The 72,089-nt window shown below is 39.1% G+C and overlaps 7 protein-coding genes across 7 annotated transcripts; 5 read left to right on the plus strand and 2 right to left on the minus strand.

Annotated features, from left to right (window-relative positions):
- Window positions 1-8,561: 8,561 nt before the first annotated feature.
- Window positions 8,562-13,269, plus strand: LOC307155405 (SLAM family member 8-like). The gene is made up of 3 exons (XM_079866007.1): window positions 8,562-9,035; window positions 9,694-10,008; window positions 10,322-13,269. Exons 1-3 carry the CDS (start codon window positions 8,972-8,974, stop codon window positions 10,606-10,608), a joined length of 666 nt encoding a protein of 221 aa, XP_079722133.1. The 5' UTR covers window positions 8,562-8,971; the 3' UTR covers window positions 10,609-13,269.
- Window positions 13,270-25,313: 12,044 nt separating this feature from the next.
- LOC307155787 (SLAM family member 8-like) lies at window positions 25,314-27,780 on the plus strand. The gene is made up of 3 exons (XM_079866727.1): window positions 25,314-25,485; window positions 26,517-26,825; window positions 27,196-27,780. Exons 1-3 carry the CDS (start codon window positions 25,422-25,424, stop codon window positions 27,474-27,476), a joined length of 654 nt encoding a protein of 217 aa, XP_079722853.1. The 5' UTR covers window positions 25,314-25,421; the 3' UTR covers window positions 27,477-27,780.
- A 3,816-nt stretch (window positions 27,781-31,596) lies between these two features.
- On the plus strand, window positions 31,597-32,313 carry LOC307156320 (uncharacterized protein; the record flags this gene model as incomplete). Its single annotated transcript, XM_079867611.1, has 1 exon — window positions 31,597-32,313. The coding sequence occupies one exon, from the start codon at window positions 31,597-31,599 to the stop codon at window positions 32,311-32,313; it is 717 nt and encodes a 238-aa protein (XP_079723737.1).
- Window positions 32,314-36,110: 3,797 nt separating this feature from the next.
- On the plus strand, window positions 36,111-36,640 carry LOC307154917 (histone H2A-like). Its single transcript, XM_079865150.1, has one exon. It carries the CDS (start codon window positions 36,125-36,127, stop codon window positions 36,509-36,511), a length of 387 nt encoding a protein of 128 aa, XP_079721276.1. The 5' UTR covers window positions 36,111-36,124; the 3' UTR covers window positions 36,512-36,640.
- Window positions 36,641-37,606: 966 nt separating this feature from the next.
- On the plus strand, window positions 37,607-38,000 carry LOC307154920 (histone H4). The gene has a single exon (XM_079865153.1). The coding sequence runs from the start codon at window positions 37,626-37,628 to the stop codon at window positions 37,935-37,937; it is 312 nt and encodes a 103-aa protein (XP_079721279.1). The 5' UTR covers window positions 37,607-37,625; the 3' UTR covers window positions 37,938-38,000.
- Window positions 38,001-39,779: 1,779 nt separating this feature from the next.
- LOC307154919 (histone H2B-like) lies at window positions 39,780-40,243 on the minus strand. The gene has a single exon (XM_079865152.1). The coding sequence runs from the start codon at window positions 40,233-40,235 to the stop codon at window positions 39,861-39,863; it is 375 nt and encodes a 124-aa protein (XP_079721278.1). The 5' UTR covers window positions 40,236-40,243; the 3' UTR covers window positions 39,780-39,860.
- Window positions 40,244-42,208: 1,965 nt separating this feature from the next.
- LOC307156105 (histone H4) lies at window positions 42,209-42,520 on the minus strand (the record flags this gene model as incomplete). Its single annotated transcript, XM_079867319.1, has 1 exon — window positions 42,209-42,520. The coding sequence occupies one exon, from the start codon at window positions 42,518-42,520 to the stop codon at window positions 42,209-42,211; it is 312 nt and encodes a 103-aa protein (XP_079723445.1).
- Window positions 42,521-72,089: the final 29,569 nt, after the last annotated feature.

Below are 72,089 nucleotides of genomic sequence, written 5' to 3' on the forward strand. Positions count from 1 at the left end.
ATTTTATTTTTTTTAACAATGAATAGACATTATGGTCCACTCTCCATGCCAGTTGGTGGCGGTAATACACCAATACAGTGTTTACCAACCGCCAATAAATCCTAGAAGAAGAACTTACTGGTGAAAAAAAAACACACACACCAACATACAATTAAGTAACTGTTTATAAGCGTGAACAGCTATTTTTTTCCCATTAAAGGGACACTCCACCATTTAGGGATTATTCACCGTCTTTCCTACATTTAGATAGGTTTTTTGAGACAAACGCATTTTTGTCTCAGTGCATGCGTTGTTTTAGTTTGGCAGCACCACTGATAGCGTAGCTTAGCATAATGAATGGAATCCTTTGTTGCCAGCTAGCATGTCATTTTTCCTACAGTAGACATAGTGAATGGCGATGAACATGCCGGATTTTGTGAGAGACGAGGAGGGTGACTTCTCAGACAGTCAAGAGCCAGAACCATACCTCTATGAACCAGAGTTTTCAGAAGAGGAGCTGCGTGCGACAGGAGGAGGAGGTTGCGATCGCTCAACAGCCTGAGGACGTGAGGATGAGAGTCAACATGAACTGGTGGTGAGTGTGATATCTCTGTGCCCAAGTTGCAGTGCTTCGCCTGTGCTTCACCCCAATATAGTCCCAAGTCAATATCTGCCTAGGAAATCGCCTAGTCTTAATCTGCATCGCTATTTGTACTCGTTGTGAATACGCAGGCCACAAGAAGTAATTGTTTTTTTGTATTTTTTTTATTTTTTATCACTTTTACTCATGACATGCTAGCTGGCAACAAAGGATTCCATTCATTGTGCTAAGCTAAGCTAGCGCTGACCCTGTCAAACTAAAACAATGCATGAGACAAAAATGCGTTTGCCCACCTATATAAATGTAGGAAAGACGGTGAATAAGCCCTATTTCAAAAAACGGTGGAGTGTCCCTTTAAGTCGTGATTCCTTTTTTTATGATATACGTTTCAAAATGATACCTACAACCAGGGGCGCAACTGCACATTTGCTGAGGGGTGTGCAAGATCAGTGTTGGTGCCGTTAAAAAATGAATGTATTTTTTAATAAATTGAGTATTTGTCTTGCCCATTTTTAATGAGCCACCAAAATTTTAGATATGCCTTCCAGTGCCATTTCAACATTGTCGATTCCAGTTTCGATACCATATCCAAACTCCTCGCCTATAAAGTTCAGTCAGTAATAAAAAAAAATAAAAATACAAATAAACAAATTACAATCAATAGCACAAATAAATACAAAATACAGAATGAAACAAATGAAATAAACAGTGCTTCGATGTTCAGGTAGGCTATAACAGTATCCATTTGAACGATCAAATGTAAAATAACACTGTATAATCTTCACTGTATAAATCAACTATAAATTAATCCTTATTAAAGTTACAAAAGTTATTCAGCCAAGAGCTGTGAGTGATTTATGTTTGTCTTTTGTGGTTCGTTTAACGATCGAAAGAGAACTCAATTCAGTTTTGAGACGCAGATTTCTTCTGTGAGTGCAAATCCCCAATTGAATTCTCTTGTGTGTCTTCAAGCACTTGCATCTTTACATTTACAAGACTTAAAACACCTCCAATAATAAAATGTAGTGAGGAATTCTTTAAATATATATTATATTATTTTTCAGCCCATGGAAGCCTGTGCATTAATGTGTAGCTAACATCTGGAACGATTTCCACAGTTTCCCTCTAATGTAAATCAAGAACCCATTGACTAATATGCATCGTTGTCATTTGCAATTTGTATATAATATACAGGCAACAATGTTAAATAACTTCAAGACTTACAGTGATACATTTAGTAGAACGATTCCCACCTCTATGCATTTTGGTCATAGACTTCAATCAAGTAATAGCACACATAGCAACTTAAATGTTTGTTTACATTTACATTTACATTTATTCGTTTAGCAGACACTTTTATCCAAAGCGACTTACAAATGAGAACAATAGAGGCAGTGAAACTAACGCTGTGACCCTTCCCTGTTTAATCTAACGCAGTACATGTACTTTTATAAAATAAATATAGAATAGAAGATAAAGATAAAGTGTTAGTATTAATGGATCAAGTGTTTATTAAATATGCCTTACTAAATATGTTAAACGCAATGCTTTTTGCTTTTGCATCTAAACTTTATTTAGAGGCAAATGATCATGCATGTTGTGTTTAAGTCTTATCTGGTTTTCATCTGTGAGACGAGAAAAGTTCAGCTCAGGAAACCTCAAGCCTTATCTTTACAGAAAGTGGCCAAATATAATCGACCGTTATTCTGTTGCAAGCATTGCATGTTACAAAATCATATATTATTTCAGGGTTTTAAGTTCATTTGTCATTCATTGCTATGGAAGAATATATATTTTCACATGTGCAACATTTATAAAATAATAGGCCGCTGTTGAGGTGATGGTGGAGAGTAAATAAATCAAATTAAAATAAAGAGAGCAAGAGTGCAGTGGAGGAGGGAGTGTGAAACACTTTGTAAAGCGCGGATGGACACAGGGGCGATGAAAATACAGCCAGAGATCACGAGTCATTGTGCAAATATACAGTAAACCATTACAGGCCATAGAGTCTGACATTCAGAAATCTGGTGGGAATAAAGTTATTATTTTTCTGTTTTCTTATTCTGTTCTTAAGAAGATAAGAGTGAATTCGTGAGAAGTGTGAGATGGTCCGTGATGATAAACACCTCAAATGCCGTGAGCTTCTTGTGATGGTTTATTTAACATTTGCCATCTCTGATCCCTTTTTCTCATTGGCTCTGATGATGTTGTTGCCAAACTAATTATCTTATGTTGAATGTGAAAAATATGAAAAATGTTTGTTGTGTGTTGTAGGGTCACGAGCTGATCCAGATGTTCAGGTTCAGCACAAAGCTTGATTGACCGGTGGCCCACCCAATCAGATTAATAAAAACAATTCATTTCTTTTGTTTGTTAAATAAGAGACGATCTAGCACTGAAATGTGTTTTTTAAATCAAGTGATCAAAGTGCTCGTTGCTGCTGCGATCAGTGGCGCGGATACAGTGTTTTCTCGTGTGGCTCACGCACACACCACACTGTCTTCACTCGGACACGCACTTCAATCCGTTGCGGATACTCTCTATTCGTTCTGGTGAAATCACAAAACATAATGCACACAAACGTGTCCCTGCTTGATATGATGAACATAATCGGGTTTGATGAGAAAAAAAAACTATACGAGTGCGGATTAGCACCCAGAACCTCTAACACGGGTGGCGAAAGTTCTACCACTGGACCATTAAAGTCTTGGACAAAAATTCACGGCACTGACAACATATATTATTTAGGCTACATGTAGCCTACTATTTAAATCGATTGCTGGACATCGTAATGTTATTGTATATATGATTTAGCAAAGTTACGCTACTGGGCGTGTATATAAGCTTAAAAAACCGAGGCCCCCCCATATATTCACCAGGCCCACATATTAAAGGGGGGGTACAATGGTGTTTCATGTATTCAGAGTTGTTTACAGTGTTAAAGAGATAGATTCTCATGCTAAACATGGGCAAAGTTTTAAAAAAATATTTTGGACGAATAACGGATAATTTCTATGCTGAAAATCTTACTTCCGGGTTGGTACAAGTTTCGGCTGGTTTTTTTTAGATCGTGGATCTAATGACGTAGATCAGAGTGCAACTCCTTATATGAGCATTTCTCTCGGAAAAGCGCGCCCACGCACACGTCGACTATACGAGAGCGAGACCGCGCACATCAACGCGCTTCAACAGGAAATCATCGGCAGCCAGCACTGCATAGGATTTGTTCAAGAATGTCTCCAAAAAAGTGTGTATTTGGATGTGAGGGAAAGCTTACCGTGTTCAGTTTTCCAAAGAACCCAGTGTTACAGGAACAGTGGATGCAGTTTGTTTTTCTGGGGCAGCAACGGAGTGTAGGAAGTGCGGTTGTGTGTTCTGGTCGTTTCAGTGACGAATGTTTTATTAACAAGGCTCAGGTCGACGCTGGATTTGCAAATCGTTTGCTATTAAAACGTGGAGCGGTCCCAGTGATAAAAGACCCCATTCATGTAAGTACAACTGGATCAGATTTCTGTCTTTTGCTGGAAATCAAGCACTACCGCTTGACTCTATAGCTCCGCCTCCAGGACCTCGGCTTTTTCCGGAGAGAATCGGAAAGCTGTATTTTTCTTTTCTAAATATAATAAAACTAAACACTTTTTGGAGATATTAAGGATGCACTACTACTCTATAGGTACTCAAGATTAACATGAGATTAGGTGAAACTGTGCATGTTATGTACCCTTTAAAGACGTTCTGTATCCGCCACTGACATAAACATTCAAGAACTGGAGTTAAAAAAGTCTATAGTAATTTAGCTAACGTTAAATATAGTTCCTTTATGAAGGAAACCGAACACCTTTAACATTAATGATTCAAAAAGGGAATTTTCGCAGTGATGTCAGAGAAGAATTTCCAGTGAACAGTTCTAGTTTAAAGAACTATGTCCCACTATATATATAAAAAAAACCAATGGAAAGATTTTACGTGGAACGATAGATACCAAAAAAGAACCTTTATTTTCAACATGACTAAATTTACTTTTAAAAAAACATCTGTGTGTTTCATCTTCGGTGTCTGGTACCCATCATGCACTGCAGTATGAAGCATGTCACCATTGTTTCATAAGCTGATTGTGAATGTGAGAGTCTGAATAACACTGTGGTTAATATCTTACGCTCACAATGTGTTTTCATCATTCTTCAATATATCTGATTGTCACAACAGTGCTGGATGTCACTAATGTCACAAAAGTAAACTTTAATTTTTCCTTTTACAAGTTGCATGCAGATTTTTTTTCAATCATCACTGAATACTTTAACTCCAGCAGTGCTTCAGTGTTATTTTAACACTCTGTTGTGTGAACACAAACACTGAATGATGCTCAAAACAACGGATCCGCTTCGTGTCAGGGCCGCATTACCATCGGGTGTGGCCTGTCAATTATTCCTGTAAGATGTGCTTTTGTGCACAACATAGTGGAGATGAGCAACTAAATGCCAATGAACAACATGTAAAAGACACCCATGCTGATCTATGCCTGGAAAGCCAGACGTTTATGGGATGCCTGAGGAGACCCACAGCCCAACCAGCAGCGATCGACCTGAAGGTTTCACTCACACACACACACACACACTGAAGCGAATCAGGGTTGAGCCTGGCCTGAAAGTGGGTGTGCCGAACGAGGCTTTTGTGAGGCTTTTACAACAAACTGTGTTGAAGCTTTGAAGCTTTTGACACAGTGCTCTACTTCGCCATCTGGTGGTCAATAAAAAGTCCTACACCAACTGTGTCATTCAATGCTATGTTCATTGGGATGTCATTGTAACGTTTATTTGTATATTTAATAAGCATATATGCCATTAGCAAGATGGCGGTGTGTGTGTGTAGTGATAGAGTTTTTCTAATTTCATTGTATTTTGCACAATACAATGACAATAAAGACTTTCTGTTCTTCATTTTTACTCGCATCAAACTTCTGTCTTTTCACCCTCTTCGCCAATAAATTAGTCCTATGTGATTTTTCATTGCACCATTTTTTGTGTGTTCCTTCAAACAACACAAACATGCACATTGTTAAGAAACACAAATGCACAAATACAAAAGCAATTACATATTTAATTCAAGAATAACAACAATACACCACGTAAAAAATAAATAAATAATAATAATAATAATAAAAAAAGCTACAGACAAGACCGATATAATTATAATATTGCACTAAATGGATAGCGGGTATGGGACAGCGTGTTTGTATTTGATCCCAGCGTGACGTGTCAGTGAGGTAACGAAGCTCCACCGGTCACGTGATAGCCTCATTTCAAGCGATGTTTCGCAGCATGTATTAAAGGCTCATTCAGTAGGGACTTTTATTATGAAACCGTAGTCATGGTAATGCCGTCAGTGAGCAGTGCACAGTAGCTAGCTGAGCTGCCGCTCTCTGCTATGTCTGTGTGATCTGTGTGTTCTGTCAGCTGTAAAGTTGTTGATTTCTGTTTGTTCGTGGTGATTACTGCAGATGTTATATCACGATGTTAGTCACTGACCCCAGAGTAAGTCAATTTTAATTACATTTGTGTTAAACGTGATCTGAACATACGTGCATGCCCGGACATGTCCTGTAGAGGTCGTTGTGTTATTCAGATCGGCAATGTTATTAAAGTGTGATTATTCGTTCTTTATTAAGCTGCAGATCAGTGTTATGGGTTATTAATGATGTGATGTTGGTCTGTTAAGATGTTATCATACCAGACGAGTGATTAGCGTCATGTTTGTTGTTTGAATGCTCTTCATATGAGTCACGAGATTATATGGGCACTGCATGTTATTGATGACAAATGATCGCTTATAGCGTATTTTCCTGTGGAATAACTTACCTCGTTTCTGTCTATTTAACTGGATGTTGAGTAGAGAAATGTCACTGATGTGAATTAAGAATAATCATTTTACATTATGTTTATTGTATGTCTATCATTATCTTTATTGTACTTATTTTCCAGACTATGTACATCACTGAATATACCTCTGTGGTCCAATAATCCATTTTCACAAGTGCAAAATTATATTCAGAGAAAGAAAGGTTTAATGTCAAACAAAAGCAATTTATTCTGAATATATTGTAAGTTTTTAACCATCCTTTTATGTGATTATTTGGTTCAGTCATATAGCATCAGTCAAACTCCTCCTAGCAAAATACACACTCTTAATAAAGAACCAACCAATTTGAGTATACCATTTGTGAACTAGTTCAGCACAAATATCTGATAACAGACATAGAGAAGCAGCTTGAAAATTCTTTGATTCTTTATAAAGAAAATTAATACATGAAAATAGCATGAACACTTCCATGAACGATAATCAGCAATCACATGTAAATATACGGACACAATCAACATTACAAGTATGTAAAGTGTCTTTTAAACAACAGATATCAACATGCCGACCCAGACAGCAACATAGTGTCGGCCCAGATTCGGCCCACATCTGTTACACGTGAATCCACACGTTCCAGATGTTTGGGCTGCAAATAAAGTTCAATGTCTCTACTCGATGTGTATGTTGTTTTTACTCCCCAAAACTATTTTAACACTTTAGTTTTGCTCCACACATGAGCGGAGAAAACACACCGTCCGCTTAGAGAGAGAGAGAGAGAGAGAGAGAGAGAGAGAGAGAGAGAGAGAGAGAGACGGTTCTCATGCTGCGGTTAAATGATTAATATGTAATTTTTTTTTATTTACAAATATCAACATTGTTGTTATCATTATGATTAATACATATGAATACAGATTATTTATAATTATTTAAGATCATTTTACAAAAACTCCATTTGATTGTCTCAGCAGCAGGTGATAACTGGAGACGCATACGCAGGTGTGATGCATTTCCTGTTAAAACTTGCTGCTGAGCCAAGGAAAGCTACAGGAAAATTAATACAGCTTAATACAGCTTTCCTGTAGCTCAAACAGTGGAGCGTTGGCGCTTGCAACGCTAAGATCATGGGTTTGATTCCCAGGGAAAGCAAGAATTCCCCCTACAGCTTCAGAATAGATATTTGACAACAATGTTGTCAAAACTCGTTGGCTACTCTTCTCCCACTCGTCATGTGCATTTGTTTTCAAAGAACCCGGCGAACGCACGGAGCCATGTCCACTGAGGTATGTATGATACACAGAAGGTTAGCATATGTTTAGATAGTGTATGTGTGCAGTGCCGTAAACCAATTCGTTACATCGCGAGACCTGATATCACGCGATACTTCCTGACGCTGAGGCCGGTCCAAAGTTGCAAGTGTGGTTTTTTTCGCTCTCAGGCGCTCGGGGGGTGCGAGACGACCACCATTCAACCCGAAAAAAGTCATATAACTATTCCAATGACTCCGAAGCTGTTCGGTTAAGGTAAAAAAGTTAGTTCACCTTTAATCACAGGGTTTCAAACCTAGTCATCTGTCTATTTTCATTTCCCGTTTGTTAATCTCACACACACACACACACACACACACACACACACACACACACACACACACACACACACACACACACACACACACACACACACACACTCATGAGTTTTCTGAAAGGGCACACATACATCATTCAAAAACATATGATTGGTTCAACAAGTAATCATAATAATATGATTCACAACGAGTACAAATAGCGATGCAGATTAACACTATAGGCGATTTCCTAGGCAGATATTGACTTGGGACTATATTAGGGGGAAGCACAGGCGAAGCACTTACTTGGGCACAGAGATATCACGCAACACATGAAATCCCACGACTTCCGTCAACATACCAGCGTGAATAGTAGCCGGCTATTTTTCCTACAGTAGACATAGTGAATGGCGATGAACATGGCTGATATTGTGAGAGACGAGGAGGGTGACTTCTCAGACAGTCAAGATCCAGAACCATACCTCTATGAACCAGAGTTTTCAGAAGATGAGCTGCGGAGGTTGCGATCGCTCAACAGCCTGAGGACGTGAGGATGACAGTCAACATGAACTGGTGGTGAGTGTGATATCTCTGCGCCCAAGTAAGTGCTTTGCCTGTGCTTCACCCCAATATAGTCCCAAGTCAATATCTGCCTTGGAAATCGCCTAGTCTTAATCTGCATTGCTATTTGTACTCGTTGTGAATACGCAGGCCACAAGAAGTAATTAGTTTTTTTTTTTTTTGTTTGTTTTTTATCACTTTTACTCACGACCTGCTAGCTGGCAACAAATGCTATATGAATAAATACAAACTTGAAACTGAAATGTCTCTTGTGTTGTCAGAACAGTCACAGAGCTGTGGACAAGTGTGCACAAACTGAGAGACACAAATAGCCCAACTCAGTGTGAACAACAGAGGAAGTTGTTTTCTCTCTTCTGTTTCTCTGATGCCTCAGTGTGTCGTCTAAACGTCCGGACATGAACATCTTTCAAGTGTCCCGCTGCTCCACTTTAGCAGTTGTCCTGCTTTTCCTTCTCCAGGGTGAGTATCTTCAGAAACATCTCAATTAATGTCTCAACCGGCTGTAAGACACTTCCTTATGTGTGTTTGGTGTACATGCGGATATGAATCTGAAAAACTGCTCAGTTCAGCTCAGGAAACCTCAAGCCTTATCTTTACAGAATGTGGCCAAATGTAACCAAAGTTATTCTGTTGCAACCAGCATTGTATGTTACAAAATGTATGTTATTTCAGGGTTTTAAGTTCACTTGTATTCAGTGCTATGGAAGAATATACAGCAAGAGTGCAGTGGAGGAGGGGGTGTGAAACACTTCATTTGTAAAGCGCGGATGGACACAGGGATGATGAGCTGAAAATACAGCCAGAGATCACGAGTCATTGTGCAAATATGATAAATTCAGAAATCTGGTGGGAATAAAGTTATTATTTTTATGTTTTCTTATTCTGTTCTTAAGAAGATAAGAGTGCATTCGTGAGAAGTGTGAGATGGTCTGTGATGATAGCACCTCAAATGCCGTGAGCTTCTTTTGATGGTTTATTTAACATTTGCCATCTCTGATCCCTTTTTCTCATTGGCTCTGATGATGTTGTTGCCAAACTAATTAATCTTGTGTTGAATGTGAAAAATATGGCATGATTTTGCGATGATTTGTAACCAGAGTTGTTTGTTGTGTTGTAGGGTCACAAGCTGATCCAGATGTTCAGGTTCAGCACAAAGCTGTCGGAGACTCGCTGGATTTAACTGCTGATTATCCAAAAGAAGTTCTTGCAGTGCAGTGGAAATATAATGAGAATACATTCGCTGAGTATGAGGACGATCAGATCACACGGTTGGATCCTCAATTATTTCATGAAAGGTTAAAGATGTATAAGGACAATATTAGTATAACAATAGAAGACCTGAAACTCCAGGATTCTGGAATCTTCTCTATTGTTGCATTAGGAAAATCTGGTCAACTTCCGACAAAAGTCATTGAGCTGCGTGTTCATGTTGGTGAGTTTAACTGGATATTCATCCTGTCAATGCTGTGAATGTAAACACACATAAACATTCAAGAACTGGAGTTAAATAAGTCTATAGTCATTTAGCTGAAGTTAAAAGAGGGAATTTTCATAGTGAACAGTTCTAGTGTAAAGAACTATTTTCCACTATAAAAAAACAACAACAATAATAATTATAAAAAAAAAAAAATTTGTACAATTAAGGTTCAATGGATGTGAAATATTCTTCTTGGAAACATAGACACCAAAAATACCCTTTATTTTCAAAATGTAAATATAATTGACTGTATAATATTCTCCTCCAGATTTCATCAGAGATGTACAGATTGAGTTCAGTGATTCCTGGCTGGAGTCAAAAAACATGTGTGTGTTTCATCTTCGGTGTCTGGCGTCCGGCGATCCAAATCCCTCCTACAGCTGGAGTGGAGATCTGGTGGAGACTGGACAGAACGTGAGCCACAAACTCCGTCCAGCAGAGAGAGCTACACTCACCTGCACCGCCAACAACACCGTCAGCATCAAGCACAAGATCCAGACTGTAGTGTGCACAGGGGAGGTTTCAAGATTCTGTGTAAAAATGTCAAATACTTAAATTCTCAAGTATTAATAAGAATTATACAATTAAAAATGTTAGGGTTAGTATAGATATAAGCTGTGTCCCAATGTGAAGGCTGCATACTTCGAAGGACACACTAGGTTTCCACTGAATGAAGCCCTAGCTTGACACTTTATCCACTCCCTTCGTCAGAATCCACATCAATAAATCCACAGGACCACTCGTGAAAAAATGTATCCGTTTACCCAGTTAGCAAAAAACATCAGCACAGGAACATGACAGAAAATGAAATGATTAATTAACGACAAAAGGAGATAGAGAAAAAAGGTAAAAAAAAAAAACTGTGAGGCTCCACTCTAGCTTGCCTGACTGTTCACTGTTTCAATTCTCGCGAGAGTATTCCAAACAATTAAAGGTAGGCTACATGCAGTTAAAGGTAAAATGCGATAACAGTCCTCTATTCCCAAAATATCACCAAAGTAATTTAAATGCACTCTAAATTATCCATACACATTTTAGATAATTACAAAATTAACTCCTTGCATTACTGTAAATATTAACTGCATCAACTTGTAAATACTGTAAATATTACCTTCAATTTCCTCCACAAAAACGAATAATGTAAATTACTATTTAACGCATAAATTAAAATTATTTATCAGTTAACTGCATTTAGGCTCCTACACACCATGTAGCCTTCTAGGATTTCCTAATTGCGGCAACCAGGTGTTTCTGATCACCGCTCCTGGCGCCAAGCAACGTTGCGAGAGGACAGCTGCCATCCTGATAATTCATTTGATATAGCCTAATTGAGTAAACAGCTATGGAGCCAGAATTGGCTATTGTCATTTTTATGTTTTATATTTTACTGGAGGACATGTTGAGGATGTTTCAGCCCCGGCGCTGTCGGAATCCGGATCATGTATTTTCGGTTTAGCCCGGTTTGAATATAAAACCCAACTGAATATAAAAAAGTCCAGTATTTCTCGCGCTCGTCATCAGCAGCTGTCACAGATGCCAGGCGACAAGAACAATCCTCCGTAGGCTAGACTGGTCCGAGCGCTTCAGATGAGCCCTTTGATATGGGACGCAGCTGTAGTTGTTACAGGATGTATAGGCTACTCCATAGTGTTCATGGTCAGTACTACATGTTGGCCCGTTTTGCCGGGCGCTTGTTCACAACATGAATAGTCAAGTACACCAGCACTCCTGTGTCCTCGTTCTCTTACTACAGTAGTTAGCAACAATTTGTTAATATTGTGACAATAGACCTACATTTTGTTACTTTAATTTTCGGAACTGCATATTTCGTTAAGTATTCACGTACAAATGTGAAGTAGCCTAACCCAGTGGTTCCCAAACCTGTCCTGCCGGCACCCCAACACTGCACATTTTCTTTGTCTCCCTAATCAAACACACCTGATTCAACTCATCAGCTCATTAACCCATGTGATAATGAGCTGATGAGTTGAATCAGGTGTGTTTGATTAGGGAGACAAAGAAAACGTGCAGTGTTGGGGTGCCGGCAGGACAGGTTTGGGAACCACTGGCCTAACCTACTGAAGTAGGCTACTTTTTTCCCCCTCACATGTGATTTTACATTAAACTACACAAAAGTAGGCTATATAATGTAACAACCTTGAAAATATAGAAGTAAAATGCAGTAGTAGCATAATATAAATACAAAACTATCATAAAAACCCTGACAAGGAGTTTTCCCCCCCCTGCAGAATACATAGCCTACCTCTAGTTTTACTCTTGATACTTTAAGTAGGCTACATTAGAGTATGCAAGACAATTTTGCTTAACTAAGGTTTTAGTAGTTTCCCCCCAATGCAGCATTAGTAGTTATTAAAAGTACTTTTTTCAGAAATATACTTTTTGAAAATAAATAAATAAATAACCTCAGTGACATGGGAGCCGTCGATTGAGTCAGCCCTGCAAACCTGTTGGTGGACCGTGTAAATATGCACTCAAACACTCTGGAGACCATCTCAGATGATGTCCCACCAGCAGGAGGCCTTACCAGGGTCTCTTATGGCCCTGTCCCAAATGGCACACTTCATGTGCACTTTCGGTCTTGTGGACTTACAATGGCTGCCGCGTGCGCGTGTCCGTTAAGTCCGTGAGATCGCAGTGTGTCCCATTTCTCATTTTTAGATCTCAGAAGGGTGCTCGCGAGCGCCCCCATGTGGTCGATTTGCGCCCTTGATGCGCACTTTTGCCGAGCCCGCGCTGATGCGGACTCCGCAGCAGACTTCTTCCCGACAGTCAAAGCGGCATTACGTCACGAAAGTGCGGACTCAGAGGAAGACCGCGAGTGCTTAGGGTTCCATTTGGGACAGGGCAATTGTGGAGCCATCCCGGTCCAGTAGCACACCAGGGTCTCCCTGCTCAGCTCAATACAAGTCTACATCATTTTTATTGTATGTCATGTAAATGTAAATATGTTGATTTTAATATGTTTAACGTATGTTGTTAATAGTTGGAAAAAGTACTTTAATGTAGCCCGTGGAACAAATGATTTTCATTTACCAATTTTATTTGAAAAAAAAAAAAGGTATACAAGAATTTGTTTCATGCAGAAATTATTACTGTCACTACAAACATAAACAATGTCCAGAACAATTCATTCTCTTTTATTTACACATTTAAAGTTGCATAAAAATAATGTACAGATTTTTTCTTTCCTTTTACAAAATAAAAGTGAAAAAAAGTTAAACAAGAATATGTAGAAAAAATATATTTTTCAATCATTCTCTCAAGAAGAGAAAACATCCTCTCCCTACTCTCCTGTGCTCTCCTCGCCTCTGCCTTCGTGCTGGTGCTGCTGGCTCCTCCTCACCGTGGGCACCCACTGCTGAACTCGGCCCTGGTCTGTCCTCAGGGATTGAGGCAATGAGGACGGGGGTTGGTGCAATGCCTCTGTCCCAACACCTCATCCATGACGACAAACCAGGGCCACGTTTCAGCAGTGGGTTTCCCACTCACACCCTCACCTGTCCCAGGACACTTGCAATCCTAAGGGCAGAGCAAATTAACCATGGCTTGTTAACAACAACAACACAATACATTTCAGCAAAGACGTGTGTATTAACTTTCTTACTTTGTATTTTTTTTTCTCCTGAATTGTTCTAAAAAAAAACAGAAAAGGGTAGGCTACTTAACATAGGCGTGCAATCTTAAGTGCATTGTTAACACTGCAAAATATGACACATCAAGACATGCATACAAAATACTTCAGAAATCATAATTTCTGGCAACTCAAATTTGGTTAAAACCTTTGTAGACATAGCTTGCATGACAGCACTACAAAAGCACATAAAAGTGAAATCCCATTGCCTTATCTGATGCTTTTATTGTTGTTGTGGACTTTATAGAGTGAGTGATATTTCTTATAATACACAAGTGAGATAGACTAGTGCAAATATTACAAATAGGTCGTTAAACTAATATTAGCCCAAGTTTTTCCTAAAACTACCTGACAAATGAAGCCACGCAATGGTGATGAAGGAGTTAAGATGAAGTTTATAATAAACTTTAACTCTGGTTTCGCTAGCTATTTGAGTAAATGAAAACATAATACATACATTTAAATGTGAATTTGCTGTCCACCACCGATCTCTAGTCTCGGCCGCCTTTAAAAATAAATAAAAAATGCTGTTGTCACCGGCGCGCAATGACTTTTGGGGTAAAATAGGGTAGGCAGGGGGGCAGGGTTTCGGAAAACATTGAAGCTTCCCCAGCGCCGCCATTGATTAGCAGACCATCACCTGCTGTTAGCATTCCATTGACTCCCATTCATTTTGGCGTCACTTTGACAGCGAATAACTTTACATCTGAGGCGTTTAAAGACTCCATTTGTCACGAAAGAAACACGAAAATGTATAAAAGGCTCAATTACCTTGTATCTTACGGCCATGTAGAAGCAGTTTTTGTAAAAATAGGCTAACGTTTACGTCATAACCACGCGACTCTCTGTCGCACAGTAGAGAGATTACCGTATAGACAGGAGGAGAAGCTCACGCGCAATCGAGGGGACGTGGAGGCAAAATGACAAAATAATTAATCAGAATACTTAGCAAAAGTTGCTCCTGCTCCTCGCTCATGGACAGCTCCTACTCACACTCTCCGTCTCTGCAAGTTTCGGAAGGGAATGATTCAGATTTCTCTCGGCACGGCTACTAGAAGACAGACGGGTTGCTCACGTCACATCTACGTCGTCAAGCTCAGTTTGAGTCTGCGCAGTCGCTCAGCCATCAGGAAGTGCGTGCTTCTAATTGACTTCACTTTTCTCAGTTGAAACCTATGGGGTCGCTGTGTCCAGTTTATATACTGTCTATGAGTATAGGCCGCTTAGGATCCTTTTTATGTATCCTTCCTTTCACGGGGAAACGAAGGGTGCATTTGGCGTTGCTTTTGAATCAGGGTAGCCTTCGTCACGGCGCGATGACGCAACCGGCCTTCGAATACGGCCTTCGAAGGATGCAGAACTGAACTGGGACAGCCTTCATCGAGCCGTGGTGACGCAATCGGCCTTCAAATACGGCCAATCGGCCTTCAAATACGGCCTTCGGAGGCCTAGAAATTTTCTCAGTCTAGAAAGCTCCAAATTCAAAAATAATTTCACATTTCTTCTACATAAATTACCTATTTTAAATACACATTCATCTTTCCAGAGGTGAAGTACCCCTTTAACCCTCTGGGCTTCTTCATTAATGTGTTACACTTGGCTTCCTATTGTGCAAAAACTTACGAAGCCTTAAAATTTAACTTTTTTTTCCCCAGGAAAACCAATGAAATATATTTTTGTTTAATGATATTTTTTTATTATTATTTAGAATTTTTAAAGATTTTTATGATACTTTGCATTAATTATATAATTTTTATGAGCTATTTTTTTCCATTAGAATTAATATATATATATTTTTATTTTATTTTTATTTTATTTTTCAATAAATGCAACATTTCACATCAGAGTGCAGGCCTAAAAAAAAATGTTCAAGTGAGAAGAGCGCCATCTAGTGGCTTTAAAAATATATAAATGTGTGTAATGTCCTGTAACCGCCTATAGGCTGCCTACAGCTTTTTAATTAATTTATTTTATTTTATTTTTTTGATTCCCATTCGGGAAAAAAAAAAAAATCAAATTACTAAGCAACCACTGAATGGAACAACACAAATTACATATCATTTTAATGCATCTAATCACATTTATTAACTCCTAACGAGTGCTGAGTAATCCCTCTAAAACCGAGTGTACCGCCAGCAGGCGCCACCTAGCTGCGAAAATATTCATTACCATATTTTTCAAAAATTTTGCCTTGATTAACACAAAGTTAATGTAATTTGAAAGCTTAGAGTCTGAACTTTACAGTGAATGTATCCACTTTGAAAAAAATCTTAAGTATTGCTGAGTTATTTGCTGATAAATTGAATTTCTTTTTTTCATAATCTATAAAATAATGTACTGCAATGTGTCAAAAACATCATACAGCTCATGAAACATTCTCAGATAATTGAAAATGGCACTTCATTTTTTACAGCATATTATTACAATTAAAATGAGCCCAGAATTAACATAATCTATTGCTTTTATGACAAGATATTCTTCATGGAGAAACAATTGCCCATGAGGGGGCGTCAAAGACTGTACAAAAAGGCTATCTCTGTTCCAAATGCTGTAACTTTTGATTCCTTTGTCCCAAAAAAAAAAAAAAAAAAAAAAAAAAAATTATCCAGATGCAGCTAACATGTAGGGGGACTTCACTAAAAAAGAATTTTCCTCCTACCTTATTTCCTTCCTGAGTTATTACATGACAAATAAGAAAGATATGCAAAATCATAATACAAATTATATATATATTTTATATTTTATCAGCAGTTTCTCGGCAGGACAATGTCCAAATGTAATCTATATTTTCAAAAAATGTAAAAAGAGTTCTTTCAAACGATACCTACCTTTTGACTCTCCTTGCTACAGTTTTGGAGTTATGATTATATAGTTTTTATATAGTTTGGAGCAAAATTTGTTGTGTGTGTTTGTGTGTGTGTGTGTGTGTGTGTATGGGGGGGGGGGGGGTGTTTGTGTGTGTGTGTGTGTGTGTGTGTATGGGGGGGGGGGGGGGGCATATTTACACTCTTGATGTTTTTTAGAGTGTCACCCCTTCATTGCTGTGCACTTTTTTTCTGCACAGTGGCTGATCTGTAGCTTGTACCACCAAAAGTTTCTCTGAGTTTTCCTATTTTTTCGTATTTCCCATTCATTTCCTATGGTCGTGCATTTTTGCACGAAGGAAGCTAAGTGTGACTATTTTTTTTACGACCCTTTAACATATCTGAATCATGTCCTTGATTTTTTTGTGTTTTCACATAGGTAATATAACAAAAGTCACCAGGTTTCATCCCCCTCTGATGAAGCAAAAAAAAAAAAAAAAAAATTCAAAACGTAAACGTTTTCATGCATTTTTGCACGAAGAAGCCCAGAGGGTTAATAAATAAAGAAAAATGAAGATATCTGTGTGAGATCTTTCAAAAATGCTACAACATCTCTTGTGTAAAAATTGAGACACACTCATCATACAAACCTCAACAATGGAAATATGAACATTTTCAAATCTAAATAGTAATAGAATGCAAATGCGTAATTTAGTCATGCTGCAATGCATGCTGGGAGTCATGAGTGAATTTTGCTGGTACCCATCATGCACTGCAGTATGACCATTGACCATACAGCATATCACCATTGTTTCATAAGCTGATTGTGAATGTCTGTGAGAGTCTGAATAACACTGTGGTTAATATCTTACGCTCACAATGTGTTTTCATCATTCTTCAATATATCTGATTGTCACATTAATTGCTGGATGTCACTATAATGTCACACACTGAAAAAAAAAAGTAAACTTTATTTTTTCTTTTTACAAGTTGCATGCAGATTATTTAAAGTAGCCCAAATTTCACACATGGAATTAAGTAAATCTACTTAACCAAGTAAAGTACAATTAAAAAAGAAAATAAGTAACTTTAACTAGGCTAGTTAGAATTTGTTTAATAATTTCTACTTTTTCTTTGCAATACTCTTTAAAACAACATTGAATTTTGCCATGCATTTAAAGTGTATGCTTTATTTAGAAACATCTAAGTAAATAACAACGTAGATATTAGACGACACATCTACAGTATATTAATAATGTGGTAACCACCCGAACAAAGAGACCTCAATACTTGGCTTACATTAACAGTAACATTCGATGGATCATTTTTGAGTAGAAGATGAACTCCAGATGTCACAAAACAAGTTACTAAACCAAACAACAAAAGCAATGATGAAAGATGCAACCTTATTAATCATCCATGCCCCAGTGCATGATGGGAACACCAGTATCAGAAAGTTGAGTAGGTTTAACTTAATTTTATAATGTTGATATTTGCACTTTAATTTCTAAAAGTTTAAAGTGAATACTAATATAGAATTTACTTTGTTTTTAAATCTGTGTTTTCTTCACCGTTATTTCTAAGCCTCAACTGGTGCAAAATACAGTGTATCAAAGATCACATCAGGCCATCTGTAATGGACCTGCTTGTTTTACACTCTTTGACCACCAGGTGATGTGAGCAAATGAAGCCTCGAGAAAAAGAAAAAACCCTTTTGTGAACCACTTGGCTGAAAAGCTTCAATGCGTCATCATGAGGCTTCATCTCGCCACGCCTATATTGAAATGTATTAATGATAAAGCACACTTCTGATCAGTGCATCAGACCACTTCATGATGATTTCACCTGATTTGACACAGTAAAGTCAAAGAAAAGACTTGCATAAGAAATCAAGAGCCCAACTGCTGGACACACCGATCAACATAATGGTGACTTCAAATGTTTGTTCCTCTTTTCTTCAGTGATTTTAATCATTAACATCAGGTGCCACTAATGGCCAATCATCACTGAATACTTTAATTAACTCCAGCAGTGCTTCAGTGTTATTTTAACACTCTGTAGTGTGAACACAAACACTGATGCTCAAAACAACGGATCCGCTTCGTGTCAGGGCCGCATTACCATCGGGTGTGGCCTGTCAGTTATTCCTGTAAGATGTGCTTTTGTGCACAACATAGTGGAGATGAGCAACTAAATGCCAATGAACAACATGTAAAAGACACCCATGCTGATCTATGCCTGGAAAGCCAGACGTATATGGGATGCTTGAGGAGACCCACAGCCCAAGCCAGCAGCGATCGACCTGAAGCTTTTACACACACACACACACACACACACACACACACACACACACACACACACACACACACACACACACACACACACACACACACACACACTGAAGCGAAGCAGGGTTGAGCCTGGCCTGAAAGTGGGTGTGCCGAACGATCTTTTATGAGGCTTTTACAACAAACTGTGTTGAAGCTTTTGACACAGAGCTCTACTTCGCCATCTGGTGGTCAATAAAAAGTCCTACACCAACTGTGTCATTCAATGCTATGTTCATTGGGATGTCATTGTAACGTTTATTTGTATATTTAATAAGCATATATGTCATTAGCAAGATGGCGGTGTGTGTGTGTAGTGATAGAGTTTTTCTAATTTCATTGTATTTTGCACAATACAATGACAATAAAGACTTTCTGTTCTTCATTTTTACTCGCATCAAACTTCTGTCTTTTCACCCTCTTCGCCAATAAATTAGTCCTATGTGATTTGTCATTGCACCACTTTTTGTGTGTTCCTTACAAATCAACACAAACATGCACATTGTTAAGAAACACAAATGCACAAATACAAAAGCAATTACATATTTAATTCAAGAATAACAACAATACACCACGTTTAAAAAAAAAAAGCTATACATACAGACATGACCGATATAATTATAATATTGCAGTAAATGGATAGCGGGTATGAGACAGCGCAATCGACGCGCTTTGTATTTGAGCCCAGCGTGACGTGTCAGTGAGGTAACAAAGCTCCACCGGTCACGTGATAGCCTCATCTCAAGCGATGCTCATTCAGAAGGGACTTTTATTATGCTCAATACATGATATAGGCTACTTGAAGAACAGGGTATGAAAAGGGAGAGACATGACGCTTTATTTATTTTTCTTAATAATACTGGTATAATGAAAAGAATATAAGGTTATTATTATTATTATTATTTAAACTAATTCAAGCCTAAGACTCTATGAAGTTCATGGTATTACACACTCCTGTACAGTTGGTGGCGGTATAATACAAAAGTAGTAATCTGCCAAAAAACAACAAGAAGAAGACTTTTATTATGGAAGGATCATTTACTTGAATAAGCTCCAAATTTCATCGGCCAAGTCTGCTTATTTTGCACAGATAATTGACAACAATCAGAATAACCCAAGACAGTAGTTTAATTCTATTAACAATCTACTCAAATGTAACAGTTATTCAACTGCTCCAGCTTCGACTCATCTCTGTAATAAGTTTCTTGCTTTTTTCAGCTCCAAGATTGATAACCTCCGTAAATGTATTATCTCTGCTCTGCCTTCATCTCTTCCTCACAAGATCATTACTGAATTTTCCGGTACCCTTCTTACACATTTTTCAACATTGGACTCTCAATCACTTTGTAATGAGGTTTCAAAAATGAAAGCTGCCACTTCCATAATTGATCCTGTGCCAACTTGTCTGTTCCAATCATGTTTTGCTACCTTATGTCCTGTTGTACTGAATATTATGAATGATTCTCTGTGCACTGGTGTGGTGCCGGCACCTTTTAAAATTGCTGCTTTGACCCCTGGTTGTACCTAAAAAAAAAAGACACAAACATTGATAATTTACATAATTTTCGTCCAATTTCGAATCTCCCCTTTCTTGCCAAAATTTTGGAGCGAATTGTCGCTACTCAATTGCATTCCCATCTAGCTGCAAATAATCTTTATGAGCCCCTCCAATCAGGATTCCGGAGACTCCACAGCACTGAAACCGCATTAGTTAGGGTCACTAATGACTTGCTAATTGCTTCGGATTCTGGCTGTCTCTCTATTTTAATTCTTCTTGATCTTAGTGCCGCTTTCGACACTGTTGATCATAATGTTTTACTCGCTCGGTTAGAGTCTGTTTTTGGTGTTTCTGATACTGCACTAAGCTGGTTTAAGTCCTATTTTTCTGATAGAAAGCAGTTTGTGGTTGTAGGTCTGTTATTGGTGTAGTGCAATCTGGTGTTCCTCAAGGTTCTATTTTGGGTCCTATACTTTTTAACATATACCTTTATCCTCTGGGTCAACTTTTAAGATCACTTGGTCTCAGTTTTCACTTTTATGCAGATGACACACAGGTTTATATACATTCAAAACCTGACGTTAATGTGGCTGTGTCCTATCTTTCTCTATGTATTTCTGAGATAAAAGAATGGATGTCTAGTAATTTTTTATGTCTGAACAGTGACAAGACGGAAGTAATGCTTGTTGGCTCGCCCCACCAGCTACGTAAGGCGAGTCTCCAACTTTAAGTGTAGAAGGTTCTACACTTCAATTTCAAACAAAATTAAAAAACTTGGGAGTAATATTTGATAGTAACCTAACATTTGTTCCTCATGTCCAGAGTACTGTTAAGACATAATTTTTTCATCTAAAAAATATAGCCAAATTGCGTCCCATGTTATCACTTCCTGTGGCAGAAAAGCTAATTAACATCTTTGTATTCTCTAGAATTGATTACTGTAATGCCTTGCTGGCCGGGGTCTCAAAAGCTACCCTTAACAAATTACAGTTAGTACAGAATGCAGCTGCTCGAATTCTATCGGGTAACAGAACTGGGGATCACATTACTCCTGTAGCCTACTGGAATCCTTACACTGGCTGCCTATCAGATTCCGTGTTGATTTTAAAATTCTGATGCTTACTTATAAGGCCTTGCATGGTCTGACACCTCTTTATATTACTGAACTTCTAACCCCATACACACCAGTACGTGAGCTTCGCTCTTCGGAAACTGGCCTTTTAATTGTCCCGAATACTAGACTTAAATCCATGGGTGATAGGGCCTTTTCGGCGAATGCTCCAAAACTTTGGAATTCCTTGCCTGTGGAGATTAGGCAAGCTGAATCTCTTAGTGTTTTTAAATCTTCCCTGAAAACTTATTTGTTTAGGGTAGCTTTTATATAGCTGTTTATAATTGCTATATTATTGTTATTTATCATATATTTCATTGTTTTATTTTTGCATTGTTTGTTCTATTGTAGGTTTTATGTTTTGTGAAGTGCTTTGAGATGCTTTTTAAAGGCGCTATATAAAATAAAGTTTATTATTATTATTATTATATTATTATGAAACCATAGTCATGGTAACATACCGTTAGTGAGCATGCTCTCTGCTGTGTCTGTGTGATCTGTCAGCTGTAAATTGTTGATTCCTGTTTGTTCGTGGTGATTACTGCAGATGTAATATCACGGTGTTAGTCACTGACCCCTGAGTAAGCCAATTTGATTACATTCGTGTTAAACGTGATCTGAGCAGAGTTATGCGTCCGTAACTTACGTGTATGCCCTGACATGTCCTGTAGAGGTCGTTCTGTTATTCAGATCGGTAATATATAAAGTGTGATTCATTCTTTATTAAGCTGCAGATCAGTGTTATGGGTTATTAATGATGTGATGTTGGTAGTTAGTTTCACTAGTGCACTTTTCACAAGTGCAAAGTTATATTCAGAGAAAGAAAGGTTTAATGTCAGACAAAAGCTATTTATTCTGAATATATTATCATTTTGAACCATCCTTTTATATGATTATTTGGTTCAGTCATTACACAGCATCAGTCAAACTCCTCCTAGCAAAATACACACTCTTAACTAAGAACCAACCAATTTGGGGATGCCAGTTGTGAACTAGTTCAGCACAAATATCTGATAACAGACACAGAGAAGCAGCTCGAAAGTTATTTGATTCTTAATAAAGGAAATTAATACGTGAAAATAGCATGAACACTTCCATGAACGATAATCAGCAATCACGTGTAAATATACGGACACAATCAAAATCACAAGTATGTAAAGTGTCTTTTAAATCTTAACTTTTGAGAGTATCAGAATGAAATGGATGTAAAAGTAGATATAGGCCTTCCAGTGCCATTTCAACATTGTCAATTCCAATTTCAATACCACAGTCAAACTACTCGCCTATAAAGTTCAGTCAGTAATAAAATAAGTACAAATAAACAAATTACAATCAATAGCACAAATATACAATAGAACAAAGATGAAACAAATTCAATAAACAGTGCTTCGATGTTCAGGTAGGCTATAACAGTATTCAGGTACAGAAATTGAATAATCACATGTAAAATAACACTGTATAATCTTCACTGTATAAATCAACTCCTTATTAAAGTTACAAAAGTTATTCAGTCATGAGCTGTGAATGTTTGAGACGCAGCTTTCTTCTGTGAGTGCAAATCCCGAATTTAATTCTCTTGTGTGTCTTCAAGCACTTGAATCTGAACATTTACAAGACTTAAAACACCTCCGATAATAAACTATGTAAAACAAGAACCCATTGACTAATATGGCTACCATGACATATTATATTTTGAGCGACAAAGATTTGGAAATTAACAGATTTTAACGTTAATTACTTTGATTACTTAAAAAGATTCCCACCTCTATCCATTTTGGTCATCGACTTTTTACTCTTTTAAAATGCTAAACACAAGTGAAAAAATTAATAATAATTTAACAAATAACAACTGAACAAACAACTTTTGATTATTCAAAAAGTTTTATCAAAGGAGATTTTCAAATAATGATTTTTGGCACAATGGCGCCCCCTGTCGTGTGGTTCTCCTGTGCACTGCACACCGCCATGGGGTGCAATAACAATCAACAAAACAAGAGATAATGGGCTAAGAAATGGGCCTATACCCATACCCAAAATAATGTGGGCTGCCGTTATGTCGTCTTCCGCTTTAAATTCCGCTTTCGTTTGGATTACTGCAACTCTCTTTACTATGGCATGTCCAAATACTATTGCTCATCTCTAATTAGTACAAAATGCTGCTGCAATGTTCCTCAAAAGAAAACGTAAATCTGATCATGTTTCTCCTATCTTGAAATCACTGCATTGGCATTTTAGAATTGAGTTTAAATTGTTCTCTTTGTTTTTAAATCTTTATATAATCTGGCCCGGGCTATTTGTCCGAGCTACTCCGTCCACACAGTCCCACACGAAACCTGAGGTCTGATGATAAGAGACTTTTGTCCGTCCCCAGATCAACATCAGATCGGCTCAGTCTTTAACTGCTTTTAAATCTCTTCTTAATACCTACTTTTTTTTTTTGTTCTTTAGCTTTTAATTCATTGTGAGTTTTTGAATGTGTGGTTTGTCCTTGTCTCTTTATCTTGTGTTTTGTTCAGCACTTTGGTCAGCCATGTTTGCTGTTTTTAAATGTGCTATATAAATAAATAAATACAAACTTGAAACTTGAAACTTAAATGTCTCTTGTGTTGTTAAATGTCTTACACAATTGTTAGTGTCAGAACAGTCACAGAGCTGTGGTCAAATGTGCACAAACTGAGAGACACGAATAGCCCAACTCTGCGTGATCAACTGAGGAAGTCGTTTTCTCTCTTCTGTTTCTCTGATGCCTCAGTGTGTCGTCTAAACGTCCGGACATGAACATCTCTCAAGAGTCCCGCTGCTCCATTTTAGCAGTTCTCCTGCTTTTCCTTCTCCAGGGTGAGTATCTTCAGAAACATCTCAGTTAATGTAAACACAAGTGAAATAATAATAATAATTTAACAAATAACAACTGAACAAATAACTTTTGATTATTTAAAAAGTTTTATCAGGAGATTTTCAAATAATGATTTTTGGCACAATGGCGCCCCCTGTCGTTTGGTTCTCCTGTGCACTGCACACCGCCATGGGGTGTAATAACAATCAACAAAACAAGAGATAATGGGCTAAGAAATGGGCCTATACCCATACCCAAAATAATGTGGGCTGCTGTTATGTCGTATATATAAAGATTTAAAAACAAAGAGAACAATTTTAAACTCAATTCTAAAATGCCAATGCAGTGATTTCAAGATGAGAAACATGATCACATTTACGTTTTCTTTTGAGGAACATTGCAGCAGCATTTTGTACTAATTAGAGATGAGCAATAGTATTTGGACATGCCATAGTAAAGAGAGTTGCAATAATCCAAACGAAAGCGTAAATCTGATCATGTTTCTCATCTTGAAATCACTGCATTGGCATTTTAGAATTGAGTTTAAAATTGTTCTCTTTGTTTTTAAATCTTTATATAATCTGGCTCGAGCTATTTGTCCGAGCTACTCTGTCCACACAGTCCCACACGAAACCTGAGGTCTGATGATAAGAGACTTTTGTCCGTCCCCAGATCACGGTTAAAGCATAGAGGAGACAGAGCCTTTGCTATTGCCGGCCCTTGGCTGTGGAACAGACTTCCGGTTTACATCAGATCGGCTCAGTCTTTAACTATTTTTAAATCTTCTCTTAATACCTACTTCTTCTTTTTTTCTTTAGCTTTTAATTCATTGTGAGTTTTTGAATGTGTGGTTTGTCCTTGTCTCTTTATCTTGTGTTTTGTTCAGCACTTTGGTCAGCCATGTTTGCTGTTTTTAAATGTGCTATATGAATAAATACAAACTTGAAACTTGAAACTTAAATGTCTCTTGTGTTGTTAAATGTCTTACACAATTGTTAGTGTCAGAACAGCCACAGAGCTGTGGTCAAATGTGCACAAACTGAGAGACACGAATAGCCCAACTCTGCGTGATCAACTGAGGAAGTCGTTTTCTCTCTTCTGTTTCTCTGATGCCTCAGTGTGTCGTCTAAATGTCCGGACATGAACATCTTTCAAGAGTCCCGCTGCTCCATTTTAGCAGTTCTCCTGCTTTTCCTTCTCCAGGGTGAGTATCTTCAGAAACATCTCAGTTAATGTCTCAACCGGCTGTAAGACACTTCCTTATGTGTGATTGGTGTGTATAGGGAGTTAACATGCATCTGAAATCTGCTTGTGGTTCCATTTCTTGTTTTCATATATGTATATGCATCCATAGGTCTATGTGTGTCATATCACATGTAACTTAAAATAAATGAAAAATATGTTTCTGTTTATTAAATAGTTTATTAAATATGTAACTAAATGTGACCCTGGACCACAAACCATTCACATAGGTCAATTATTTTAAACTGAGATTAATAAATAAGCTTTCCATTGATGAGATAAATGATCAAGTCGTATTTCATCTGTGAGAAAAGAGAAAAGTTCAGCTCAGGAAACCTCAAGCCTTATCTTTACAGAATGTGGCCAAATGTTACTGACCGTTATTCTGTTGCAACCAGCATTGCATGTTACAATAATGATAATGATTATTTCAGGGTTTTAAGTTCATTTGTCATTCATTGCTATGGAAGAATATATATATTCACATGTGCAACATTTATGAAATAATAGGCCGCTGTTGAGGTGATGGTGGAGAGTAAATAAATCAAATTAAAATAAAGAGAGCAAGAGTGCAGTGGAGGAGGGAGTGTGAAACACTTTGTAAAGCGCGGATGGACACGGGCGATGAGCCGAAAATACAGCCAGAGATCACGAGTCATTGTGCAAATATACAGTACAAACCATTACAGGCCATAGAGTCTGACATTCAGAAATCTGGGGAATAAAGTTATTATTTTTCTGTTTTCTTATTCTGTTCTTAAGAAGATAAGAGTGGATGCGTGAGAAGTGTGAGATGGTCTGTGATGATAAACCCTCACCTCAAATGCAGTGAGCTTCTTTTGATGGTTTATTTAATATTTGCCATCTCTGTTCCCTTTTTCTCATTGGCTCTGATGATGTTGTTGCCAAACTAATTAATCTTATGTTGAATGTGAAAAATATGGCATGATTTTGTGATGATTTGTAACCAGAGTTGTTTGTTGTGTGTTGTAGAGTCACGAGCTGATCCAGATGTTCAGGTGCACAAAGCTGTCGGAGACTCGCTGGATTTAACTGCTGATTATCCAAAAGAAGATCTTTCAGTGCTGTGGAAATATAATGAGAATACATTAGCTGAGTATGAGAACGATCAGATCAGACGGTTGAATCCTCCATTATTTCATGAAAGGTTAAATATGTATAAGGACAATATTAGTATAACAATAGAAGACCTGAAACTCCAGGATTCTGGAATCTTCACTATTGTTGCATTAGGAAAATCAGTTCAACTTCCAACAAAATTCATTGAGCTGCATGTTCATGGTGAGTTTAACTTGATATTCATCGTGTCAATGCTGTTAATGTAAACACACACAAACATTCAAGAACTGGAGTTAAATAAGTCTATAGTCATTTAGCTGAAGTTAAATAGTTCCTTTATGAAGGAAACCGAACACCTTTAACATTAATGATTCAAAGAGGGAATTTTCATAGTGATATCAGAGAAGAATCTTCCAGTGAACAGTTCTAGCGTAAAGAACTATTTTACACTATATAAAAAATAATAATAATAATAATAATTTTGTACAATTAAGGTTCAATGGATATGAAAGGTTCTTCATGGAAACATAGACACCAAAAATTTATTTTCAAAATGTAAATATAATTGATTTTGCGTATTATTCTCCTCCAGATCTGATCAGAGATGTACAGATTGAGTTCAGTGATTCCTGGCTGGAGTCAAAAAACATGTGTGTGTTTCATCTTCGGTGTCTGGCGTCCGGTGATCCGAATCCCTCCTACAGCTGGAGTGGAGATCTGGTCAAGACTGGACAGAACCAGAGCCTCGAACTCCATCCAGCAGAGAGGGCTACACTCACCTGCACCGCCAACAACACCGTCAGCATCAAGCACACTAACCAGACTGTAGTGTGCACAGAGAAGCTTTCAAGATTCTGTGTAAAAATGTCTTAATATAAGAATAAGTATTTAAGTATTAAGTATTAAGAATACTTAAATTCTCAAGTATTAATAAGGATTATACAATTATTATTTTTGACACCCTTAGAATGGCAAGGTTATGTGTGTATATTGGTTACATTGCCCTAAAATTATCTTGTTAGCCTATTTTTTCATCATGATTTGTACATAAAATGAATTAAAACCTGGATGTTCTATACCCTTCACAGTTTATTAAAAAAGGGGTTTTATACTGTTGGCTCAGACATTTTGGGTTTAAAGAGTATTTAACTATTCATAATTATGAAGCTGAAGCATTAATAAATAAATAAAAATGTAGATATCTGTGTGAGATCTTTCAAAAATGCTACAACATATCTTGTGTAAAAATTGAGACACACTCATCATACAAACCTCAACAATGGAAATATGAACATTTTCAAATCTAAATAGTAATAGAATGCAAATGCATAATTTAGTCATGCTGCAATGCATGCTGGGAGTCATGAGTGAATTTTGCTGGTACCCATCATGCACTGCAGTATGACCATTGACCATACAGCATATCACCATTGTTTCATAAGCTGATTGTGAATGTCTGTGAGAGTCTGAATAACACTGTGGTTAATATCTTACGCTCACAATGTGTTTTCATCATTCTTCAATATATCTGATTGTCACATTAATTGCTGGATGTCACTATAATGTCACACACTGAAAAAAAAAAGTAAACTTTAAGTTTTCCTTTGACAAGTTGCATGCAGATTATTTAAAGTAGTCCAAATTTCACACATGGAATTAAGTAAATCTACTTAACCAAGTTAAGTACAATTAACAAAGAAAATAAGTAACTTTAACTAGGCTAGTTAGAATTTGTTTAATAATTTCTACTTTTACTTTGCAATACTCTTTAAAACAACATTGAATTTTGCCATGCATTTAAAGTGTATGCTTTATTTAGAAATGTCTAAGTAAATAACAACGTAGATATTAGACGACACATCTACACTATATTAATAATGTGGTAACCACCCGAACAAAGAGACCTCAATACTTGGCTTACATTAACAGTAACATTCGATGGATCATTTTTGAGTAGAAGATGAACTCCAGATGTCACAAAACAAGTTACTAAACCAAACAACAAAAGCAATGATGAAAGATGCAACCTTATTAATCATCCATGATGGGAACACCAGTATCAGAAAGTTGAGTAGGTTTAACTTAATTTTATAACGTTGATATTTACACTTTAATTTCTAAAAGTTTAAAGTGAATACTAATATAGAATTTAATTTGTTTTTTAAATCTGTGTTTTCGTCACTGTTATTTCTAAGCCTTAACTGGTGCAAAATACAGTGCGTCAAAGATCACACCAGGTCATCTGTAATGGACCTGCTTGTTTTACACTCTTTGACCACCAGGTGGTGTGAGCAAATGAAGTCTCGAGAAACAAACCCTTTTGTGAACCACTTGGCTGAAAAGCTTCAATGCGTCATGAGCTATTTTTTACAGTCTATGGTCATGAGGCTTCATCTCGCCACGCCTATATTGAAATGTATTAATGATAAAGCACACTTCTGATCAGCATCAGACCACTTCATGATGATTTCACCTGATTTGACACAGTATAAAATAGGCAAAGAAGAGACTTGCATAAGAAATCAAGAGCCCAACTGCTGGACACACCGATCAACATAATGGTGACTTCAAATGTTTGTTCCTCTTTTCTTCAGTGATTTTAATCATTAACATCAGGTGCCACTAATGGCCAATCATCACTGAACAATTCTTAGTAACAGTTCAATTGTAGAGCTCTGTAATTAAAAATGAATGGAAGTCAATGGAGACATATGACTAGTACAAATTCATTTGCAGAGCTCTCTAATTGGAATTGTTACTAGTAAGAATTGAATTGTAGAGCTCTAATTGAATTCTTACTAGTAAAAATGCAATTACGACGAGTAACGCTGGGTACAATTTAAGCTAAAACGGCTTGCCATACAGGGTTGTCTTGCCCTGCAACCAAAAACACACTTCTTTGGTGACATTGTTTATTTCTTTAAGTCCTTTGCTTTGACTGCAGTGCAGCCGATGACTTCCCTAAAGCCGAGCACAGCGCTTTAATGGGCGTACTGCTTTCGCTCTCTCGCTCTGGGGTGCGTTTCCCGAAAGCATCGTTGGCCAACTATGGTCGCAAGTTCCGTCGTTACCAATAGAGTTCAATGGACATTGCGATGAACTTGCGACCATAGTTGGCCAACGATGCTTTCGGGAAACGCACCCCTGGTCTACGGGTGTGCGCGCGCCCTTCCGGGAGAAGTGCCCTTAGGACCCGTATAAGGAAATTCCGCCCCATCTGATGTCACACATACTCGGAAAAAACTTTCCGAAACTTGTGACAAACCGGAAGGAGTATTTTTGGCACAGAAATACTCCATCAAACGTACTACTTAATTTTTTTAACTTTCAACGTAGTGCATAGCAACAGTAATAATGTATCTTGACTACTTTTAGTGGTTATTTTGGGAAAAACAGGTGGGGGGCGTTTTACCCCCACCTGTTTTTCCCAAAATAACCACTAAAAGTAGTCAAGATACATTTTTACTGTTGCTATGCACTACGTTGATATACAAATCTGACACCAGCGACATATTTGAAGAGAAGAGGATTACGTGGTAAATGCTATAATTTTCAGATATTAGTAAACAAGTGTATAAGAGAATATTGTTCTGCAGGATATCACAGTGATGTATGATAGATGAATAGTGAAGTCTGTAGTTTGAGATCATATGTTATTTATAAGGAATATAATTATATTTAAAAAAATATTTTTTTTAAAAAGTCATAGCTTGTGGGGTAAAACGCCCCCCCCCCCCCCCCCCCCCCCCCCCGGGGGGCTTAGTTTCTCTCTATCATAATTACTATAATAAAATATTTCTGTCTATCAAATCCTTTGTTTTACACAAATGCAGTATAACTAGGTGGTAAAATCAAAATATTTGAACAAAACATTAAAAAATGACCTCAAGTGAGCATTAACTAGCTAGCTTGCTAGCAAAGTTAGCTCACTGATGGAAGGTAGTTAAATTAGGCTATTTTGGACATTGCTGAAATAAATATTAATATATATACATGTTGATACATTACTTGCCTTTTACTTTTAGAGATTAAAAACTATTGTCTGTTAATTTTGCTGTTGATCTATGAAGCAAACTGGTTGGTAAAAAAGGGGGCATTTTACCCCACTGCTGGGGCAAAACGCCCCCTTTATACAAAAATATTTTCAGTGAAAATACTAATTAATTATGAAGGCTGAGCAATTTTAATATTTGGTGAATAACTCGTGCCATAGTCACTCAAAACCGGGATGGCAATTCTAGTCACATTTATATGTTTTGTTTCACTGTAATGTCACATTTTCCTTAAGGGGGGCGTTTTCCCCCACTCTACCCCTACATGTCTGGACATGAACACTCTTTGATTGACATTCAGTTCTCCCGATTTAAACCAATGAAATTGCAGAAATGATAGTCAGGTGATTCATAAAAATACGTAGGCTATTCACCTTTTTAAGGTGAATATCCTAAAGTGCAACAAATTAAATGTCCAGCAGAGGGCACCAGCGGTCATTATAGCTTATCCTTTTGTACACATATACTTAGCAGCTTGAAAGTTCTTTGTAAACTAAATTAATAGCCTACACATGGTGAAAATAGCACAAACACTTCCATGAACGATAATCAGCAATCACATGTAAATATACAGACACAATCAAAATTACAGGTAGGCCTATGTAAAGTGTATTTTAAACAACAAATATCAACATGCCAACCAAGACAACATAGTGTCGGCCCAGATTCGGCCCACATCTGTTACACGTGAATCCACACGTTCCAGATGTTTGGGCTGCAAATAAAGATGTGTAGGCTATGTTGTTTTTACTCTTTTTTTTTTTTACTCCACTTCAGTTTTGCTCCAGCGGAGAAAACACACCGTCCGCGAGAGAGAGAGAGAGAGAGAGAGAGAGAGAGTGAGAGAGTGAGTCTACACGGTTCTCATGCTGCGGTTAAATGCGCAGCGGCTCATTGTTGATCACAGTCGGATTGTGCGAGTCCAGCTTCACTCAGAGATCATGGCAGAGATCATGGTAGAGATCATGCCAGAAACCGCTCCAGAAACCGCTCCAGCACCCGCTCCAGAAACCGCTCCAGCACCCGCGACCGAGAAGAAACCAGCAGCCAAACGCATAAGAACAGGACCAGGCGTCCGCGACCTGATCGTCAAGGTTGTGTCCGCATCTGAGGAGAGGAGCGGTGTGTCCCTCGCCGCCCTGAAGAAAGCGCTCGCTGCCGGTGGATACGATGTGGAGAAGAACAACTCCCGCATCAAGATCTCCATTAGGAGTCTCGTTAATAATGACATCCTGGTCCAGACTAAAGGAAGTCTCGGCGTCTCAGGCTCCTTCAAACTCAACAAGAAACTGGCCGAGACCAAGAAGAAACCCGTCAAAAAAGCGGCTTCTAAAGCCAAGAAATCCGCTGCTGCTAAGAAGCCCAAAACTGCAGCAAAGAAGGTGAAGAAGCCCGCCGCTAAGAAATCCCCGAAGAAGGTGAAGAAACCCGCCGCTCAGAAATCCCCGAAGAAGGTGAAGAAACCCGCCGCTCAGAAATCCCCGAAGAAGGTGAAGAAACCCGCTGCTAAAAAGGCGACGAAGAGCCCCAAGAAGACAAAGAAACCAGCGACTCCTAAGAAAGCAGCCAAGAGCCCAAAAAAGGCAAAGTCGGCTAAACCCAAAACGGCGAAACCTAAAGCAGCAAAACCTAAAAAGACAGCAGCCAAAAAGAAATAAACTGTCTTTTTCGTTGTGTGTTTAATCAAAACGGCTCTTTTAAGAGCCACTCACTAATTCATAGTAAAGCGTTATTTCATCTGTCCAATGAAGATGACATGGCTTTCCTTTATGTTACAAGTGAAAGCAAATTCATGTTGTGCAAATTTAGACCTCATTATTGAGAATGTTCATGTTTTCATTCTACAGAAACGTCCACTTTTTGTATGGCAAGATGTCTTAAAATGTATTTCCTTTTCTAACATTTAAGCTTAGACCACATTATTAGATTACCCTTTTACTTTATGAATACACATAAAGGACAGCTTAATCATTTTTTTGTGTGCATTTATTTAAAGGCCACATATACCATTTTTTTGTCACTGTTGTTACCTTACTTATTTGCCAATATTAAATGTTTTTACGAAATATATATTTTTTTCCAGCACATGTAGTCAGAGTTACATAATAATAATAATAATAATAATAATGCAACAAATAAGGATATTATGTTTTATTTATTTTTATCAGGTTTGTTAAAAGTGTGCTTGATGTTAGTTCATTTGCACAACCATGTATTTGCTATAACGATGAAAATATTTGAAAAACAGTTATAATCAGGTAATGATGCAATCCTTTTTGAATCTTAACTTTTGAGAGTAGCAGAATTAAATGGATGTAAAATTATTAGCATGTCAGATATGAAATTTTATTTCATGTCACCAGTGACATACATAAGACCAAATATCCTTATTCTTCAACTATAATTAAGTAGATGAGACTAACTTGTTACATTTGGCATACAATCTAAATGTATAGCTTTGAATAAAGTTTATCTATAAATGGGAGTCACTGGTGTTACTGGTGTTACCCATAAGAAAGGTGACACCAATGACAATAACGTCAGTGAATCATGGTATACTAACTAAATTAAGTAGTTTAATACATTTATATTCATACATTTATATTTTAGTTTATTTATTTATTATCATTATCATTATTATTATTATTATTTTTTATTTTTTTATTTTTTACAATTCCCTAACAATAAAGTAGGTCATACCAGTGAGTTTAACTAGACGTTTCATGAAATCATGAGATAAATGAGAAGATTTCTGATAACTGAAAATAGACAGTGGACTTATCATGGGCCTTTGTTCATAGATCTTCAGGAAATTGGAAAAAGGAAGTCAAGTTATATTTTTATAGTTATGTATACATTATTGTATCTTAAACGGTAGACACCTGTGACCTCAACATAAAGCAGTTTCCCATAACTGGGGATGAGCACTTCTGTGGTGCATGGAATTCTATATAATTAATTAACCCCTTAAACCCGAAGTGATCAACCCCTAATGAGTGCAGAGTTATTCCTCTAAAAACAAGTGTACCCCCTGTAGGCGCCACCTAGCAGCAAAATTAATAATCATAATTTATTTTTCAAAAATATTACCTGGATCAACTTAAAATAGATGTCATTTGAAAGCGTACAGTCTGAAATTTACAATGAATGTAGCCAATTTGATAAACTCATATAAGTAGTGCTGAGTTATTTGCTGATAAATAGATTTTTTTTCTTCATAATTTATAAACTACTTTTTTGTACTACATACTGCAATATGTCAAAAACATCATACAGCTCAGATAGTCCTGTGTCATATGTCATTTGAAAGCTCTCAATGAGTAGAATACAACAAGCATAATTGTTTCAGGCTTTTTACTAAACTTGAGCAAGGTTTTTGTAAAATAAGCCCTCAAGAGACCCATGTGTAAACCATATATGGATGCATATATGACACATCATTATTTACAGCAGATGCTTACAATTAAAATGAGTCCAAACTCAACATAATCAATCACTCAGAACTAAAGATATTCCTCATGGAGTTCTAATACACAAAAAATCCACAGACTCACGTAGCCAAGCAAGGTAGCTTAGACTTGGCCTTTTTACTCGTATCTTCATGAAACATAGTTCGATCATGAAAAATGACACATCGTTATTTACAGCAGGTGCTCACAATTAAAAAGAGCCCAAACTTAATATATTCCATCAATCAGATCTAAAGATATTCCTCATGGCGTTCTAACACAAAAAATACCTCAGACGCACCTATCCTAGTATATATTCATGAAGCACTCGCGTTTGGTTTTCACTTATAACTTCACGAAGCATGCATAAATCGTAGGAAACTGCACATCATTATTTTCAGCAGACTCTCGCGATTACAAAGAGCCCAAACTCAGCAAAATCCATCACTCAGATCTAAAGATATTCCTCGTGGAGTTTTAAAGGAGAACTCCGGTCAATTTTAACATTGAGCTCATTTTTTTGTACATTTGGAGTGCTGTCAGTACAGAGAACAATGACAAAAATCGGTGTTGCCTACACCGTGTTATCCTCTTTTTAAAATTTGCACCCTGTTGACTTCAATGGGGCAAGTTTTAAACCTGCTTTTAGCCTCTTAACATCCTTGATGTGTCATTACAAGTGCACAGCCATGTGAGTGATTCCTTCAGAGTGAACACGGGTGAATCTGACTGCAGTGGATGTGAAAGATATGAATAAAAATGATATTTATTCAGCCAGCGCTCATACCTGTATTTACATCCTGTTTTCGGTCGAAGCCCATAGTAGTCGATTGCCGAGTTCACGCGCGTGATCATAGGTAACTAAACCTATGCGCGTGAACTCGGCAATCGATTACTATGGGCTTCGACCGAAAACAGGAAGAAAATACAGGTATGTGCGCTGGCTGAAATAACATCATTTTTATTAATTAATTTTTTACAGCATATTAATACAATTAAAATTAGCCCAAAATGAACTTAATCTATTGCTTTTATGACAAAATATTCTTCATGGTGAAACAATTTTAAAAATGCCCATGAGGGGGCGTCAAGGTCTCAACAAAAAGGCTATCTTGGTTCCAAATGCTATAACTTTTGATTGCTTTTTCCAATCACCACAACATTCTATCCAGATGCAGCTCATATGTAGAGGGACTTCCGCAAAAAAGGGGACTTCCTCCTACCTTATATCCTTCCTGAGTTATTCCATGTCAAATAAGAAAGATATGCATTATCATTATAAAAATTATATATATATTTTGCCTTTTATCAGCAGTTTCTCGGCAGGAGAACGTCCAAATGTAATGTAATTTATATTTTCAAAAAATTTGAAAAGTTTTCTTTCAAACAATACCTACCTTTTGACTCTCCTTGTTATAGTTTTGGAGTTATGAGTCTTTAGTTTTGTGTGTGTCACTCAGACAAAACAACTCTAAAAATGCCCTCAGTGCTCAAGGGGTTAAAAAACAAACATTGACACATTGATGGCTCAAGAAGGTGTAATTGTTCAAATAACATATTGTTTCATTTTAAAATATAAAGAAATTCTAACCCTAAAGTGTTTTTCAAGGTTAATATTTATGTAAAGGCAAGGGACAGAAAAATCAACATTTCCATAGAATGTACGTACATGTTTACATATTAATACCAGTAAATTATGAATATATTCTGCTTCAAGACCGACTCGTTTAACTTTTAATCACACATTATTAACATTATCACCATTAAAATAAAGCCCTTTACTCTTTAAAAGGAAGACTAGCGGCATTAAATTAAACTACAGCGTGACGTGTTTGAGTGTCAGCAGCAGAAAGGGGGGTTTGGTGTTCAGAGGGAAGATCACTGATTGGCTGGGAATGTTTTCAGATTTCAGCCAATAGGAGACTAGCACGCTTTCTTTATAAGTCACCTCACAACGAGCAGCCGCATTATAGTTCTGTGTACTTCTCGCTTTACTAGCCGTAAACAATCTTAACCCGCTATGAGTGGAAGAGGTAAAACCGGGGGAAAGGCTCGCGCTAAGGCCAAGAGTCGCTCTTCCAGGGCGGGACTGCAGTTCCCCGTCGGCCGTGTCCACAGGCTTCTCCGCAAAGGCAACTATGCCCAGCGCGTCGGTGCTGGAGCTCCGGTGTATTTGGCCGCTGTGCTCGAGTATCTGACCGCTGAGATCCTGGAGTTGGCTGGAAACGCCGCTCGGGACAACAAGAAGACCCGCATCATCCCTCGACACCTGCAGCTGGCGGTGCGCAATGACGAGGAGCTGAACAAGCTTCTGGGTGGCGTGACCATCGCTCAGGGCGGTGTGTTGCCCAACATTCAGGCCGTGCTGCTGCCCAAGAAGACCGAGAAGCCCGCGAAGGCCAAGTAGACTGACCGAAGCTTCTCTTCAAACCAAAGGCTCTTTTAAGAGCCACCCAATTTCTCCCCGAGAGAGTTATTTCATAAATTGTATCACTTTATAAATTGGTATCAGCCCAGTATAGAATTAAATCAGTTTTGTACCGTACATTGCTAATATTGTTTTAAATATAAACGTATATGAAATCTAAGTATTTTTAATGCAAGTAACACGCTGCATTATGAACATGGCATTGCGCGGTTATTTCCCCCCTTTGTGCTATGAAAAGCATGTTTTCACTGTATGTGATCTATTTATTTGTATTCGCGTCTCATTTTTTTTATTAGTTAACATACATCGAACAATTATGGGTTATAATACACAAATGTCAAGACTGATTTAATCTATTTTTTAGCTTTGTCTTGGTGTACCCGAATAAAAGACTGAGCTTGAAAGCAGGAGGCTGTGCGCCTTTGTCCAGGACACCAACTTGTGCGCCATCCACGCCAAGAGAGTCTCCATCATGCCCACAGACATCCAGCTGGCCCGCCGCATCCGCTTAAATACACTGTATATCAATCATACAAACCCAAAGACTCTTTTTAGACTCAATGAAAGATGATTTCCATATTACGGTGTGTTTAAATAGGAACTTCTATATGCCATGGTGGTCTTATAAAATGCTATTTTTATATATTATTTAAATCCAAAAGCAAATTAAAGGAAATGAATGGTGGTTTAAGTTTTAGTGTTATGCTACTATATTATTTGTATGTTTGTATAGTTATTAACCCTCCTGTAACAAATCCTTCCCTCGCGGGTCAAAATGACTGAAGCCCTTTGATTATACCTTTCTTTTGTCTAGAAAGCTTATATCATTTGTATTTGTCTATTTTTTTTTTTTTACGTATTTAAGTTTATTTTTTTATATAGTTAAATTATATCGTTATCAATATTACTTTAATTCTATTTCTTTCCACTAGTAAGGCATCAAAAGACTGACCTCGATTTGGAAATGCAACTGACGTTTAATAGAACCGCCCATTATTATGGTTTCAACTAGGTCCGCTAGCCGACTATAAACTCCTCTTCCTCAGTGGGTTTTCTATCATCTGCTGTTGTGGTTTGAAAAGTATCTGCAGTCATGTCTGGAAGAGGGAAAGGCGGTAAAGGACTCGGGAAAGGAGGCGCTAAGCGGCACCGAAAGGTTCTTCGCGATAATATCCAGGGAATCACTAAACCCGCTATTCGTCGTCTTGCTCGGCGTGGCGGCGTCAAGCGTATTTCTGGCCTGATCTATGAAGAGACTCGCGGTGTGTTGAAGGTGTTTCTGGAGAACGTCATTCGTGATGCTGTGACTTACACTGAACACGCCAAGAGAAAGACCGTCACCGCCATGGATGTTGTGTACGCGCTGAAGCGACAGGGACGCACTCTGTACGGGTTCGGGGGTTAAGACATCCACGAAGAAGAAAAACACAACGGCTCTTTTAAGAGCCACCCACATTATCACACAAAGAACAAGTTTCCATGTGGTGAAAATGAAATTAAGTGGCATCTTACCGAGACTATTTTGAGTTTTTAATGGTGTAGTTCATTAATTCTCGTTATATCATTCATCAGTAGTTACTAAACATTCTAAATTGAATTTTTTAATGAATGAATGAGGCACATATATAGCGCTTTTATATGTACTACTGCACACCCAAAGCGCTATAATTGATATCATGGATCTTTCCTTAACCACTATCATTGTGTAGCAGCCACAGTACAGTGTCATTAGTGCACTCGGCACACACACAGTCTGGTTTACTATCTTTGTGTGGACTCTCCATAGACTTTATGGTTTTTATACTGTACAAACTGTATATTCTATCTCCTTACACTAACACTACCCCTAAACCTACCCATCACAGAAAACGTTCTGCATTTTTACATTTCCAAAAAAACTCATTCTGTATGATATATAAGCTTGTTTACCCATGGGGACCTCAGTTTAGGTCCCCACTGTGACATGAGTCCCCATGAGTCTGTGTGCATTCAGGTTGAAGTCCCCACCGGGATAGAAAAAACATGAACACACACACACACACACACACACACACAGACCCAGCTATAGGTGGAGAAGAGAGTGATAAAACCAATTCAATGGAAGGGAATTTCTGCACAATTTTGAAGTGCCTTCCAGCAATATTTATGGGTAATTGCTGGTAATATTTCGGTCCCCTGGGCTTTTAAAAGTGGTGGTGGTTTAAAAGTCTAATTCAAAGGAAGGGGATTGTAAGGAGGCCATGATTGGCAAGGGCCAATCGATGGAATTTGGCCTTCAGGACCCCAGGGTTACACCCCTACTTTTTACAAGAAGTACCATGGGTTTTTAATGACCACAGAGAGCCAGGACCTCAGTTTAACATCTCATCCGATTCCTAAGCATAATGTATGAGATAAACGTAGGTAATGTGATGATCTGTTTGTAGTATGAATTTTTTTTTATTTATTATAATTATGTATTGCTGTTTTTCAATTTGATTAAACAACTGAAATGATCAATATTGTACTTTAAATATTTTACTGCATTGCGTTCCGAAAAATGCGTGAAAATGAAACAAAGAAACATGATAGAATGGGGGATGGTAGTAGGACTTCAAAAAGAAGCATTGGGTAAAATAATTTTTTATCCTTTATTTATCCAGGTAAACTGTTTGAGAACCACTTCTCATTTACAAACATGACCTGGCCAAGAGGCTACAGGAATAAATAGAAACTGTACAACTGTACATAGTCATACATATGACACATAGAACAACCAATTGAATTAAAAAAGGGTAGACAAAGAAAAAAAAAGAACAAAAAAAAGAATAAAGTGTCAATGGTTTCATTATGAAGCTCATAATAAATGTTACTCACAGTGGAAATCTGATCTGTGGTTTGTGTTTGGTGGAGGAAGATGTGAATGTTGACATGATCATGTGTGTAAATCCCAGCACTACTGGAGCACAAGCTTCACATCATCATCATCATCATCTTCCTCTAGAGGATCAACAATAGTGTTGAGAGTATTTCTCAGAAGAGTTTCTGCTACTGTAAAACAGCTGATTGTGCAGAAAAACAATATTCAAAGCTAAACGTTGAAAATGTTTTGAACTTAATTACATTAGCTGAAGATCAAAGCCAATATGCTGTTAGAGTGAATATATTTCATCTTAAAGAAAGGTTTGTAACTTGTTCATCTGCTAAACCTGATGCTCAACAGCATAAACACAGAAGGACGGATAATAGCTTTTACTTCAGTATGAGAACGGTGTACGATCAAAGCTCTTCTGCAGACATTTTGTGTGGCTCTTAAAAGAGCCTTTGTGTGTGTGTTGAGCTGTCTCCTCTACTTGGAGCTGGTGTATTTGGTCACCGCCTTTGTGCCCTCAGACACGGCGTGTTTGGCCAGCTCTCCGGGCAGCAGCAGACGCACGGCGGTCTGGATCTCTCGAGATGTGATGGTGGAGCGCTTGTTGTAGTGAGCGAGACGAGACGCTTCACCGGCGATGCGCTCGAAGATGTCGTTGACGAAAGAGTTCATGATTCCCATCGCCTTGGAGGAGATCCCGGTGTCGGGATGAACCTGCTTCAGGACTTTGTACACGTAGATCGCGTAGCTCTCCTTCCTGGACTTTCTGCGCTTCTTTCCGCCCTTGCCGGCGGTTTTAGTGACGGCCTTCTTCGAGCCCTTCTTGGGGGCGGACTTCGCTGGTTCAGGCATGATGATTCAGTCAGAAAAACTCAGAGAACAATAAAGCTGATTCACTGCAGGCGGGCTTTATGCTCTGCTCTATGCTAATTTACAAAGGGAAGAACGGGCCTCTGTGATTGCTAGTTTTTCTGGACCAACCCATAGAATGATTTCATTGGCCATATTAAACATTCACTGAATTGAAGGCGATCCAATCAGAAGCTTTGAAATGTTAATCACGCCCATCGACAACTACCATCCCCCACATCTACTCCATTTCTTTGTTTTATTTTCCCGCATTTTTCCGGAATGAATAAGTGGATTATTGTGAATCATTTCAGAGTTCTTTCATATGCAGAGGATTCTATATAATTTTAACGTTTATTTAGAAGCAGAAATAGCACATTGTATTATACAGTAATTGACATTTTATACATAAAAATAATATACATATATATATATATATATATATATAAACAATGACCACTAACTTCCGAGTCTTTATAACAATGTTTATTTAACTGCAAAGCAGAATCGTCAATATAACACAGTAAAACATAAATGAATACTATCCTTACTTTTTATTTGCTTTAGAAATCACTTAACCATCTATGCATGGTATGGTATTGCCTCCAGGCGTCTATTTAACATTTACATTTATTCATTTAGCAGACGCTTTTATCCAAAGCGACTTAAAAATGAGAACAATAGAAGTAGTTAATCTAACAGTAGGACAACAATATGCAAGTGCTACGACCCCTCTCAGTTTAATCTAACACAGTACTTTTTTTTTTAATAATAGAAGAGAAAGTGTTAGTAGTACTGGATCAATTGCTGTCGAAAAAGAAGCGTCTTCAGCGGTTTCTTAAAAGTGGCTATGGACTCAGCAGCTCTGGTTGAGTTAGGCAGATTTGTTAATAATAGGATCTCATTGTAGAAGAACTCAAATACCAATCAATTAAAGTGCAAAAAGAAAGAAAGAAAAAGTGGTCACATGACCCACAGGGCTCCATTTTGTGTCTGGTTTCAGCACAGGTCACAGCTCCATATTTTCCACAATGAAAAGTACATAAATTATTTGAGTAGTTTATCACCCACACAAATATGAGTCACCTTCACTGGTAAGTAAAGTAGTATTTTCAATAACTTTACATTATATATCATCAAATGTTTTTGGAGGAAATAACAAAAACTGTGTTGCCTCAACTCAAGGCAACATTGCACCAACAATGGAATCGCATAAAGTCAAACCAGGCATACTAGGTTGGAAAACAAATAGATTATATTTGTAAGGAAAAGAGTCAGAATTCTATAAATATTGAATTTGTAATGCACTTATAAGAATAGTTATTCACATATTATATTCTACACATTTTCTTTAACACCTAAAAAAGGTATAAAACACAGCAGGCAGTTGGTGAGGGTGAGGATGATGGGCCATATACTGTGATGAGGAAGATGAGGTTATAGTGACAGTGAATCCAGCAGGGAGAGTGAAGATGGAGATGAGGATGAAGATGAATATGATAACTTGATTTGATGGTTTGGTAACACTTGTTCCACTGTGGTACAATGTTGCCTGAGAGCAACAGCTGGATATGAAATGTTACTTTTTATAATATGAAAATTTAAATACATTAAAAACTAGATAAATGTGTTTGTTCACGTGTGTGGTTTAAGAAATTGGAGTTTTCAATAAGTAATTTTTTCTACATGAAAATGGCAAATTTTACAGTTTGTCCGTTGTGGTACAAACTTTGAGGCAACAAGCTTTTAAAAAGTTAAATAAAAAAGTAAAGTGTTTATCGATATTGTTGTAGTGTCAATTTGATGCTGGAAAAACACAATTGCTGAGTTAATGCAACGTTTAAGACGAAAAAAAAAAAAATCATTAGTTTACTACATTACAATACTACCATTTCACCATACAGAAACTCGCTCTTCGTGTGTAAATGTGGGTGGCTCTTAAAAGAGCCGTTGTGTTTTTCTTCTTCGTGGATGTCTTAACCCCCGAACCCGTACAGAGTGCGTCCCTGTCGCTTCAGCGCGTACACAACATCCATGGCGGTGACGGTCTTTCTCTTGGCGTGTTCAGTGTAAGTCACAGCATCACGAATGACGTTCTCCAGAAACACCTTCAACACACCGCGAGTCTCTTCATAGATCAGGCCAGAAATACGCTTGACGCCGCCACGCCGAGCAAGACGACGAATAGCGGGTTTAGTGATTCCCTGGATATTATCGCGAAGAACCTTTCGGTGCCGCTTAGCGCCTCCTTTCCCGAGTCCTTTACCCCCTTTCCCTCTTCCAGACATGACTGTAGATACTCTTCAAACCACAACAGCAGATGATAGAAAACCCACTGAGGAAGAGGAGTTTATAGTCGGCTAGCGGACCTAGTTGAAACCATAATAATGGGCGGTTCTATTAAACGTCACAAGTTACGCATTACCAAGTCGAGGTCAGTCGTCTGATGCCTTATACTAGTGGAAATTAATAGGATTTAAGCAATATTCATAACTGCATAATATATAAAATAAAAATAAACAATATGCATTAACTGTAATAGTAATAATAATAATAATTACATAAACATAATAATATAATAACTAAATGTCGTAGCATAACAAAAAAAAAAAAAAAAAACACTTCGTTAGTACCATAGTTAGTAGTTATATGATGTAGCTTATGTAAAAAAAATATGTATGGCCCTGATTTATGGTTTTATGACAGGATATGTCCAAATATGGGGTTTTATGATGCCATGTGAAAGGGGGAGGGGGGTTATGGTGTGTCTTTGACTGTAAGCTGCTTGGTGTGACAAGGAAGTGAATGTTTTTCAGGGATGTTTTTATTATTGGTGGATAATGTCTACAGATTGGTGAAATTATGAACTTGGAGAGATCTGTCATGGATTTGTTTTTAAGATTTCACTGCAGCGTCCATAATGTCTGTGGGAGAGAATAAAATGGGGTGAATGAAATTAAGAAATTGCAATATAAGATGAACAAGAGAGAAATAAGATGCAGATGAAATAAGATGAAATTTATTTAACTATTTCTAAAAGTAAGTTTTAACCTTTTAAACGCCACATTATATGAGTTAATAATACTTAAATGTCTGACTGATAGTCTCTCAGGAGTGCGAATAAATATGTCAGAGTGAATTGTTTTCAGATTACACAGTCACGTCCATAAATAAACAATAGAGATTATATGAAACAAGATGTTAAATTATCAAGTATAAGTATTTTAATCTAATACACAACAAAACACTGCCTAGATAAAACATAAAATAGTGAATAATAGTTCATATTATTTGAAATGTTAAATTATCAAGTATAAGTATTTTAATCTAATACATCAGGGTCATCATGTGGACGCCACAATATACTGTTTTACACAGACAAACAAAACATATAAAATAAACTAAATAAGATGTTAAATTATCAAGTATAAGTATTTTAATCCAATACATCAGTGATATAGAGACATCATGCGGACACCACAATATACTGACTTGGATAGATAAATAAAACATAAAATAGTGAATAATAGCCTACTTAATATTGTTGAAATAAGACGTTAAATTATCAATATTTTAAAGTTAGTTTTAAACGTGTTGAAGTGAACCTACCATCGGTGAAATTAGGAGGTCTTTTTGTCACTGGTTAAAATCATAGATCCTTGAATTTCTGAGCAGAGGAGATGTTTGCTCTCCGTTTGCTACATTGATAATGAAGATTGTGTTCATCATGGCAGGGGCACAGGCCCTCCCCTTCCTCTCTGTGTAGTTGCTATATTAGCATTTGCAGTTTGTTTCAGAAAACATCAAGCAGTTAAAAGATTACAATCAAAGATGCCACAGTCTCCTATAAAATCTCCTGATCTGAAGCCTTCCTGTCAGGCAGACACACTCAAAATGTGCCCATTTTGACACCTCTACACTGACCAGGCTGTAAGATCCGTATAATTAGATGTTTATACCAGTGTCTTCAGGAAAAAAGTCAGGGGTCAAAACAAAATGGCCAGGAAGTTACATTTTACTATCCAGTGATTGTTGTGATAAGTTAAATTGTCCTCTTCCTGGAGGAGCTGTCCCCCAGCCTGTTGTTCTGAGAAAGCTTGAGAGAAAGATGAAACCCAAAAATGACACCTCGATTCTGACGCCTTTTGAAAATCAGATTTATTTTTCTAACATTTAAACTTAGAACACATTATAGAAGACCCTTTAACTTCATGAATACACAAAAATGATTAATGATTTTTTATATTTGTGCATTTATTAAAAGACTGCATGTAGGCCTACCAGTTTTGACACTTGTGTTACCTTATTTCTCTGGCAGTATTAAAGGTTTTTATGAAATATTATTTAAAAATAAATTCAGCACATGTAGTCAGGGCAACAGAAAATAATAATAATAGTGCAACAAATAAGGAGATTATGTTTTATTTATTTTAATCAGGGTTGTTAAAGTTGAATGATGTTAGTTAATCTGCGTTACCATGTGTTTGCTATAACGATGAACATATTTGAAAAACCTGTTAAAATCAAGTAATGATGCAATCCTTTAAATCTTAACTTTGAGTGCATCAGAATTAATTGGATGTAAAATGATCACATCGCATGTGACATTTTATTTAACGTGACAGAAAAAGATAGAGACACCAATGACACAATCAATCACACACACACACACACACACACACACACACACACACACACACACACACACACACACACACACACACACACACACACACACACACACACACACACGACCAAAGATCATTATTCTTCAAAAGCATTCTAGTTTTTTTTTTTTTTTTTTTTTTTTTTACAACTCCCTAACAGTAAAGTAGGTAATACCAGTGAGTTCAACTAAAGCTTCATATGAAATCATGAGATAAATGAGAGAACTGAAAAGAGGCCATGGGCTTTTCTTCATAGATATTCATGAATTTGGAAGAAGGAAGTCGAGTGATGTCATCAGTATGATTTTTATTTTAAAATATTAGATTTTTGTTTAACGGTAACGCCAGTGACACAACTCCAGGGGACCACTCAAATATTAAAAATGAAATATTGCTGCATAGATGGCTCAAGACGACGTAATTGTTCAAATAACATATTGTTTTATTTTAAAATGTGAATAAATTGTTACCCTAAAGTGTGATATTTTAGGGACAGACCATGGACATTTCCATAGAATGACCCAGAAATGATTTTGCATAAATTTAACCTCATGGTGTTTAACATCCAGGAGCTGAAGAAGTAGTTATTTATGCCAAAATAAAGAAAAAAAAAAAAGAAGAAAAGAAAAAAAAGATTTAATTAAACAAACAACAATAATACAAACACCCCAGATCCACCCATTGGTTGGAGTAAACATTTACAATATGTAAATAGATTCTGCCAGATTTTTTAGTGTGCCTGTACCACATTATTGTAAGGCAATCACACTGGAGGACTAACGTCACCTGCCCCTTGTAAAGGCTATGGATAAAATTCAAGCATAAGCTTTATGCCCCCAATTATGAGTGCACAATTTCCTACAAAAGTGTGTATGGTGTATAAGAAAAGAGACATTTATCTGTAATGAATACATATTACAGAAAACCTCTCTTCCGATCTATTGTAAAAGTTTGTAACCATGATTGTAAATGATTTTTTCCCCCACCCAAGCAGATGACACCGTTTACAGCTTGTTTCTCTGTACAGTTTTTAGACGAAGACTCTTTGAGCTCTGGCAAACATGTTCATATAGGAATTAATGATCAAATACAGCATAAGAAAATTACAAAAATTAAAAAAATTTAATTGCAATATTCTTTTAGGTCTGTCTACGAAGCGGTCACAAGACACATTAACAGGCCCAATGTGAAAAGTGAGGCTTGATGTTTTTTCTATCACATATACGACGACTTTTACACTTAAAACAAACCTATTAATTAAGTTACGCATTACGAGTCAAGGTGTCGCAGATAGACAGTTTGTCATGCTTGTGACTGCAATGTTTTGTGTGGTGTTTTCTTTACACTTTCCCCTGGATATCTGATTTGTAGAACGATATCGTAATGTATCGAGTTTTGGTGTTACTCGACATTATCTCAGTGTTTTCTTGCTATATGTTTATTTGTTTTTGTTTAACCGTGATCCAATTTTCACACCTCAAAGAATCTAACAGACGTAATATGTTTATTCAGAATTTAGACTATTGTTTAAAAGTCAACGTGTAGGGTTTTGAAACACGGTACATTGTGTTTCAAATTCACTAGCGACAATTTAATTAACACTTCAGGCACTGAACTTTAACATTTTAATCTTTGGTAAAAGTTAACTTAAAATCTGCACAAAAAGAAATTCCATCCTGTCCTTTCTAAATGCATGTTATGGATCTATTGCGAACAATTCACCCGTGCATTATGTTTTGACCGTGTAATGTTTAATAATTTTTTTTTTTTTTTTTAAATATGGTGGATTTACTTAACTTTTTATGTCAGCAGGTTCTACGTAACTGGGTTATGTAGCATTTAATTAACATTGTTTATTTCAGTAGACTTAAGCTTATTACATAAGGTTAATTCAATGCCATTTAGAATCAGGTTAACATTCTTAATTTTGTCCAAAACTATTAAGTTCAGTTATCCTAAAATTAATATCAAACAAAAATGAAAACAAATAACCCAATTGTTTAATTGATTCATTTATTTAGTGAATGCATTCAACAATTTTTCAACTTTTGCAAATGTTATTTAATAATAAGGAAACCTTTTACAAAATCTTTACTCCATAAAGACTCTTAATGTTAGGCATTTGCTAGAAGACGGCTATGTTACATCCAATGTATGCCTGAAGTAATTGTTTTTATTATTATTAAAACCATTTTAAATGTTGTTAGCACGTCCTCACCCCAAGAACATGGCCTACACTTCATCACAATGATAACCTCCAAAAACACTATCAGAAATTATTTTTAAATATAAACATTAAAGAACATTAAACATTAACAAGTCACCATTTTTTTATCATGATGAAAAAACACATAAAATAACATTTTATTTCAAATTTACACCCCCTATCCAGTCCTGTGCAAAGCATGATGGGAAGGGGAAATCCTGTTCCCAGTCTTCTATTGCTATTTTAACACAACTAAACTCATTTATGTAACTTCGTTTACTTAAAGGTACAATATGTAAGAATTTTGCATTAAAATATCCCATAATCTCAAGGCCAGTGTTATATATTTTGTTAAGTTGATTACTTACAATATCCCAAATGTTTCCAACTATTTTTAAATCGTGAGAAAATTTGCGATTTTAACCAAGGAAACGGGGCGTTAGAGCAGGGGGGAGCTGGGAGTCGCCAGTCAATTGCGTCATATCCGCGTTACCCTCGGTTTCCGCTCGTACTGCGTGGAGTCCTGCAAATGCGGAAGTTGTAGTTGTAGCGTCTATCAAGCAACACACGTTAGCTTGTTTCTTGCAGTCGTTATGGAACACAATTATTCTTTACCGATTGCAGCTGGATCTGTCGACAAAGTATGCTTAATTTTATATTTTCCAAATGTAGCATTCGGTAATAGTTATGTTTATGAAAGGGAAGTATTATTGCTTTAGATTTGTGTTTAGTTCATTGACATTGTTTATCACGTCTGGTGTTTATGGCCATGTAAATAAATATAGCATGTGTTATACATAAAGATTAATCAGTATTTTGGCAAATTATGTGGGTATGTTCGAATGTACTTAATTGTTTAGAACACGTAAAACTGCGCCGCATTATCACAACAATGAATTCGACATACAGTAACATCTATGATAACGTACTCGGTTACTAATGTAACCTCGGTTCTCTCTAGAAGAGGGAACGAGTATTGCGTAAGGTTAGCTTACGCATCGGGAAAGTCTTCTTTCTTCGAGATCTGAAGCCAAAAAATTATCCTTAATTTTGTATACATTGTCAACGCAGTGCAGCAGCCGACAGACCTAGGCAGGCTGTATAAGCGTGCTCATTGGCTGCTCGGCGGCAACTGCTTAAGCCTATCGGTGAGCGCTCTGAACGCGGCAACCAATGAGGGCGCTTCGCGCCCTCCACACCCTTCTAACCGTCAGAATGGGTGTGGCCAGCGTGTATAAATTCAGCGCTCACAGGCTAAAATTCTGGTTTTCGCAGTCTGAAGCGCAAAAGCTCGTGGCGCGACACGGCAGGTTACGCAATACTCGTTCCCTCTTCTAGAGAGAACCGAGGTTACATTAGTAACCGAGTACGTTCTCTTACGAGAGGTCTCTCGTATTGCGTAAGGTTAGCTTACGCATCGGGAACCCTTTGTCAACGCCGTGTGCGCCGAGCATCCAGCCCATGAATCCCAGGGAAACCGGGGAAAACACTCTGCTGGGAAAAGTGGCCGGTCGGAGAGACGGGCCAGCGCAGTACAGGCACTTCATGCAGCATATGAAATAGAGCGGCGCGGCCGGTCTATAAACATATAACAGTACAAACAGTAGGGCCGGCAGAGCGAGCCCATACAGTACATAAGCACTCATAAGGGTAGGAGAAAAACGACATAGTCGGTCTCACATGAAGGGAAAAAATTCCCGCGCGACAGAGAATAATACGGGCGGCCAGCAACGCGGGCCAGCACCGACAACAGCGCGTAACGGGAAATAGGAAACAGAGCGGATCAGCCGGTCTGAGTCAAACACTTCACCCTGAGTATAGTACCAGAATAGCGCCAGCATATGAACGTAGTCTGCACACGAGAAATGGGCAGAGCATACACGTCACTTATACTGACAGTATTTTTGCCTGTAGGGCAGGAACTTCCAGGTTATAAAACCTCACGAATGTTGACGGGGAGGCCCAGCCCGCCGCCATACAAATATCGTGAATAGAAATTCCGCTGGACCAGGCCCACGACGAGGCCATGCCTCTAGTGGAGTGGGCTCTGATGCCCAGAGGGCACTGCAGGTGTCTGGAGGCATAAGCTGCTGCTATCGCGTCCACTATCCACCTGGACAAGCTCTGCTTCGAGGCGGCGAGACCCTTGGTGCGTCCGCCGAAGGAAACAAAGAGCTGCTCTGAACGCCTGAAAGCGGCGGAGCGCGTGATGTAAACTCTCAGCGCCCGGACAGGGCAAAGGAGGTTATCACTGTCCCCACTATCGGATGCTGGCAGAGCCGAGAGGGAAATAACTTGTGCCCTAAACGGGGTTCCAATCGCTTTGGGGATGTAACCGTGTCTCGGTCTGAGAATGACTTTCGAGTCATTCGGCCCGAACTCAAGACATGCAGGGCTAACAGATAGCGCGTGCAAATCACCCACTCGTTTGACTGAAGACAGAGCTATCAGAAAAACGGTTTTAAGCGACAGATATTTTAGATCCGCGGATTCAAGCGGTTCAAAGGGAAAAGCCTTTAGGGCCGCTAGGACCAAGGACAGATCCCACGAGGGAACCGAGGGGGGCCGCGGGGGGTTCATCCGTCTAGCTCCTCTGAGGAAGCGGATAATGAGCTCATTCCTTCCCATTGCCCGGCCGCGCGTCGTCTCAGCGAACGCTGCAATAGCGGCCACATACACTTTGAGCGTGGAAGGGGATCTGCCCTTTTCCAACAGCTCTTGCAAGAAGGAGAGCACCCGCGGGACCCCGCATGCGCGCGGATCCAAGTTTTTAGTAGCGCACCATTTAGAAAACACCGACCATTTAGACGCGTAGAGCCGTCTCGTAGAGGGGGCTCTCGACTGTGTGATCGTGTTCACGACCCCGTCTGACAGGTCAACGGGTATCCGTTGATCACCCATGCATGCAGCGACCAGCGCTCTGGATGGGGATGCCAGATCGACCCACCGGCTTGGGAGAGGAGATCCTGTCTCACCGGGATCGGCCATGGGGGTGAGTGCGACAGCCTCACTAGCTCTGGGTACCAGGTTTGGTTTTCCCATCGCGGGGCTATAAGCAGCACTGAGTGGTGCGTTTCTCTGATCCTCGAAATGACCTGTGGCAACAGGGAGATCGGAGGAAAAGCGTACAGCGGGAGGCTGGGCCATGTCGGGGACAGCGCGTCCTCGCTCTTCGAATAAAACTTCTGGCATTGAGCATTGTCTTTCGACGCAAAGAGGTCGATTTCCGCTCTGCCGAATAGGCGCCAGAGAAACTGGACTGTCTGGGGGTGCAGAGACCATTCTCCCGGGGGAATGTTGTCCCTGGACAGTCTGTCTGGACCGACATTCAGGTGGCCCGGCACGTGCGCGGCTCTCAGCGAGCGCAGCGAGCGGTAAGCCCACACGAGAAGGCGTTCTGTCAGCCTGCACAGATTCCTGGATCTGACACCGCCCTGTCGGTTCACATAGGATACCACGGCCGTGTTGTCCGAGCGGACTAGCACATGGTGATCCCGTATGAATGGGAGGAAGCGCCTGAGCGCGTTCTCGACCGCCATCATCTCCAAACAGTTTATGTGGAGGCATTTTTCCCGGTCTGACCATAGGCCAAAAGCCGGTTTGCCCTCGAACAGAGCGCCCCAGCCGGAGGTGGAAGCGTCCGTCGAGATAACTTTGTGGTGTGAGATAGCTCCCATTGTCACTCCCCGCTGGTACCAGTCGGCCGCTAACCAGGGCTTCAGAGCTGAAACGCAGCTCTGAGTCACTCTGATGCGAATACCGCCGGAAGCCCATGCTCTGTGAGGCACTCGGGCATTCAGCCAGCGTTGTAGCGGGCGCATTCGTAAAAGACCCAGCCGAAGCGCTGCTGCGGCTGAGGCCATACAACCCAGTAACCTCTGAAATGTTTTGAGAGGTACGGTGCTGCCCGGCCGGAGGGACGCTACAGTCATCGCTACAGTGTCCAGATCCAAACCCAGAAAAGAGGTTGATTGACTGGGCACGAGCGAGCTCTTGGTCCAGTTGACCGTAAGCCCCAGGCTGTCCAAATGGCTTAAAAGCACTGTTCTGTGGGCGATGAGTTCGGCCTCTGACTGTGCTAGGATCAGCCAATCGTCCAAGTAGTTCAAAATTCGCATTCCCCGACCCCTCAGGGGAGCGAGAGCCGTGTCCATGCACTTCGTGAATGTGCGAGGTGCCAAAGACAGGCCGAACGGCAGGACGGTGTACTGATATACCTGACCGTCGAAGGCGAATCTCAAGAATGGCCTGTGACGGGGTATTATCTGGATCTGAAAGTACGCGTCTTTTAGATCGAGAGATATAAACCAGTCCCTCGGGCGAATTTGCGCGAGGATTTGTCTGGTTGTGAGCATTTTGAACGGTCTTTTCATAAGAGCCTTGTTCAAATGTCTCAGATCCAGAATCGGTCTGAGAGCTCCGTCCTTCTTGGGAACGAGGAAATAACGGCTGTAAAAGCCCGACTCGCTCATGGAAGGGGAAACCGGTTCTATTGCCCTTTTGCACAGCAGTGTGGCTATTTCTGCTCGAAGTAGATGTGCTACTTCCCCATTCACTCTGGTCTCGATACGCGCTTGAAAGCGCGGAGGGCGGCGAGCGAACTGCAGAGTATAGCCTCGTTTTACTGTGCTCAGCACCCATTCTGACGCGCCTGGAATAGCTTCCCACGCTCTCGCGTGTGCAGCCAGGGGCAGAATGGTCTCTGGGCTCTGATCGCCGCTGATCGCGGGCTCGAGAGCTCGAGACGGAGGGGCGGGCGTGACGCGCGCGCTCTTGGTGCTTAGATACGGCGGGTCGCACACAGCGGTGACTGGCCGTTTTACACACAGCGTCCCGGTGGCTTTTGACGGGGAACATACAGTGTGAAGCACGACGCTCGAAGGCGGTGTGGGGGGCGAAGTAAGAGAGCGGATGTGTGAGCGCGTGGAAGCGGGCACAGCATCCGTGTTTATAACTTGACCGGTTGTGAGGGGTTGTGTAACAGAGCGGGTAGTGAGTAGGTGTGGGCACAGCGGGGTGGACACGTGACCTACTTTTATCACTCGAGCGGCTTGTGCCAGCTTTATGCGAGTGGGCTCTGTGAGAGACACGGAGTTTACAGTGCTTGTGTGCAGAGGTGAACACAGATAAGTGGGCACATTTTCTGCATTTGAAACACTTACAGCGCGAGGCGCGCGACCAGGCATAATACTCTCTTTGAGATTTCTCTGAGTCGCCGTGAAAACGGCGGTTGTGTGCAGGCGAGAGGGTGAATTCACCGGCTCGTTGGCTGCGAAATGAGTGTCTGCAGTAACCGTGGCAACGGGGACTGACAGAACGTGAAGCTTTGACGACGGTCCGGCCGCGGCGGGACCCAGTCGTCGCTTTTCTCCTCGGGCTAGGAGGATTTTGGAGGCTCAGGCTTCACCGCGATCCTCTGCCGGGGTCCCCGGGGAGGCGGCGGTCTGACGCGGCTGGTCGAGCGAGAGCGAGGGCGGCCGCCCTGTCGTCGCTGCGAGGACGGAGGTCGAGCTGGGCGCTGGGCAGAGCTATGTGCAGGCTGGCCCGAAGGACGGCGTGCAGCAGGTCTGGAGCGTCGAGGCAGAAACAAATTCATTGCCTGTGTAGTTTTTTGAACCTCCGAAAAGCGGTCGACGATCCCGCTAACCGCTGGGCCGAACAGGCCGGTGGGGGAGAGGGGGGCGTTGAGAAACACCGCGCGCTCAGACTCCCTCATGTCCGCGAGCGTGAGCCAGAGATGCCTCTCTGTAACTGACAGAGAGGCCATGCACCTTCCAATGGCCTGGGCAGCGGATTTCGTGGCGCGAAGGGAAAGGTCCGTCGCGCTCCTCAAATCCGTGATGGAAGCAGGCTCCGAGCGCTTCTCGTCCAGATCACGGAGGAGGTTAGCCTGGAGAATCTGCAGTACTGCCATAGAGTGGAGTGCTGATGCGGCCTGCCCCGCGGCGGCGAAAGCGCGGCCGACGAGGGCTGAAGTGGTCCTGCATGCTTTGGATGGGAGGGCAGCCTTTGAGCGCCAACGAGAGGGCGGGCAAAGGTGCGCTGCGACCGCCTCCTCCACAGGGGGGATGGAATTATACCCCTTCTCAGCGGCGCCGTCAACCTGTGAGAGCGTCGATGAGGCGTGTGAAGATACTCTCGCGGAGAATGGAGCATTCCACGATTTAGAGAGCTCGCTGTGAAGCTCAGGCAGGAAGGGTGCTTTTCTGGACGCCAGCTGTTTCTGGACGCCAGTCTGTTCGGGGCTGGCTCTTCCGGGGAAGACCAGTCAAGGCCCAGCTGTTCGACAGCACGCGTGAGGAGGCGTAAAAGTTCCGCGTCCTCGCCCGCTCGAGATCGGCCTGAATCCTGGACTGAAGAGGAGGCGGTAGACCATTCCTCGCTGTCAGAAGCCAGGAGAGAACAGGTATCCGCGGCGCGTTCACCAGGCTCATCCGCCTCATCCCCTGAAGCGGCGGCGGCCGGCGGCTGCGCGGCCGTGAGGGGGGGCGGGGAAGGCGAAGGAGAAGCTCGAGGGAAAGGCTCCGGCGAGCTTCTGTATGCCTGGTTGGTCTCCGGTGGTCGCTGTGAGCGGCGCTTTTTCTTGCGCGGCCCAGCAGGGACGGGCGGGGAGACATGTAGGTCGAAAACTCCAAGCCGAGCCCGCAGGGTCGACATTGGAAGTTCCTCGCACTCGGGGCAGCCGCCCGTGGAGAGTGCGGTGGCGGCGTGATCGCGGCCCAGGCAGAGAGCGCAGATGAGATGGCGGTCTCCGTCGCTGAGCGGGGCGTGGCACGAGCCGCATGGAAAACGGGGCATTTTTAGAAAAACGCCCCGCGCTCTTTTAGAAGGAGAGGGTGTGATGCAGTAGGCAAACACACAGCAGTGAAAAGGATATGACGCCGGATAGCGTAGCAGGCACGGAAGGCTGAAGGCGGCGAAGGCGGCCGGCTTCTTCAGGCGCTGTCCTAGGCTTGCTGGTCGCTGGTTTCAACGGCGGCGGCTTCTCCAGATCCAGCGATGCGAAGTGCTTCGCTGAAGACAAGAAAATCAGAATTTTAGCCTGTGAGCGCTGAATTTATACACGCTGGCCACACCCATTCTGACGGTTAGAAGGGTGTGGAGGGCGCGAAGCGCCCTCATTGGTTGCCGCGTTCAGAGCGCTCACCGATAGGCTTAAGCAGTTGGCGCCGAGCAGCCAATGAGCACGCTTATACAGCCTGCCTAGGTCTGTCGGCTGCTGCACTGCGTTGACAATGTATACAAAATTAAGGATAATTTTTTGGCTTCAGATCTCGAAGAAAGAAGACTTTCCCGATGCGTAAGCTAACCTTACGCAATACGAGAGACCTCTCGTAAGAGAACCAAGTTAGTATTAAACCTTACATGCGGTTAATTCATTTTAATGAAATAAAAGTATGATGAGGTTCAAGAGTCAGGAAGGAAGAAGACAGGGGTCGGCGTGACTGGGACTCGTACTTTATTAAAATAAAGCAAAACAAACAAAAGTCGTGCACAACGCGCATTCACCGAGGCAACCGCGACGGCACAAAACAGTTAAAAAACGAGAGCTCGGATCCACCGGTTTTCTTTCTCTGCGTCCAATTTTCTCTTCAGTCTCTCTCTCGTTCCAGCGCGCGGTTCATAAGCGGTCTCTCCACACGGATCACAGCAATAAGACACAGGTGTTCCTCATTTGCACTTGACCTACTTGCGTCCCGCTTGTCTCTTCTCTCTCCCATTACAGACCGCGCTGAACCACGCCCCCCTCGCCACAAAAAGCATGTCATTATAAAAATAGAACTTAGCCTCATCCATGAACATGATTTTTCGATTCCCGTCTGACTGATTTACATCCACGGTGGAGTTGAAAACGACAGTTCCCATCATTCCACGCTCCTTCACACCGTCATCAAGCTACGCCGCTGTTGTTGTTTGGAATGTAGCGCCCTCTAGCGGCCAAAAATTCTTGCATATTTAAGTAAATTGAACAAGTATCAAATTATATTTTTGGCCTATTTAACTGAAACATGTTCTTTCAACATGAAAATATTGAGTTAAGCCAAACACAACTGTTTCAAGTCAGTTTAACGCAATGCATTGTGTTTGAATGAAAAAGTTAGTACAACTGTGTTAAATCAAATTTGTTTTTAAATAAACTGAACAGAGTCTAAAATAACTTATGATTTTATTTATTTTTAAAAGAAAGCGTTACAGTCTCCTACTGGCTGAAATCTGAAAACATTCCCAGCCAATCAATGATCTTCCCTGTTTCCACCAAAGCATATGGTTTTAACTCTTGTAGCTGTTGTGTATTAGTTTTCTATACTGATTACACTGAATTCGGGTAGGTTTGGTTATTGTACCTAACAAGACTGATTCATATTTATCTTAATATATAGGCTAATCATAATCTGTTGAACACTTATTATAGTTTTTTATATATACATTTATTGAGGTTTAATAATTATAAAAGTGATATCAACCAACGTTGGCAGGCCTTTAAATAAATGTCATCATTGTTCAGTCTAAATGAGTTCAGTTTCTCTCAGGTGGTTTCGCAGTAACTTTATAGCAGAAGTCACTGTATGTTGTGGGTTGTTTCCAAAAGCAGCCGTTCTTATATAGTGGGTCTAACTTTTCAGAGGCCATGTGTGGGAGAAAACTGAAATTAGATTTACAGCAAAACACATCACTTACATTTTCACATGTTGCAGAGGCTTCTTTCAGCTCACTGAAGATGTAGTCACTTTAGCAGCTGCTTGTAGAGCGAATATGACTGTTAAAGTCTTTAGTTTAAGAGGCCTTGTTAAAAAGGTCATTAGTTATAAACCTTCTGATTAATTTTTTTTTTTCTTTTTTTTTTGCCGAAATTGATCGACTCAGCAGCCAATCAGCGTTCAGGCGAACATCATGTATATTTCATCTGTGTTTTGGTGTAATTTAATTGCCAAAAGTATTCGTTCTTGAGGAACATTTTAAAGTTGTAAACAACTCAATGCGCATGAAGCCCATGCAGATTCACCGACAGAAAAACTTTTTACGGTTTACGGTTTACTCCAATGTATGACACAGCAAGTTTGTTTTTCCTTAATTATTAATCTCATGTCTGTATTTCTTTAAATATTCATCATGTGTCTATTTTAAAACACTTATTAGTCTGTGTAAGTGGCCACTGGAGGCCGCTAGAGGTAATGCATTCACAGTCAGGTCATTCATGTCATTCATTCACTGTTAAAGAGGTGAGGATTTATTTGTAAATTTGTGTCATGCCAGAGGTTCATTAACAAGCTATTTGTGTGTTTACTTGTAGTTTTCACGGTGCTCATGCTGATTCTAGAAGAATAAAAAATGATTGCACCCGTTAGACTCTCTGACATTATTAAGGAGCCAAGGGCTGCTACATTATACCTACATTTTCTTTATTTTTTTCTTCTTCTTTTATTATTATTAGGGGTTCAAGCATGAAATGCTGAAACCCTATTGTAATTGTGCTGATTTTTATTATTAGGGGTTCAAGCACGAAGTGCTGAAACCCTATTGTAATTGTACTGATTTTTAGGGGTTCAAGCACGAAGTGCTGAAACCCTATTGTAATTGTGCTGATTTTTATTATTAGGGGTTCAAGCACGAAGTGCTGAAACCCTATTGTAATTGTGCTGATTTTTATTAGGGGTTCAAGCACGAAGTGCTGAAACCCTATTGTAATTGTGCTGATTTTTATTATTTTTCTTCTGCCGTAAAACGCATCGTGCAGCCCAAACCGTAAGACCTGGAACCTTGAAACTTTGCCAAATGGTAGTATAAAAATCGAGGAGAGGTTATCAAATTATGACCTCGATTGGCCCATAGGTGGCGCTATAGCGACCAAAAGCGCGAAACTGCTCATAACTCCTAGACCATATGTCGTAGACTCAAGTGTCTTATATCATTGGAAAGCTGGAACCCTGAAGAACAAAACGTATATCTCCGATTTCATTTCCGGTATGCAAATTTTTCCGCCATTTTGAATTTTGTCAAAAACCTACTTTTGCGAACTAGTCCTAGGTTTTTCGTCCGATCGGAACCAAACCAGTGCAGAAATGTTCTCTGGAGTCTGAATATCAATAATTATCGAAAAAAAGTTGAAATTTCGATTCACGGTCGCTAGGGGGCGCAAAAATATTGTTGTGGGAGGAGCCTATTTTACTAAAAGGGCTATAACTCAAGATGTAAATGAGGTATCTTCACCAAACTCGGTCCACATCTGTAGGAGTTCAATCTTGGGTCACAGTAAAAAAATCGCGACGATTGAACACTAGGTGGCGCTATAACATGAAAAAAACATGAAAAGGGCTATGACGACCTGACCGTTAGTCCGATTGACTTGAAAATTGGTATGCAGTGTCTTGGTCCAAGGTGCCATGTATGTCTTTGAGGACATTGGCATATCTCAAAAAACATGGCCGCCATCGGCCAATGAAATTTGAGCACCTATTAGACAAGGTTAACGGAGGCTGATCGGAACAAAACTCGGTAGGCATGTTCGACTCATGGTCCTAGAGGTCTGTCAGAATTTTGAAAGAAATCGGCCACTAGTTGGCGCTAACGAGTTTTACAGCTCCGTAATCACGTGGTGTTACAAATATCCACACAATATGCATATCATTTGATAGACCTTCTCATGGAGAACAACTTTGCCTCAAGAACCATTGCTGTCAATCAAACCGTTCATTAAATATTCGTAATTATGTTAAAAACCTACTTTTGCGAACTAGTCCTAGGTTTTTCGCCCGATCGGAACCAAACGAGTCTAAGACAATTCTATGGACTCTCTAGATAAATAATTATCAAAAAAAAGTTGAACTTTTGCATTTTTCGCATGGGTATATAGGGTTATAAAGAAAATGGGCGTGGCAAAATGCACTCAAAAGCCTATAAATCCTAAACGAAAACACAGAACTTCACAAAAATTGATGCACATATTTGTCATAACATGCTAAAGGAGCCTGGAAATTTGTATAAAGATCGGACTAAAGGTAGCGCTATAACTGTTAAAACGCTTTAAAACCATATATTTCCTATGGTAAATTGCCTGTATTGGCTGTGAATGGTCTTTTCCTATGAAAAATTCCATAGGAAATAATTTGATCAAAATGAAATAATTTTCATATAATAATGTTCATGACTCTTAATAAGCATGAAACATTTCAGACAGATCAGACAAAATTTGCCTCTATAACAGTCAAAAAGGTAAAAATGATATAACATGTCATTAAGCCAATAAGTGGTATTTTACTGCCCCCTGCTGCCATTTCATCATACTGCTCCCTAATATTGTCATATAATTCATATTTAGACTTTATAAAATCATTATTTTAACATTTTCAATCATATTTTGTCAAAACTCATCTATTGGAGTATTACTTGACAATTGTGTCACACTGAGATATGGAAATGGACGAAAGTAAATGAATGAAATGAAACGAAAGTAAAACGGCATTTAAGCCACGCCCCCGAATACAAATTCACTAATAACTCGAAAACGGAAAGTTGTTGCACGTTCAAATTTTGATGGTAAGGTCCTCTCCAGGCTCTTGATCGAAACGTGTCGTCGCGGGCCTCCGTCGAGGGCTACTCGAGCACTATCTATGCTCTGAGTTTCAGAATTTTTCGCGTTCTGGTTACCGAGATATAACTGAAAAACCAAATTCCCATTCATTCACTCATTCATTCAAACACTTCAATTGCTATAATACCACTTTTGTCCACTTGAGGGAGCAGCAGAATTGCACATTACCTTTTCATTAGCTTTCAGTATTGGGAAACAAACAAATGCTTTAAAAAGCAATCTTTTTATTATGATAGGGCTGTAGCTTTCGATTATTTTAGTAATCGAGTATTCTATTCAAGTAATCGGATAAAAAAAAATTGTGGTAAAAAATAGATTCAAGTTAACAACAGCCTTTAAAATGACTTAAAATACAAATATATAATAACAAGCAACAATAATTGGTTCAAGTAAAGTATCAAAGTAAGTAATTATATTGGTTTTATTGAAGAACACTGTTAAAATATACCCATGTAAAATGAATTATATAAACTAATATAAACATAACTTATGTACATAAATAACAAATGCCTGCAGAGGGTGCCAGCGGCCTGGTTGTTGTTACACTAAGCCTGGCATTATCAAATCCTTGTTTAATATTGTCCAAACAATTAATTCAAATGTCAACTTAACCTTCAATATTTGGCCACTTCTGTACGATAGAAATGCTACAGTCACTGTAATTTCTTGAACGAGAACATGTGCACATCAAAACATGCAAACTCAGAGCAAGATAACTTATATTTTGAAATCGCAATGTTTAAACTTTTATTTTGAAATCGCGATGAACAGCAGTTTGAGAAACCCAGATGTGCTCCACAAATGATAACAGTGCAACTATGAAACACAAACTGCGTCCGACTTGCGTTCCCATATTTGCACGTTATTGGAAACCTAAACAAACAGCACTGCAGAGACTGAGTTTGCTTGGAGCAGCGTTTACTGTGGACGGAGCTGAGGTAATTTTAACATGTAACGTTAGGCTAATCTGCACTCATGTAATTGAAGCGTCTTCTCTGTGAAAAAAACAAACAAACAAAAAACAGAGGATATATTTATTTAACTGAATCACAGCCTTTGTGATTTCACAATGGCACTATGCTATATTATGACTGTAAATGGTTTTAAATATCGCGTTGTCCTAGAAAACTGTAATTCTGCGGTTGTTGGATTCTCGTCTGTGGAATGCACCACTTTCGGTATTTTGCCAATTACTCGAGGGGTAAATTGCAATCAAGGATTTTTTTAAATCGAGTACTTTACTATAATCGAGGAATCGTTACAGCCCTATACTGGTAACATAGTTTTATATTATTAGATCACAAAGAAATGCCTATAGACAAATAAATATATTTTCTCAATAACATATCCAAAAAACATATTTGTGTGTGTGTGTGTGTGTGTGTGTAAGCATGCATTATTGAGTTAACATGGAAAAACTGGTTTGATTTAGTGCAGAAAACTGGTGCAAATCATTAAGTTTAAAGTGAAAGTGAGCCAATAAGTGGTCTTCTACTGGCTTCTGCTGGCCATTCTACTTATTAACTCTTCGGAGTCTTGGGCTATTTTGGCCGTTTTTGAGTACTTTTTACACAGCACAACATCACCTATATGAACAGACAATTAGTTTTTCACTTTGATGTACTTTATCAACATACTGGACCCAAAATCACACAAAAAACACAAAATCCGAATAGAAAAATTATAGTTTTTTACTACAAAAAACACAAACATGCTCAATGAAGCATTTTAAAAGGTTTAAAATGTTAACACAAGTTGTAAATGTCAACATATACAGGTACAATTCAGATATAATCAAGCTATATACAAAAAAAATATGATTTACAAAAAAAAGCAGGTGTAGCCATGGGCTTTTTTCTTTTTCTTTTTAGCTTTGCCACTTTTTAAAACAGTTCATGCACACAATTATACAGAGAGCTATATTTAAGACCTTGCATTCCCAGAGTATGAGGGTTCCCAAATAGTGCAAATACAACATAAAAAAGGTAAAATTGAGATAAAATCAAACTATATACAGCAAAAAGCAGGTGTGGCAATAGGGTTTTTTTCTTTTCTTTTTTGCTTAGAAACTCTACAAAACACAATGTACAATTACACAGACAGCTACATTACAGGGCTTTCATGAGCTTGAGTAAGAGGTGTTCCTAAAAAGTGCAAATATACCATACAAAAGGTAAAATGAATACAAAATCAATATCAGGATCACTCTCGGTTTTCCAGGGCTCAGAGCTGTGGTGTGGCTGTCCTGACTTTGCTGGAGATCTTGATCTGGTTTGACTCTTCCTTCCACCCCATCTCTTTGTAGGCCTCTGTCTGCTTGTTGTCGAAGTGGTAGATGACCCAGGCTGCTCATCATCTCTGTACATGTCAAGACACACGCAAAAAGATTAAAGATTGTACATCAAAGTTCAAGATGCTCATTGGCACATATGTACAACAATTACAGTGAAGCAATCATTGGCAATGAAATTCTTGTTCACACAACCACACACACACACACACACACACACACACACACACAGACAGACAGACACACACAGAAACACACACGCACAGACAGACAGACAGACAGACAGACAGACACACACACACACACACACACAGACAGACATACAGACAGACAGACAGACAGAGACACACACACACACACACACACACACACAGATAATATAATATACAATAAGCTAAAAGTTTGTCTCACCCCTCGTTGTGAACCACAAAAGCCGAGTCGTCAATCTCATCATAGCCACTTTCTGATTCCGTCGATGAACTGTAAACAACATCGTCCAGTTGGTAGAACAAGTCGAGGGCTTGTTCAACCAAAAATTTTCCTTCCACAAAAAATACCTAAACTATCTACACTACTCCTAAACTACTCTCAAAATCTACTCAAACTCTTCCAAAAACTAGCAATAACATCTCTGTCTTTCTGTCTATTCCGTCAATATCCCGTCGGCGCCTTTCAATTTCGCTTCTTTGCACAGTTGGCTCCTCCTCCACTCCGTAAAATGTGCAGCATGAAGAGCAGAGTCAGCAGATTCACACATTTTTCTCCGTTTTGTTTTATGACAAAAACCGACGAAGTTATTGGAATAAATGCGACGCCTGTCGCATCCCATCGTGCGTTCTTTTACGAATGCGTCAATATTTTCAATATTTTTTTTATATAAAGTTTAAATGATCATATCTCCGTTTTTACTTGGTCTAGCAACACAAAACAAAAAGCAGAATAGAGTTTCAAGCCAGCACTTTCGACAGAAGTGGACGGCAGCGCTCGACGTGACTTTGTTTTTATAATTCAACGTCTTAAACCTGTCATGTGATTTGATCACGCCGGTGTGATCGGCGACTCGGAAGAGTTAATGAAGTCTTTTCACATGTGCTTTTGGATTCACTTGTATAACAATAACTATTATAACACAATCATATTTTGTCAGTGTTTATCACTTCATTTGCACTGACACTTCACATAATTGCTAGTAATGTGGTAAATCATGGTAAATCACGCTAGAAACATGGTAAGTCATAGTAAATAATAGTAGAATGTGGTGTATCAAGGTAGATCATGTAAGAATCCTGGTAAATAATTCTAGAACGTGGTATATCATGCTAGAACATGGTAAATCATGGTAAACTATGCTAGAACAGGGTAAATCATGGTAAACCATGATAAATCATGATGAACTATGTCAAATCATTTTAGAATGTGGTATATCATGATAAATCATGCTAGAACATGATCTTTTCCATCTATGATGTCAGTGGTTACATGCTTGCTAAATAAAACTTAATAACTTTTGATGCTTTTGTGCTTTAAGGCCTTAAAGGCCTTAATTGCTTGAACCCCGATAAATGCTGCTTGCAGCTTTAATTATTATTATTATTATTATTATTATTATTCCGCCGTAAAACGCATCGTGCAGCCCAAACCGTAAGAGCTGGAACTTTGAAACTTTGACAGATGGTAGTACAAAAATCGAGGAAAGGTTCAGAGATTATGACCCCGATTGGCCCATAGGTGGCGCTATAACAACCAAAAGCGCGAAACTGCTCATAACTCCTAGACCGTATGTCGTAGACTCAAGTGTCTTATATCATTGGAAAGCTGGACGCCTGACGAACAAAACGTATATCTCCGATTTCATTTCCGCCATGATAGATTTTCCGCCATTTTGAATTTTGTCAAAAATCTACTTTTGCGAACTAGTCCCTGGTTTTTTGCCCGATTGGAACCAAACTAGTGCAGAAATGTTCTCTGGAGACTGAATATCAATAATTATCGAAAAAAAGTGGAAATTTCGATTCACGGTCGCTAAGGGGCGCCAAAACGTACGTTGTGGGAGGGGCCTATTTTACTAAAATGGCTATAACTCCCGATGTAAATGAGGTATCTTCACCAAACTTGGTACACATGTGTATGAGCTTACTCTGGGGTCACAGTAAAAAAATCGCGACGATTGGCCTCATGGTGGCGCTATAAAATGAAAAAAACATAAAACAGGCTATAACCACCTGACCGTTAGTCCGATTGACTTGAAAATTGGTATGCAGTGTCTTGGTCCAAGGTGCCATGTATGTGTATGAGGACATTGGCGTATCTCAAAAAACATGGCTGCCATCGGCCAACGAAGTTTGAGCACCTATTAGACAAGGTTAACGGAGGCCGATCGGAACGAAACTCAATGGGCATGTTCGGCTCATGGCCCTAAAGGTCTGTAAGAATTTTGAAAGAAATCGGCCACTAGTTGGCGCTAACGAGTTTTACGGCTCTGTAATCACGTGGTGTTACAAATATCCACACAATATGCATATCATTTGATAGATCTCCTCATCCTGAACAACTTTGCCTCAAGAACCATTGCTGTCAATCAAACTGTTCATTAATTATTCATTAATATGTTAAAAACCTACTTTTGCGAACTAGTCCTAGGTTTTTTGCCCGATCGGAACCAGACCAGTCTAGGACAATTCTCTGGACTCTCTAGATCAATAATTATCAAAAAAAAGTTGAACTTTTGCATTTGGATGGCTGTAATAGGGTAATTTATAAAATGGGCGTGTCAAAATACATTAAAAAGCCTATAAATCCTAAATAAAAACTCAGAACTTCACAAAAATTGGTCAGCATATGTGACATAACATCATTAAGAAGCATGAAAAATTCTATGGAGATCGGACGATAGGTGGCGCTATAACTGTTAAAAAGCTTTAAAATCATATATTTCCTATGGTAAACTGCCTGTATTGGCTGTAAATGGTCTTTTCCATCTCTGATCATATAATTTTCATATCATAATGTTCAAAACTAGTGCAATACAATTCTCTGGACTCACTAGATCAATAATTGTCAGAAAAAGTTGAACTACTTCATTTGGATAGCTATAATAGGTTCACTTCAAAATCTGGCCTTTACCAAGTGTCCCCGAAAGCCTATATCTCTTTAATCAATGCTCAGACCTTCTTAAAAACAAGTCAGAACGTGTGAAATATCACCCTGAACAAGCATGAAAATTTTCAGACAGATCAGACAAAATTTGCCTCTATAACAGTTAAAAAGGTGAAAATGATATGAATTAATGGCATGTTAAGCCAATAAGTGGTATTTTACTGCCCCCTGCTGTTTAAAATAGTCATTTTCTCATATTGGTATTGGTATCAGCCATGGTAAATCATGATAAATGATGGTGTGTGTGTGTGTGTGTGTGTGTGTGTGTGTGTGTGTGTGTGTGTGTGTGTGGTACAAATATAACAAAGGTTTTATTTTCCAACATGAAAACAAACATAACAGAGTGCTAGTGCACAAACAATAACCGACAATGATAATGGATGAGAGGGGAACTTAAATACACAGATCAAGACAAGGACAACAGGTGACGGTTATGATGATGAGGAGCAGGTGATGATGAGGAGGGTGATGAGGAGCAGGTGCAGGTGATGACGACAGATGGTGAATGTGATGAAGACAGAAGGTGAATGTGATGAAGGTGAATGTGACACCAATATCACTGAAACATTTGTGTGTGTGTGTGTGTGTGTGTGTGTGTGTGTGTAGCATTATTGTGTGTAGCATTATTGTGTGTAGCATATGTAGCAAGTATGCATTATTGAGTTAACATGGAAACACTGGTTTGCTTTAGTGCAGAAAACTGGTCAAAATCATGAGGTTTAAAGTGAAAGTGAGCCAATAAGTGGTCTTCTACTGCCCTCTGCTGGCCATTCTACTTATTAATTAAATTTTTCCACATGTGCTTGCATTTATACTTGAATACACACTAAAAATCACTTATATAGCAATAACTATTATAACACAATCATATTTTGTCAGTGTTAATCACTTTATTTGCACTGACACTTCAAATAATTGCTAGTAATGTGGTAAATCATGGTAAATCATGGTTAACTATGCTGTGTGTGTGTGTGTGTGTGTGTGTGTGTGTGTGTGTGTGTGTGTGTGTGTGTGTGTGTGTGTGTGTGTGTAAGCATGCATTGAGTTAACATGGATAAACTGGTTTGCTTTAGTGCAGAAAACTGGTTTAAAGTGAAAGTGAGCCAATAAGTGGTCTTCTACTGCCCTCTGCTGGCCATTCTACTTATTAATTAAATTTTTCCACATGTGCTTGCATTTATACTTGAATACACACTAAAAATCACTTATATAGCAATAACTATTATAACACAATCATATTTTGTCAGTGTTAATCACTTTATTTGCACTGACACTTCAAATAATTGCTAGTAATGTGGTAAATCATGGTAAATCATGGTTAACTATGCTGTGTGTGTGTGTGTGTGTGTGTGTGTGTGTGTGTGTGTGTGTGTGTGTGTGTGTGTGTGTGTGTGTGTGTGTGTGTGTGTAAGCATGCATTGAGTTAACATGGATAAACTGGTTTGCTTTAGTGCAGAAAACTGGTTTAAAGTGAAAGTGAGCCAATAAGTGGTCTTCTACTGCCCTCTGCTGGCCATTCTACTTATTAATGAAATATTTCAACATGTGCTTGCATTCATACTTGAATACACACTAAAAAAATCACTTATATAGCAATAACTATTATAACACAATCATATTTTGTCAGTGTTAATCACTTTATTTGCACTGACACTTCAAATAATTGCTAGTAATGTGATAAATCAGGCTAGAAACATGGTAAATCAAAGTAAATAATACTAGATTGTTGTTTATCTCCTGGTAAATAATACTAGAACGTGGTATATCATGGTAAATCATGGTTAACTATGCTGTGTGTGTATGTGTGTGTGTGTGTGTGTGTGTGTGTGTGTGTGTGTGTGTGTGTGTGTAAGCATGCATTGAGTTAACATGGAAAAACTGGTTTGCTTTAGTGCAGAAAACTGGTTTAAAGTGAAAGTGAGCCAATAAGTGGTCTTCTAGTGCCCTCTGCTGGCCATTCTACTTAATAATGAAATATTTTACATGTGCTTTTGCATTCATACTTGGACACACACTAAAAATCACGTATATAACTAACTATTATAACACAATAATATTTTGTCAGTGTTCATCACCTCATTTGCACTGACACTTCACATAATTGCTAGTAATGTGGTTAATCATGCTAGAAACATTGTAAATCATAGTAAATAATACTGAAATGAGGTGTATCAAGGTAAATCATGCTAGAATCCTAATAAATCATTCTGGAACATGGTATATGATAGTAAATCATGCTAGAATCATATTAAATAATTCTAGAATGTGGCAAATCGTTGTGGGAGGAGCCTATTTTACTCAAATGGCTATAACTCAAGAAGTAAATGAGATATCTTCACCAAACTCAGTACACATGTGTATGGGTTCAATTTGAGGTCACAGTAAACAATTTTATGGAGATCGGACCATAGGTGGCGCTATAACTGTTAAAAAGCTTTAAAACCATATATATCCCATGGCAAATTGCCTGTATTGGCTGTAAATGGTCTTTTCCATCTATTATGTCAGTGGTTACATGCTTGCTAAATAAATCTTAATAACTTTTGATGCTTTTGTGCTTAAATGCCTTAAAGGCCTTAACTGCTTGAACCCCGATAAATGCTGCTTGCAGCTTTAATTAGGGGTTCAAGCACGAAGTGCTGAAACCCTATTGTAATTGTGCTGATTTTTATTATTAGGGGTTCAAGCACGAAGTGCTGAAACCCTATTGTAATTGTAAGGATTTTTATTATTAGGGGTTCAAGCACGAAGTGCTGAAACCCTATTGTAATTGTAAGGATTTTTATTAGGGGTTCAAGCACGAAGTGCTGAAACCCTATTGTAATCGTCCTGATTTTTATTATTATTATTTTTCCGCCATAAAACGCATCGTGCAGCCCAAACCGTAAGACCTAGAGACTTGAAACTTTGCCAGATGGTAGTACTATTGCTCGCTACTCAGATACACGGACTCAGCCCAATCGGCCCATAGGTGGCGCTATAGCAATCAAAAGCGCAAAACTGCTCAGAACTCCCAGACCGTAAGGCGTAGCTTCAAGTGTCTTATATCATTGAAATCCAGAGCTCCTGAAGAAAAAAACGTATATCTCCGATTTCATTTCCGCCATGATAGATTTTTCGCCATTTTGAATTTTGTCAAAAACCTACTTTTGCGAACTAGTCCCTGGTTTTTCGCCCGATCGGAACCAAACCAGTGCGGAATTGTTCTCTGGAGTCTGAAGATCAATAATTATCGAAAAAAAGTTGAAATTTCGATTAATGGTCGCTAGGGGGTGCAAAATTAACGTTGTGGGAGGAGCCTATTTTACTAAAATGGCTATAACTCAAGAAGTAATTAAGTAAACTTCACCAAACTTGGTACACATGTGTAAGAGGTCAATCTGAGGTCACAGTAAAAAAATTGCGTCGATTGGCCACATGGTGGCGCTATAAAACAAATAAAAACATATAGACAACTGACCGTTTTTCCGAATGACTTGAAATTTGGTATGCAGTGTCTTGGCCCAAGGGGCCATGTATGTCTAAAAGGATATTGGCGTATCTCGAAAAACATGGCCGCCATTGGCCAATGAGGTTTGAGCACCGTTAACGAAGTCCGATCGGAGCGAAACTCGATGGGCATGTTCGGCTCAAGCCCCTAGAGGTCTGTAAGAATTTTGAAAGAAATCGGCCACTAGTTGGCGCTAACGAGTTTTAAGGCTCTGTAATCACGTGGTGTTACACTTATCATCACAAAATGCATATCATCTGATAGATCTGCTCATGCTGAACAACTTTGCCTCAAGAACCATCACTGACAATCAAACTGTTCATTAAATATTCATGAATATGTTAAAAACCTACTTTTGCGAACTAGTCCCTGGTTTTTCGCCCGATCACAACCAGACCAGTCTAGGACAATTCTCTGGACGCTCTAGATCAATAATTATCGAAAAAAAGTTGAACTTTTGCATTTTTCGCATGGGTATAATTGGGTCATAAAGAAAATGGGCGTGGCAAAATGCACTCAGAAGCCTATAAATCCTAAACGAAAACTCAGAACTTCACGAAAATGGGTGAGCATATGTGCCATAACATTCTAAACAAGCATGCAAAATTTCATGTAGATCGGACCATAGGTGGCGCTATAACTGGCAAAAAGGTTTGAAAACTACATATTTCCTATGGTAAATTGCCTATATTGGCTGTAAATGGATTTTTCCATCTATAATTTCAGTGGTTAAAAGCTTGTTAAATAAAACGTAATGTCTTAAATGCTTATGTGCTTAAAGGCCTTAAATGCTTGAACCCCGATAAATGCTGCTTGCAGCTTTAATTATTATTATTATTATTATTATTCCGCCCTAAAACGCATTGTGCAGCCCAAACCGTAAGAGCTGGAACCTTGAAACTTGGCCAAATGTTAGTCCTCAATTTGGGGAGAACCTATCAAAGTATGACCCAGATTGGCCCATAGGTGGCGCTACAATGACCACATTTACTAAATTGAATATTAAATTAAATACTCCTAGACAGTTTGTCCTAGAGTCTCAATTTTAGCATCACTGTGATCCCTGGATCCAGACGGACAAAATGGCTATCTCCAAATCCCGATCCGAGCAAAAAAAAAAATTCTATGGGCAATCTAGTGAAAAACCTACTTTTGCGAACTAGTCCTAGGTTTTTGGCCCAATCCAGACCAGACCAGTCTAGCACAATTCTCTGGAGTCTCTAGATCAATAATTATTGAAAAAAAGTTGAACTTTTGCATTGGCCTGGCTGTAACAGGGTCATTTAGGGAAGGGGCGGGACAAAAAAACACTCAAAAGCCTATACAACCTAAGGGAAAACCCTAAACTTCACAAAAATCGATGAGCAGGTGTGTCAGACCATGGTGAAGAAGCATGCCAAGTTTCGTGAAGATCGGACCATAGGTGGCGCTATAACTGTCCAAAACGTCTCTTCTTATTAGGGGTTCAAGCACGAAGTGCTGAAACCCTATTGTAATTGTGCTGATTTTTATTATTAGGGGTTCAAGCACGAAGTGCTGAAACCCTATTGTAATTGTGCTGATTTTTATTATTAGGGGTTCAAGCACGAAGTGCTGAAACCCTATTGTAATTGTGCTGATTTTTATTATTATTATTAGGGGTTCAAGCACGAAGTGCTGAAACCCTATTGTAATTGTGCTGATTTTTATTATTAGGGGTTCAAGCACGAAGTGCTGAAACCCTATTGTAATTGTGCTGATTTTTATTATTAGGGGTTCAAGCACGAAGTGCTGAAACCCTATTGTAATTGTGCTGATTTTTATTATTATTATTATTAGGGGTTCAAGCACGAAGTGCTGAAACCCTATTGTAATTGTGCTGATTTTTATTAGGGGTTCAAGCACGAAGTGCTGAAACCCTATTGTAATTGTGCTGATTTTTATTATTATTATTATTATTAGGGGTTCAAGCACGAAGTGCTGAAACCCTATTGTAACTGTCCTGATTTTTATTATTATTCTTCCGCCGTAAAACGCATCGTGCAGCCCAAACCGTAAGTGCTGGAGACTTGAAACTTTGCCAGATGGTAGTACAAAAATCGAGGAGAGGTTATCAAATTATGACCCCGATTCGCCAATAGGTGGCGCTATAGTAAGCAAAAGTATGAAATCGCTAATAACTCCTAGACGGTTTGTCGTAGACTCAAGTGTCTTATATCACTGTAATCCTTGGGTCAAGACGGACAAAATGTATATCTCCGATTTCATTTCCGGTATGCACATTTTTTCGCCATTTTTAATTTTGTCAAAAACCTACTTTTGCGAACTAGTCTGTGGTTTTTTGCCCGATCGGAACCAAACCAGTGCAGAAATATTCTTTGGAGTCTGCTAAGTAATAATTATCGAAAAAAAGTGGAAATTTCCATTCACGGTCGCTAGGGGGTGCAAAATTAACGCTGTGGGAGGAGCCTATTTTACTAAAATGGCTATAACTCAAGAAGTAATTTAGTAAACTTCACCAAACTTGGTACACATATGTAGGAGGTCAATCTGAGGTCACAGTAAAAAAATGCGTCGATTGGCCACATGGTGGTGCTATAAAACAAAAAAAACGTATAGACACCTGACCGTTTTTCCGAATGACTTGAAATTTGGTATGCAGTGTCTTGGCCCAAGGGGCCATGTAGGTATAAAAGGATATTGGCGTATCTCGAAAAACATGGCCGCCATTGGCCAATGAGCTTTGAGCACCTATTAAACAAGGTTAACGAAGTCCGATCGGAACGAAACTCAGTGGGCATGTTCGTCTCAAGGCCCTAGAGGTCTGTAAGAATTTTGAAAGAAATCGGCCACTAGTTGGCGCTAACGAGTTTTAAGGCTCTGTAATCACGTGGTGTAACAAATTTTGTCACAAAATGCATATCATTTGATAGATCTCCTCATATTGAACAACTTTGCCTCAAGAACCACTGCTGTCAATCAAACCGTTCATTAAATATTCACAAATATGTTAAAAACCTACTTTTGCGAACTAGTCCTAGGTTTTTCGCCCGATCGGAACCAGACCAGTCTAGGACAATTCTCTGGACTGTCTAGATCAATAATTATCAAAAAAAAGTTGAACTTTTGCATTTGGATGGCTGTAATAGGGTCATTTAGAAAATGGGCATGGCAAAATACACTAAAAAGCCTATAAATCCTAAATAAAAACTCAGAACTTCACAAAGATTGGTAAGCATATGTGACATAACATCATTAAGAAGCATGCCAAATTTTATGGAGATTGAACGATAGGTGGCGCTATAACTTTTAAAAAGCTTTAAAACCATATATTTCCTATGGTACATTGCCTGTATTGGTAGTAAATGGTCTTTTTCATCTATTATGTCAGTGGTTACATGCTTGCTAAATAAAACTTAATAACTTTTGATACTTTTGTGCTTAAAGGCCTTAATTGCTTGAACCCCGATAAATGCTGCTTGCAGCTTTAATTATTATTATTATTATTCTTCTCCGCTAAAACGCATCGTGCAGCCCAAACCGTAAGAGCTGGAACTTTGAAACTTTGACAGATGGTAGTAGAAAAATCGAGGAAAGGTTCAGAGATTATGACCCCGATTGGCCCATAGGTGGCGCTATAACAACCAAAAGCGCGAAACTGCTCATAACTCCTAGACCGTATGTCGTAGACTCAAGTGTCTTATATCATTGGAAAGCTGGACGCCTGACGAACAAAACGTATATCTCCGATTTCATTTCCGCCATGATAGATTTTCCGCCATTTTGAATTTTGTCAAAAATCTATTTTTGCGAACTAGTCCCTGGTTTTTTGCCCGATTGGAACCAAACTAATGCAGAAATGTTCTCTGGAGACTGAATATCAATAATTATCGAAAAAAAGTGGAAATTTCGATTCACGGTCACTAAGGGGCGCCAAAACGTACGTTGTGGGAGGGGCCTATTTTACTAAAATGGCTGTAACTCCCGATGTAAATGAGGTATCTTCACCAAACTTGGTACACATGTGTATGAGCTTACTCTGGGGTCACAGTAAAAAAATCGCGACGATTGGCCTCATGGTGGCGCTATAAAATGAAAAAAACATAAAACAGGCTATAACCACCTGACCGTTAGTCCGATTGACTTGAAAATTGGTATGCAGTGTCTTGGTCCAAGGTGCCATGTATGTGTATGAGGACATTTGCGTATCTCAAAAAACATGGCCGCCATTGGCCAATGAAATTTTAACACCTATTAGACAAGGTTAACGGAGGCCGATCGGAACGAAACTCAATGGGCATGTTCGGCTCATGGCCCTAAAGGTCTGTAAGAATTTTGAAAGAAATTGGCCACTAGTTGGCGCTAACGAGTTTTACGGCTCTGTAATCACGTGGTGTTACAAATATCCACACAATATGCATATCATTTGATAGATCTCCTCATCCTGAACAACTTTGCCTCAAGAACCATTGCTGTCAA

Source organism: Squalius cephalus (assembly GCF_949319135.1).
Source record: "Squalius cephalus genome assembly, chromosome: 3".
Classification (NCBI taxonomy): Eukaryota; Metazoa; Chordata; class Actinopteri; order Cypriniformes; family Leuciscidae; genus Squalius; species Squalius cephalus.

Excerpts from the sequence above, each read along its gene's own strand:
- LOC307154919 (XM_079865152.1), bottom strand. The coding sequence starts at position 40,235 with ATGCCTGAACCAGCGAAGTCCGCCCCCAAGAAGGGCTCGAAGAAGGCC.
- LOC307154917 (XM_079865150.1), top strand. The coding sequence starts at position 36,125 with ATGAGTGGAAGAGGTAAAACCGGGGGAAAGGCTCGCGCTAAGGCCAAG.
- LOC307155787 (XM_079866727.1), top strand. The coding sequence starts at position 25,422 with ATGAACATCTTTCAAGAGTCCCGCTGCTCCATTTTAGCAGTTCTCCTG. Across the intron at positions 25,486-26,516 it reads CCTGCTTTTCCTTCTCCAGG|AGTCACGAGCTGATCCAGAT; the intron begins GTGAGTATCTTC and ends TGTGTGTTGTAG. Across the intron at positions 26,826-27,195 it reads CATTGAGCTGCATGTTCATG|ATCTGATCAGAGATGTACAG; the intron begins GTGAGTTTAACT and ends ATTCTCCTCCAG.
- LOC307154920 (XM_079865153.1), top strand. The coding sequence starts at position 37,626 with ATGTCTGGAAGAGGGAAAGGCGGTAAAGGACTCGGGAAAGGAGGCGCT.
- LOC307155405 (XM_079866007.1), top strand. The coding sequence starts at position 8,972 with ATGAACATCTTTCAAGTGTCCCGCTGCTCCACTTTAGCAGTTGTCCTG. Across the intron at positions 9,036-9,693 it reads CCTGCTTTTCCTTCTCCAGG|GGTCACAAGCTGATCCAGAT; the intron begins GTGAGTATCTTC and ends GTTGTGTTGTAG. Across the intron at positions 10,009-10,321 it reads TGAGCTGCGTGTTCATGTTG|ATTTCATCAGAGATGTACAG; the intron begins GTGAGTTTAACT and ends ATTCTCCTCCAG.